General features: G+C 40.3%; 1 pseudogene; it reads left to right on the forward strand.

Moving 5' to 3' along the window:
* Window positions 1–42,447: 42,447 nt before the first annotated feature.
* On the forward strand, window positions 42,448–43,734 carry LOC127128680 (F-box protein CPR1-like; annotated as a pseudogene).
* The last annotated feature ends 28,355 nt before the right edge of the window (window positions 43,735–72,089 follow it).

Raw genomic sequence — 72,089 nt, forward strand, 5'->3', positions numbered from 1 at the left:
TTTTCCCTCTAAGGCTCTCAATCTGGATAGGCCCCATTAAGTCCATATGAAGTTCTGTAACTTTTGAAGTAGTCTGATGTTGTAACTTTGGATGTGACATCTTGGTTTGCTTCCCAATTTGACACTCACCACACATTTTACCTTCTTCAATCTTGATTCTTAGAATACCTCTGATGGTTTCTTTTGACACAAACTTTTTCATGCATTTCATATGTAGGTGTCCAAGTTTGTGGTGCCATAAGTTAACTTCGTCTTCTTTGGATATCATACATATGGAAGTTCAGTTAGTTTCTTTAGATGACCATAAGTAACAATTGTACTTAGACCTGACTCCCCTCATTAGAACTTCACTTTTCTCATTAGTGACTAAACACTATGGTTTTGTGAAGTTAACTTTAAGACCCTCATCACATAGTTGACTGTTACTAATCAAATTAGCAGTAAGACCTTTTACCAACATGACATTATCAAGACTTGGGAGTCATGTTCAGGATAGTCTTCCAACTCCTTTAATTTCACCCTTAGCCCCATCTCCAAACGTGACATAGCCGGTTGAGTATGAATTAATGTTTTCAAGGAACTTCTTGACACCTGTCATGTGTCTGGAACATCCACTGTTAAAATACTAGTCTTCTCGAGCTGAGGCTCTAAGAGAGGTATGAGCTACAAGACTAGTGTTTACAGACTTGGGTATCTACTCTTTCTTTTGATTAGCTCTGGGATGTGTTGGATACCTGGGATAACCATATAATTTGAAACAGAAGGGATTTATATGTCCATATTTTCCATAGTAATGACATCTCCAGCGTAATAACTTGCCTTTAGTTTGAGAGGCATGATGTTGAGCCAGAGGTTTAGACATTGCATGCTTAGACTCCCTCTTTGGAAGAACAAAGTTGGTCATAGAGCTTTATCCTTTTTTTTGTCCAGAGATTGACGTTTAAATACAATCCCTCTCAGATCTCCAACTCCTTTTCCAATATGCAAAACTTCATCTAACACATCAGATCCCTTGTTCAACATTCTTACAGTCTTTGTAATGTTGTCAAGTTTGAAGTCAACAATATCACCTCATTTTGAAGATCAGAGATGGTGAATTAAAATCCTTCTTTTTCATCCTACAATTGAGATATAATTTTCTTCTGTTTTTCTCCCAACTAACACGCTTATTCATTTATGATGCAAAGCTCTATATAGGATGTTGGTGTAAGCCCTAGAGGCCAATACTTTTGGTACTTGTATCGAATTATTTATTAATAATAAAAGGCATTTTCTTTATTATGGTTGATTAATAAAGTCCCTAGAATAGATAGTCCGTTTAATGTATTAAGTGTGACTTAATCATGAGAACACATTAAACATAAGGGCATTATTCTTAAAGTATCCGTAGTCGAGCTTTAATGTGAAGTGGGATAACATTAAAGCATTAAGACTATTATGTTTGTAGACTGATGATCACATCTCATGGATCATGGATAAAGAGTTATCAAGTCTTAAACATAGGTATGAATATTAGGAGTAATATTTATACCGGATTGACCCGCTATGAGAATACTATATAGAAAGTTATGCAAAGTGTCATAAGTTATTCTCATGGTGATAATAGTGTATACCACTCTTCGACCTGAAACCACTATGGATCCTAGATGTAGAGTCGAGTGCTTTGTTGCTGATCCAACGTTGTCCGTAACTGGATAACCATAAAGACAGTTGATGGGTACTCCACAAACCATGCTGAGGGACATGAGTGTCCTAGATGGAATTTGCCCATCCTGCGTAACAGGATAAATGTTTATGGGCCCAATATTGAACTGGACAAGGGTGATACGGTCTATACCTTGTGTTCAATATAGGCATAAGGGCAAAGGGGTAATTATACACATAATTATTATCACAGGAGGTTTTGTCAGATCACATGACATTTTCGTGACTTAGGTAGCAGTGATGTGTTGCTAGATACTGCTCACTGTTTATTATGTTAAATGCGTGATTTAATATAATTGCCAACGTCGCGAAAACCTATAGGGTCACACACAAAGGACGGATTGATGAGAGATAGAATAATTAAGGAACATCGTAAGGTACGGTGTACTTAAGTAGAATACGAAACATGGTAATGTACCAAATACTTAAGTGATTTTGGCATATTATAAGATATGCGCCAAAATGCACTTAAGTGGGCTTTTTGGCTTGAAGCCCGCACAAGTGGTTCTATAAATAAAACCCCTTGGGTAGAAGCATTGTAACTCACTGAGACAGAAAGCACAACTGAAGATTTGGAATTTCGTATCTCTCTCTCACTCAAAACCTTCATTCATAACAGCTAGCACTGTGATTGAAGGAATCCGTTCGTGTGGACTGAGTAGAGACGTTGTCATCGTTCAACGTTTGTGATCGCCCCGTGGATCTGTATCAAAGGTTTTGATCATTATCAGAGATCTGCACCAAAGGTTTGAATCGCCACAAGAGGTAACGATTCTATCACTGATCATCCCATTCGTACGGATCACTAAATGGAGAAATTTTTAAATTCCGCTGCGCCTTGTATGGCAATTCTCCAACAGTGGTATCAGAGCCACTTACGAAACCATGAATTTGATATTTGTTTTTGTTCTGTAATAATATGATTAAAGACAGAATGAATCAAAGGTTAAATTGAGATCGATCAAGTTACATATATGTGATATATGTAATCCTGATGCAAAATACATTATATATGATATAGTGTTCTTGTTTCGTTCATTCAAACCCTCAATGATTGTTTTCCTTTGAGCGATCAATGGTCGTTTGCTTCTTGATCCGACATTAGTATGGTGAAGCAATGACGTGTTGATCAATCATACTGAATTAACAATCGAGATGAGTTTGACGGTCTGAAATTGGTGCATCAGGGTTAGTGACGACACAAGGGTTATGTTGTCAGAGAGTTATGCGATTGGAGTTTGACTGCACAAGAGTTGTTCTTTCTAAACACTTTTTCGAACAGTGTTAATCGGTTAACGCATAGGGTTAACCGGTTAACGAGAAACTGAATACAGCCTTCTAAACATTTTTGGAACAGTGTTAACCGGTTAACGCATATGGTTAACCGGTTAACGGAATGCGAAATAAAAATTTTGACATTTTCAAACAGTGTTAACCGGTTAACGTATTTGGTTAACCGGTTAACGCAAGGCGGAAAACAGTTTTCCAAGACATTTTCAAACAGTGTTAACCGGTTAACGCATATGGTTAACCGGTTAACGCATATGGTTAACCGGTTAACGCAAGGCAGAAAAGAATTTTCTAAAAGTTTTCAAACAGTGTTAACCGGTTAACGCATATGGTTAATCGGTTAACGCAAGGAAAAATTCACCCGTTCGGCTAGAAAAAGTGCTTTGAAGTATCAAGTGTTGATACGAAAAACGACGTCAATTTTAAATGAATTGTTCATTAAAATTTTCGAGCAGGGGCGCTGCCCCTTCGACACCGCAAGGGGCGCTGCCCCCTTGACCCCTGTCCGCTTAACGGTCAGCGGAACCACCGTCCGCTGACCGGGCAGCGGAACACTTGTTCCCGCTGACCGGGCAGCGGAACACTTGTTCCCGCTGTCCGGGCAGCGGACCCCCGGCTAACTCTGCGTAGTGTGATCGGTCATCGAAATTTAATTTGATTTTAATTAATTAAAGGAATTAATAATGATAATAAAAGTGTTTATTATTATCTTGTGGTGATCGGTTATGGCCTTAGCTTTCCTTTATTTTGCTTTGGATTTTAAAATACGACCTGCGTGTCGTGCCTCTCTCTTAATCTCCCAAATGTAACTTATTTTCTCATCTCACTCCCTCGTATGTAAAAAGAGTTTCTTTTATGTAATGTAATGACATGAAGAAAACAAAGAAGTTAGTGCCAAAGGAGGACAACCTTGAAGATCTTGCTTGGAGAAGCTTAGATCGTTGTAGGTTAGCTTAGGTTCTCTCATTGGCTTGGGAGAACAATTGCGCTAGGGGCCATAACTGTTTCATTTTGTCTGTATGTATGTTGATGCATGTGAATGTATGTTGATGCATGTGAGAGACGGTTTATATGATAAACAAGTCGGTGAGATCAGAAAAATTGCAATTCCCTCAAAATAAATATTAAGTTTTAAGCTTTCCAAGTTTTAACACTCATCAAGACTAGTATCGAATAATGTAGGTTTCGCCTACGCGAGGTGCATGTTCTATATTAGTAAGGTGCGATGGGATAATTGTAATATCCAACTGTTAAAACAATGGGTCAAACTTAACTAAACAAATTATAATAAGATTATATATATGTTTAGAAGCAAGAGTTGGGAATGATCCATATGATGGATTAGAATAAGGAGTTTTTCACCCAACTGAAATTTTCGAGAGTTGTATGAGATACAATTGGAAGGAGTTCCTACCTAAATAACCTAGTTTTGTGTAATCCGCCTACGCGGACTTAAAACGAAGTGAAATATGGATCTCGACCCACTAGAAAATCTTCCAACGGGATTTTCCGAATCAGATGATGAGGGTCATTTGTTTTGAGTAAAATAGTGGGAGCATATTTAATTAAAGGCCTAATTGAATATGTCAATGATACTTATATTTTCATTAATCCTTATGTAGATTACCATGACAGCAAACACCTCTAACAACATCTTGCGATCAATCCTTGATAAGGAAAAATTGTCTGGGACAATTTTTTTGGATTGGCACCGAAACCTGAGGATTGTCCTCAAACATGATAAAAAGTTGTATGTCTTGGAGACACCTGTTCCTGAAGAGGAACCTCCTAGTTCTGCACCTAAGGCAAAAAGAGATGCTTATAAGAAGCATGTTGATGATGCCAATGAAACTGCTTGTCTCATGCTAGCTACCATGAACTCAGAATTGCAAAAGCAACATGAGAACATGTCAGCGTTCGATATGATCGAACACCTGAAGTTGCTCTATCAAGAGCAAGCAAGGCATGAGAGGTTTGAAGTTTCAAAAGCCCTTTTTCAAAGCAAGTTATCTGAGGAAGCCCCTGTAGGTCCCCATGTACTCAAGATGATTGGGTATGTGGAAAACCTTGAGATATTGGGTTTTCCCCTCGAAAAGGAACTTGCAACTGATTTGATCTTGCAATCGTTGCCAGATAACTTCAGTCAATTTATCCTAAATTTCAATATGATTGATATGGACAAATCTCTTCCTGAACTGCTCGCCATGTTAAGAACTGCCGAGCGGAATCTGAAGTCAAAAGGGAAGTCCATTCTGATGATCGGAAATGGAAAGAGACAGAACAAAAGGCCCACTAAGTAGAGTGATAAGGGGAAGGGCAAGGAAGTTGCCAATCCCAGACCCACTGCTGCTTTTAAGCCTAATGGAGGCATAGCAAAAGAAGGCACCTGCTTCCATTGCGGTAAGACCGGACACTGGAAGAGGAACTGCCCAAAGTACTTGGAAGATAAGAAGAATGGAGTAGAGACTTCAACTTCAGGTATTTTTGTTATTAATTTATCTACTTCTGCATCATTGGTATTAGATACTGGATGCAGTTCTCACATTTGTACAAATGTGCAGGAACTAAAAAGGAGTAGAGATTTGGAAAAAGGTGAAGTCGACCTACGAGTTGGCTATGGAGCAAAGGTTGCTGCTTTAGCCGTAGGAACTTTTGTATTGAGTTTACCTAGTGGTTTAATAATTCAGTTAGAGAACTGTTATTATGTACCTGCAATTAGCAGGAATATTATTTCCATTGCTTGTTTAGACAAGTTTGGTTTTTCATTTATAATAAAGAACAATTGTTGCTCAATTTATTTGAATGATATATTCTATGCTACTGCATAAATGAACAATGGACTATATGTCCTTGATCTTGAAATGCCTATTGTAACACCTCAAAATTTGCCCTCCTCTCTTGTGACTAGCTTAACATGTTGCATTTCATCTTTAGGGCATTAGTCATTGCATATTGCATATCATGTGGAAACATTGAGCAAGTCATCCTCCTAAGCCTTGTTCAGAAGATAAAGAGGTTAAAAGATGCAAGCCTGAGGGTCTCATGAATTGATCACTAGCCATCTGAGGGTTTGTGCTTCAATTAGGGTTTTTGGTTCCTCAAGGAGGTTGGTCATTATCTTGGTTGAAGTGGTACATCACCATCATCATGGTCTTATCATCACCAAGAGGTTCATTATTCCTGATCATGTGCCTTGGGATTAGGGTTTTGACCTCTAGTCAACCCTAATCAAGTGAAATTGTACCAATCAGGGTTTTGCAAGGAGATGAGGTCTTCATTGAGATGGGGATCATCACATGGTTTTATTGAGCTTGTGTAAGCTAGGGTTTCATTTTTGAGCCATTTCATCAAGAGATTGGGGCTCAAATTCATCTGTGCATGACCAAGTCATCTATCAACTGAAAGAGTCAACTAAAAGTCAACTGTTGGATTTGGAGGTGGGAAGTGGTTAGAAATACTTCATTCATGTTCAAACAAGTCTCATTTGACATTTCAAACATCAACATTGAAGGAAATAAAGTCAGGACAAAACTTTCCAAAAATAGAAAGTGACTTGTAATTTGAAATTGCCAAAAATGGAAAGGTTTTCTCCTCAAGATTACATCATCAAGAAAGTTTCAAATGAAATTTTGTTGAACATGAAAGTTGTAGATCTTGTTCTCCCATTTCCAAAAAGCCCAAGATCATGAATTTCTCATTTGTGGTTGAAGAGATATGGTCAAATCTTGGTCAAATGAACATGGAACTTCAAAAGAGCATAACTTTCAAACCATAAGTCCAAATCATGTGGCTCTTTTTGCAACATTCTTGTTATGACCTCTAGTTTCCAAAATTGGCATTACATGACATGCATTCCATTCACATAATTATTTGGAAATTCAATGCATTTTGGAGGGAAAAAATGGAATTCAAAATTGGTGAATCATTTGCACATTCTACCACTTCCATTGGTCTTGAAACATTATTTTGAGTGAAATCAAGGCCAAAAACATGCACTATTCACATGCATCCCATGCATAAGGGTGAAATCCCAATTTTTGCAAAACACCTCCAAATTAACCATTTTTCATTAGCATTTGATTAGAACTTAATTAATCATGATTAGTGAAGCATATATAACACAAATCATAACAGAATTTTCACATTTTCCAATTCTAGATCTAGAAATTCTCAAAGTCTCTCAAAATTCTCTCTCATTTTTTCTCCAAATTTCTTCACATCTCATGCATTTTTCTTGATCAATTCATCATCTAGCATCATTATGGATCAAGATTGAAGCAGGAACCAAGCCAATTCGTGCAGTTTGGAAGCATACATGAAGCTTGTTCATCAATGGTGAATTTCAAATTCTGTTGAATCAAGGCCAATTGAACATCAAGACCTCTTCCAATCAACTCCACAAGCTTGCTGGAGGAAGATCTAAGCATTGCACGGTCTGGAAAACGCAAATTCAAGAACTGCTCTTCAAGAGGTCATAAATTTGTGTCTCTTATTTCTTGAAATTGTTATGTGAATCTTGTAGATCTTGAAATGCTTGTGATTCTGAGCTTCGAACCATGTAAATCCATGCATTATTGAACAAGTTATGTTGATTTAAAGTTTCATGTGCAAAAATTAAGTTGATCGATTCTCATGATTTAGGATGTTTTAAGCTTAATTAATGGTGGATTCTTGATGTACTATGAGTGATCTACATGTACATATGTTCAATTTGGAAAACTGGAAAAAATGTTCATGCTGTTCTTGAAGCCATTATTGTTCATGCGTGTCGTGTTTGAGAAGATGAAGTGCAGGTCCTAAGGCAACGGTTTTGGTTTTAAGCATGCTACAGAAATCCGTTGCCAAAAGTTTCAGAAAACCGTTGCCTTTGCTCTTAGGGTTACGCGTTATTGGCTGCATGGGATCTCCATGCAGCGCGCCTCTTTTAATTCAAAAACCTACATGGTTCGAATCCTGGCCAAAGCAACTTTTCAAAATGCCATTTCATTTTCACCTTAATCCCATGCCATGTTCATGTACATTGTTCATGCATTTTTTTATTTATTTCTCACTTCATAAATTTATAATAAATAGAAAATTGATCCAAAGAATATGTGGTTTTTTTTGTTATGTCACATTTTGTGTCTAGACTTTTATGGATATTATTTTGTAAATTGTGCTTGGCTGAATAATTTTTTGCCCTAGGGTTCTTGTACATGTGTGCATTTTTGACATTGCCTTGGTTCATCAATTGTGAAATGCTCAATTCTTATCCAATGCTCATGAAATTTTACATGCTTAAACTAGACATCTTTCTGGACATTTTGGTGTTGAGTTTGCATTTTTATCAATTGCCATTACTGAGTTATGATTTTCCTAAGTTAGGTGTGACAATTTATGTCACACCTTGTGATGTTCATCTTGATTGATCAAATTGCCTTTCCAAATAAACTCCAATTGATGTGATTTTTTGTATGATGCTTCTTATGGATGTTGTGACTGATCATGATGTTTTGTGGAATTTTTGGATTCATTTCTGATTTGTTTGAGATTTTTCTTTCTGGATGATCATTTGTGCACTTTTGAAGAGTCTTGAACTTCAATGATTTGTGAAATGCTGGTTGTGTATCCTATGAATGTGAAACTTTGCACATTGATTCTAGACATATTAAAGTTTATTGTGGCTTTGGTTTGAAGTATTTACCATTTGTCATTTATGTTTTAGGCTTGTGCTAAGTTGATGTAGCAAGTTGTGCCCTATTTGAGCTTGTTTTGGTTGCCTTGCCTTATGGAATTTGATTGCCATTCTTACACTTGTCCAAATGCCTTGATTTTTGGTGTGTTGATAATGTTGTGTGTTCTTTTTAGCCATAATTTTTCTTGAGATTTATTGAATCATTTTTGAATTAATGTGCATTTGTTCATTCTATTGCCTCAATGTGCTTTCAACTGGCATGCCTTGCCATGATTGATTTGTGAAATGAATTTGGTTGATGCTATTGACATGAGACCTTTTGGATTATGTTCTTAATTGATTGAGGTTGATTCATGTCAATTTTCATGTTCTGTTTTGAATTTTTTCTCCCTCTTTGACCCTAGGCCTTGACCTAGTGGTTTGTCTCATCTTTGAGCTTTGATTTCAGGTTGAACATCCAGGGTATATGGTTCATGATGCAACCTCACTTGAGCATTTGGTGCTTGCTTTTGACTACTAACATTGTGTGTTTTGTAGGGTTGTTAACTCATTTGAGTTTGACTTGTGGCTTATGCCTTTGTTTATTGGGTTTGACTGTTGATATAGATGTTGTCTGTTTGTCTGTACAGTTTAACTGATTTGTGTGATGTTTCAACAGGTACATAAGTTGCTTAAGTTCAATTTGAACTTGCTTTTGCTTGGTTGCTTAACCACATAGGTATAACTCTCTGACTTCATGTAGTCTGGAAGACCTGTCCTGTTACTTGGGCAGGCACCTGTCTGAAGTCCTCCTTAAGAGGCAATGCTTGTGTTTGTTTACTTTTGTGCCAAGCAGGAAAAGACCTCTATGAGGAAATTGGCAGATAAAAGAGATGTGCAATCCATCTCCTGCTATTCAGTGTGTCATCCCTTTGCTCACATTACATGTTGATGCATTGTGGATATTAACCCAAGATCTTTGTTGAGTCAGTCACATGTGGAGAAGAGTTCCAACTTTCTGAACTCCCACACTTTCATTTGTCTGAAGCTCTCCCAGGCCAGGGATAAGAGTTGTGAGGTCTTACCCTCACTTCCCATTTCATCTGCTTCACCCTAACTCTCAATGTTAGGGTTAAGAGCTAACTACACCCGATTCCAGTTGGCTTGTGTTTCACAGCCTAACCTTGTGTGAGCCCACTTTGTTTGTATATAGTGTGTGCTAATTGTGTGTATGTTTGCTTTGCTTGTGCTGTTTAGGATAGCTTGCTGCTTGTGCAAGTTAGATAGAAACCTCAACCTAGGACCATGGTGGATTACATGATAACTATTAGGCTCGAGTCAGTCTCCCTTTTAGTTTATCATTTCCCAGTCTCTGGTTAGGAGAAAGTTTCTCCCCTGTTAAGGGGAACTACATCGCCCTGATCCTCATACCAGATGAGGTACGTAGGCAGGAGATCGTACGAGATCTCTCTGGGCACCCTTTTTTTTCTTTTTGTGTGTGTTTGCTTGACAGTTACTAGGCTCGAGTGCCAGACTCCTTGGTAACTTGTTGTTTGTTATCCTTCTTGTGTGTGTTAGGAGATGGATATAAGACCAGCGATTGGCATTCCGTATCCTATTGTTGTGTGCTTGGAGTCCGACGTAAGTCCAGCGATTGGCAGTTGGTTTCCAGTGGGGGTTTGTTTGGTTCGGAGTCTGATGTAAGTCCAGCGATTGGCATTCGGTTTCCATGTTTGCCTGTTTGTGTGTTTGTCTTGACGTCTCAACGTCTGTGCGTGTGTTTTGTTTCGGCGTGCGTGAGCCGAACTACGGTAGCTCTGATTCTCATTCCAGATGAGATACGTAGGCATAGGATGCGATATCCTAGCGAGCCCTTTCCTCTTATTCCACCTGTTTGTTTCCAGTGTGTGTGTGTATTTTTTCGAGCAGTGTTTAGCAACCTTATTCTTCCTTTTGAGCGTGGATCCCGTCGAGTACGACGGATGCGTAGGGGTGCTAATACCTTCCCTTCGCATAACCGACTCCCGATATCATCTCTCTTTGGTCGCGAGACCATGTCTTTTCCAGGTTTACTTCGAGCATTTCCTTTCCCTCTTTTGGGATAAAGAATGCACGGTGGCGGCTCTGTTTGTTTTGTTTTAGCCCGTCGGTTGTTTTTCGCGGATGCGACAGCTGGCGACTCTGCTGGGGACATAGAAGTTGACCTCTTGCTGGTCCATCTTCCCTAAGCGAGTCTCTCCTAGCGTTCTCTAGGATGGTTTAGGTTGCTTGTGTTGCTCTATTTATTGCATTTATGATTATTATGTTGTGTATATATTTGCATAAATGTTTGCATGCATCATACTATCATTGTGTTGTCTTCTGTACAGGTTGGTTCCTCTGTTTGGGGTGGGTGTTCTGAGTGGGGCTAAAACTCAGGCCCGAGTATACACCTAGGATTAGTGTGGTCTCACGTTCCTCACATGTTGGTTGGGCATGTTGTTGCGACGTGACATACCACAAGCCGGACGAGGTTCATCTGAGAGAGCTCTTCCATTGTGGAGTATTCCACTTTGGTCTAGTTACCTCTTTTGAGCTATTGACTTCGGTGATCGTTCTTTCCCGGATCTTTGGTTTAGACGATCTTACGAGAGCTGCAACGGCACACCCGAAAGGGCAAACCCGTTGAGTATCTTTGCCCGATTGTCGAGACCATTATCCGCCTTAGGATAACTTGATTAGAATTTACCTGTGAGGGGAGGGTTGATTCTTACAGATGCATGTTCTGATGGTGACTTTGATGGTGACTATTGGTTCAGCCGTTGATCAGAGTCCTGTTTATAAGTCGGATTTATGGTTTTATTTCCGAGACGCCGGAGTTCTATCCGTGGTATTTATCAGTGGGGATCCATTTATTTCAGGATTCTCCGGGCTGCTTCCGAGGGTCTTATGGTTATCTGTTCAGAGAATCTCTGGTGGTGATGATGATGGTGTATTCTTCAGTTCCGTTTATTTCGGAACCCAAGTCGGATTTATGATTGCTCAGTATCTCAGATGAGTGTGATCAGTTCAGAGGCCGTAACTCAGTGCAACAGACGATCAGATGACTTGGAGGATGGCACTATGCATTGCATCCATTCATCAGCATCATTCACATTTTGCATTTATCTGCATCTAACTCATGTTTATCCATATGCAGGGACATTTTCGATTGAGATCCTGGTTGAGAGACTTCTTTGCTCAGATATGAGGCCCGGTTTGAAGGATGATGTTGTCTATAGTTTCTTCGACCCAGAGATCAGCGTGCTGAGATATATGATAGCATTGATTATACCCGACCATGTGGGGTTGTTCCGTGAGACGTATGGGGGTATTCTGAAGACGGTTTTCAGGCTCACTGACAGGGATAGAAGCGCCGTCCATACTTTTCTCCAGTTCTATGACCCGGGCTTGAGGTGTTTCGTCTTCCCGGATTACTTATTGGGGCCTTTGATGGAGGACTATGCTGGTATCTTGGGCATTCAGATCAGAAATCAGGTTCTTTCTATGCTACTAAGGAAGAACCTGATATTGGTGGGATATACCGTGTTCTTTATTTGAGTCCAGAGGTGATTAAAGGAGGTCTGAAAGAGAAGGAAAAGTTACCCGGTTTTCATCTGAGTTTCCTAGAGGCTAAGGCCAAGGAGCATGTTGTTTTGGGTGATTGGAAAGTTGTCTGTGCTTTGATTGCTGTGAGCATTTATGGTATCATGCTATTCCCTAACCATAAGAACTTTGTGGATATTAATGTCGTCCGTTTGTTTGTTCAGAGGAATCCTATTCCTACTCTGGTTGGAGATGTCTATTACTCGGTCCATAATCGGAATGAGAAGAGGCGTGGGGGATTGATTAGGTGTTGTGCTCAGCTATTATACAAATGGTTTATGGGATATTTGCCTTCCAGGGGTGCTTTTGTTCTCCTTGACCATACTGTCAATTGGGCGACCAAGTTGATGGGTTTGCGGTTGTGGGAGTTTTCCCAATGTGCCTCTTATAGGGGTTCAGGGTTGCATTAATTATAACCTGACACTTCTTAAGAGACAAATGGGATTCGCTATGGAGGTTCCTCCTCTCAAGAGTGAGATTCAGGAAACTTTGTACTTCCCGGTTGAGGGCAATCAGGCCAGGTTGGGGCAAGTATCTGATGCATGGCGCAGTATTCAAAGGAAAGGCAAGTTTTCTTGGGGTAGAGCTAATAACAGGTCTTTTCCTCCGTTTGATGACTGACTCAGCAAGAGAGTGGAGCTCACTTGTCTACCATTTCCTGTGGTTGATCCTTGGTATCCGTTGATTGAGGAATCCCTTTCTTCCGTCAGTATGGAAGAATTCCTAGAGATGAAAAGAGAGAGAGATCAGCTGCAGGTAGAGAAGACTGAATTGGAGATGAGTGTTGCTCGAATTCAGATGGCTAATCAAGAGATCAAAGGGAGAATGGAAGACCAGGATAAGAGGCATGCTCTTGTGGTGAAGCGCTTTGAGATGGATACCGTTTACTATGGCAAGGTCAGCCAAGCTTTAGAGTCATCCATAAGGGAGCACGACATCACCAAGGAGAGGTTGGCCAGAGCTTCGAAGGTCATTGAAGATGAGAAGAGGAGGCAAATCCTTGTGAGGGATCAAAGGGAAGACAGAGTCAGAGTCCTTATTGCTGAGTGGGAGGCAAAGCTGAAGATTAAGGAAACAGAGAAGGTAAAGATCATTGCTGAGAGAGATCATTATATCGCCGAGAGAGATCATTATCAGGCTGAGAGAGATCACTACTTCAGACATATGAAGATTCACCAGAAGGAGATAGGGAGATTGCAGCAGGAGAACACTGAGCTTAGGTTCGCGGTGAAATTTACCAAGATGGTAGATGATGCGGAGCCGTCTGTGGGGCCTTCTTCAGTATAGTCTTTTGTTGTCATTTGTGTGGATTACCGTCAAGTCTGTTGACGGAATTCATTTGCTTGTATGTTCTTTCTGATTCTGGAGAATTGTATTTGATTTGTATCAGCTTGACGTATGACTATTGCACTTATTGTGCACTTTTGATATGCAGTGGTTATTTTTCATTCAGTGATCGATCTTCAAGCCTTATTTGCTTTCCTGTATGCACACACATGGCACTCACACAGCACACACATGGTTGGGTGGTATTTTGCTAAATCATATATCTCTGATCTGTATGATGAACTCATTTGATGAATGTCAGAATACTGCCGCCGGATTATTATCTGTCTGATGAAGCCGGGATCGAAAGACAGAGTGTTCCTCATGTGGATAGATATTGCATTCATGCATGATCATAATAACTTGTTTTTTATTTTGCAGGTGTCCGTTGCTAACGTGCTTGATTGTTTCAGGAATCATTGCTCGTGCGCGTAGAGTCATTCCTTTGCATTCAACACGTCCACACAGATATTTCACCAGACATAATACACCTAGGCTGATGGATCTACCCAATACAGATGTCCTCGAGCTGAAAGAGAAGATGAATGAACTGATTAACATCATGCAAGGTTTCGCTGTGGGCCAGAAAGCACTGGCTGATAAAGTAGAAAAGCTCGAGCGGGCTTCAACTGCCAACAGTGGTGTCAATCTGGATGGTGTCTCTAACCATGGCTTGGGTGGTTCTAGGGACGGTGGAAAGAGGACAACTGTGGGTGTGGTGACCAACAATGCCGGTGGTTTTGGCGCTGCCACAGGTGGTGGACCCGGTCAGATGGGCAATAATATGAAGGATAGTTTGTTTCCTCCTTTCTTCGGGGCTGAGGATGATAGAGAGGAAGACAGAGAAGCAGATCAATTCTCCATGCTGAATGAGCCGTTCGGTCAATATGGTGTCCAACCACCAAACAAAGAGATTCAGTTGCTGGCAGAGAAGATCAGGGCTCTGGAAAGCCATGCTACTTCGGGGTTTGTTAACATGTCGAATATGGGGCTGGTTGAGGGGATTGTAATCCCACAGAAGTTCAAAGCGCCTGCGTTTGACAGATATAATGGGAGTTCTTGCCCGGAAACTCATCTTCAAGCTTTTGTCCGCAAGATTTCTGCATATACGATGGATCAGAAGCTGTGGATGTACTTCTTCCAGGACAGTTTATCCGGAGGATCCCTGGAATGGTACACCAAGCTGAAGTCTGCTGACATCAAGAGCTGGTAGGATCTTGGCGATGCATTCTTTAAACAGTATCAGTTCAACGCTGATATGGCTCCTAGTCGTACCCAGCTGCAGGGTATGTCTCAGAAGCCTAATGAGGGGTTTAAAGAGTATGCGCAAAGATGGAGGGAGTTGGCTGCCAGAGTGCAACCTCCATTGGTGGATAGGGAGATGTCAGATCTGTTTATGGGTACCCTGCAGGGGACATTTGCTGAAAGGATGGTTGGATGCCCGGTTACTAATTTTGCAGATATTGTGGTGGCCGGAGAGAGAATAGAAAGTTGGTTGAAGCTGGGGAAAATCCAGGGTGGTAATGCTTCGTCGTCTGGATCGAAGAAGCCCTTTGGAAACGGTCAGAGGAAGAAAGAGGGTGACACCGGCGCTGTGTATACCCAAAGAGGACCGAGTAGGGATCGTTACTACCAGCACACTACTGCGGTAACTATTCCTGCTAATAATCAGCCTGCACAACAACCACAGCAACAACCGCAACAACAAAGACAGCCATTTCAGCAGAGACCGCAAAGGGCTGGGTATCAGGTGAGAGGAAGAATGAATGATTGTCAGTTTGATAGGCCACCTGTGACCTATTCTTTCTTGTTGAAGAAGCTGAAGGATTTGGGGTTGGTACAACTGAGAACTCTGGCTCCTTTGAGACCTGATCAGAGGCCAGCCAGTTTTGATGAAAACGCCAAATGTGAATACCACTCGGGTGCACCTGGACACAATGTAGAAAACTGCAAAGCTTTTAAGCATATGGTCCAGGACTTGGTGGATTCTAAAGCTATCAACTTTGCTCCATCTCCTAACGTGAATGCTAATCCCATGCCCGCGCATGGTCAAATGGGGGTGAATGCAATCTCTAATGAGGGCAGAATTGGGCTGTTGAGTGTTGATCAGTTGAAGACTCCCTTGGCTGAGGTCAAGCGCCAGTTGTTGAGGAATGGGGTCTTCCCGGGCTGTGATAATGGTTGTGTTGCATGCATTGTTGCTCCTGATGGGTGTATATCATTGAGGGAGGCTGTCCAGAGGCTGATGGAGGAGGGAAGCCTCAGGTTCGAGAAGGCCGATTTGGTGAAGGAAGATGTCTCCACCATAACTATCTATTTCGATCCGGTTGATTTGTCAACGCTTGCCGATGCGGCTCCAGTTACTATCACGGTACCTGGGCCAATTCCTTATGACAAAGATGATGTCGTGCCGTGGCATTATGGTGGGGAGGTGTATTGTAATGGGAGAGATTGGAGGACCAAACTGCAAGCGAAACCACCGTTTCAAAGGTGGATAATGCCGGACCCAGTGGTTTCACTCGTAGTAGGAGATTGTTTGCTCCTGATGCGTTGAGGGGTGGAGAAGGAGAAAAAGAAAAGAAAGAAAAGGCCGAGGCTTTAGCCAGGGCAAGAGGAAAACAAGTAATCAATGAAGGTACTCCAGTGGTGACATCGGCACCTGGTGGGTCGGAGAAAGAACTTGATGATGAAGCGGAAGAATTCCTGAGAATCATCAAGAAGTCTGAGTACAAACTTGTTGACCATCTGCAGCAAACCCCATCCAAGATTTCGATCTTGTCCTTATTGCTGAGCTCCGAGGGGCATAGAGAGGCTTTGCTGAAAATCCTGAAGAAAGCATATGTTCCTCAGGAGATCACTATCAATCAGTTAGAGACGGTGGTGTCGAATGTCAATGCCAGTCATGGGCTGGGTTTCACCGATATGGATTTAACTGTGGATGGGCGTAATCATAATCGGGCTTTACACATCGTAATGGAATGTAAAGGAGCCGTGCTTTCGCATGTGTTGGTTGATACCGGCTCCTCTTTAAATGTGTTGCCAAAGAAAGCCCTGGCAAAGCTGAACTGTGAAGGATTGATCCTGACGCCCACTAACCTGATAGTGAGGGCTTTTGACGGTTCGAAGCGGGTTGTGTTCGGGGAAGTGGAGCTCCCGGTGAAGATCGGACCCGAGGTGTTCAAGTCAGTATTTTATGTCATGGATATTCAGCCGGCATACAGTTGCCTGTTGGGTCGCCCATGGATTCATGCTGTTGGGGCAGTGACTTCGACTTTGCACCAGAAGCTGAAGTATATCTGGGACGGGCAGGTCGTCACCGTTTGCGGAGAGGAGGATATCTTCGTCAGCCACTTGTCATCGTTCAAATACGTTGAAATGGACGGTGAGATATGGGAAACGCCCAGTCAAGCATTCGAAACCGTCAAGGTGGAGAATGCTCTTTTTGCTAAAGATGAGGAGAAGTCGTCCATTTCTTCGTATAAGCAGGCTGCTGAGGTGGTGAAGAGTGGAGAGGCTCCTGGTTGGGGGGAGATGATGGACATCTCCGCCAAGAAAGATCGATTCGGAGTTGGTTACCAGCCGGGCCGAGGCTCGTCAGGACAAGGTAGAGGACGTCGTCCGTCATTCACATTCACCAGTGCTGGAATGCTGGATCCAGATCACATCTGTATGGTGGATGGGGAAGTTGACAGTGACTGCGAGATGGATCGATGGATAAAGTCGTGCGCGCCAGGGATGGGAGTCCAGAACTGGAAGGCTGAAAAGATCATCACTGTCACTCTACTTGAAGAGTAATATTTTTCTGTTTTCAATTTTATTTGCATGGAAGCCATACGTTTTGCCCGAAACGTAATGGTTCATTGTAAGGGCCACCTCATGTCATCTTGCAACTTTCTGCATCAATGATAAATGGATATTTTTCAATTAAAAGCGGTGTTCCCTGTTTTTCATTTATTTTTGCAGTTTTAAAAACAAAAACAAAAATGGCAATGTTTTCATTTTTCTTTTCAATTTGTCTCGCTCCGGTTCTAAAGCAATGCATGAATCAACATTCATGCAGATGCGATTTCTCTCCGGATCTCGTTGATAACAATCCTGTTACACCCTCATATGACTTCGACAATCCGATCTATCATGCCGAAGAAGAAGGCGAAGAAGATTGTGAACTTCCAGAGGAATTAGCCAGATTGTTGAAACAAGAGGAGAAGGTGATTCAGCCGCACGAGGAGCAAGTTGAGATTGTGAATCTGGGTACCGATGAGGTCAGAAAAGAAGTGAAAATCGGGGCCTCTTTGGAGAAAAGTGTTAAGAGCAGAATTGTAGCATTGTTGAAAGAGTATGTCGACATCTTTGCCTGGTCTTATCAAGATATGCCAGGGTTGGATACTGATATCGTTGTGCACAAGCTACCGTTGAGAGCAGATTGTCCTCCAGTGAAGCAGAAGTTGCACAGAACTCGACCCGAGATGGCCATGAAAATTAAAAAGGAAGTGCAGAAGCAGTGGGATGCTGGTTTCCTTGCTGTCACTAACTATCCGCCTTGGGTCGCAAACATTGTGCCGGTCCCGAAGAAAGATGGGAAGGTGAGAATGTGTGTGGACTACCGGGATCTGAACAGAGCTAGCCCGAAGGATGATTTCCCATTACCTCACATTGATGTGTTGGTAGATAATACAGCTCAATTCTTGGTGTTTTCCTTCATGGATGGCTTTTCTGGCTATAATCAAATCAAAATATCGCCAGATGATATGGAGAAAACAACGTTCATCACACCGTGGGGCACTTTCTGTTATAAGGTGATGCCATTCGGTCTCAAGAACGCCGGTGCTACTTATCAGAGGGCTATGGTGACTTTGTTTCATGATATGATTCATCATGAAATTGAATGCTATGTTGATGACATGATAGCAAAGTCCCAAACAGAAGAGAGGCATTTGGTAGATCTGGCCAAGTTGTTTGACCGGCTGAGACAGTTCAGACTGAGGTTGAATCCGAACAAGTGCACTTTCGGAGTGCGGTCCGGTAAATTGCTGGGGTTCATTGTAAGTGAGAAAGGAATCGAGGTTGATCCTGCTAAGGTAAAAGCAATAAGAGAAATTCCTGAACCGAGAACAGAGAAAGAGGTTCGTGGGTTCTTAGGTAGATTGAACTACATTTCACGGTTCATATCTCATCTAACTGCCACGTGTGAACCGATATTCAAATTGTTGAGAAAAGATCAAACGGTCAGGTGGAATAATGATTGCCAAGCGGCATTTGAAAAGATAAAAGAATATTTGCAGGAACCTCCGATTCTTATGCCTCCTGTGGAGGGACGACCGTTAATTCTGTACTTGACGGTCCTCGAGGGGTCTATGGGGTGTGTATTGGGGCAGCATGACGAGTCTGGTCGAAAAGAGCATGCCATATACTACCTTAGCAAAAAGTTTACCGACTGTGAAACAAGATATTCACTGCTCGAGAAAACTTGATGTGCTTTGGTCTGGGCTGCTCGCAGACTGAGGCAGTATATGCTGGTTCATACCACTTTATTGATTTCCAAGATGGATCCAATCAAGTATATTTTTGAGAAGCCAGCATTGACCGGACGGGTTGCGAGATGGCAAATGATTTTGACTGAATACGATATCCAGTATACCTCTCAGAAAGCAATCAAGGGGAGTGTATTGTCTGATTACCTCGCCCAGCAACCTATTGAGGATTATCAACCGATGAAGTTTGAATTTCCTGATGAGGACATCATGTTTCTCAAATCGAAAGATTGCGAGGAACCAATCCCGGAGGAGGGGCCTGACCCTGAGTCCGAATGGATTCTGATGTTTGATGGGGCCGTTAACGTGAATGGTAGCGGTGCTGGTGTTGTTTTGGTTACGCCGAAAGGATCCCACATTCCTTTCGCTGCCCGGCTAACGTTTGAGTGCACCAACAACGTGGCTGAATACGAAGCTTGTATCTTGGGGATTGAAGAGGCGATTGATTTGAGGATCAAGAACCTGGTTATATATGGAGATTCAGCTTTGGTTGTGAATCAAGTTAACGGAAAATGGTATACACATCAGTCTCATTTAGTTCCATACCGGGATTATACGAGGAGATTGTTGACGTTTCTCACCAAGGTGAAAATGCATCATGTGCCGAGAGAAGAGAATCCGTTGGCAGATGCTTTGGCTACTCTGGCTGCCTTGATTAAGGTGCAGTGGTGGAATCAGTTGCCCAGTGTTGAGGTGGGCCGTCTGGATAGACCGGCTTATGTGTTTGTTGTTGATACAGCGCCTGATGATGAGAAGCCGTGGTATTACGATATCAAGCGCTATCTGGAAACTCAAGAGTATCCTGAGGGAGCATCCAAGAAGGATCGAAAGACTCTGCGGAGGTTGGCCATGGTGTTCTACTTGAATAAGGATGGGGTTTTGTACAAGAGGAATTTTGATTGGGTCTTGCTCAGATGTGTTGATGATAAAGAAGCAAGCCAATTGATGAAAGAGGTTCACGAGGGGTCGTTCGGTACCCATGCCAGTGGGAATGCAATGGTGAAGAAGTTGCTAAGAGCAGGTTATTATTGGATGACAATGGAGGCCCAATGTTTCAATTTCGTGCGGAAGTGTCATAAATGCCAAATTTATGCTGACAAGGTGCACGTGCCTCCAAATCCGTTGAGTTTGATGTCGTCTCCATGGCCGTTTGCTATGTGGGGCATTGATATGATTGGGAAGATTGAGCCTACGGCTTCGAATGGGCACCGGTTCATATTAGTGGCTATTGATTACTTCACCAAGTGGGTGGAAGCAGCCTCTTATACGAACGTGACAAAGTAGGTCGTTGCCAGATTTCTCAAAAGAGACATCATTTGCAGATATGGGGTTCCCGAGAGAATCATTACTGATAATGGTTCTAATTTGAACAATAAGATGGTGGCAGAGCTGTGCCGGGAATTCAAGATCGAGCATCACAATTCTTCTCCTTACCGTCCGAAGATGAATGGGGCGGTTGAGGCAGCCAATAAGAATATAAAGAAGATTGTGCAGAAGATGGTGGTGACCTATAAAGACTGGCATGAGATGTTGCCGTTTGCATTGCATGGGTACCGAACTTCGGTGCGCACATCTATTGGGGCAACGCCTTTCTCTTTGGTATATGGAATGGAAGCCGTGCTACCGGTTGAGGTTCAAATTCCCTCTTTGAGAGTCCTGATGGACGTGAAGTTGCAAGAGGCGGAATGGGTAAGGACTCGATACGAAGAGTTGAGCCTGATTGAGGAAAAGAGGCTGGCAGCCATCTGTCATGGGCAGTTGTATCAGCAAAGGATGAAGCGTGCTTTTGACCGAAAGGTACGACCTCGTGTGTATCACGTAGGTGATATGGTGTTGAAAAGGATCCTTCCTCCTCAAAACGATCGAAGGGGCAAGTGGACACCTAATTATGAAGGTCCATTCGTGGTCAAGAAGGTTTTCTCTGGCGGAGCCTTGTTGTTAACGACTATGGATGGCGAGGATTTTCCATCCCCTGTGAATGCGGACGCAGTTAAAAAATACTTCGTATAAAGAGACCCGCTGGACGAAAAGAATAAAATAGTCCAGGCAAAAATGGGCATCCCGGCGAACCAAAGAAAAAAAAAGAAGAAAGGTTCGGGCAAAAATTAGGGATAAAAATGAAAAATGTACACCCGGCAAGTCGAAAACCTGAAAAGGCGACTTGGGCAAAAAAGGGTATCCCGGTGGACTGAAAACCCGAAAGGGCGGTCCAGGCAAAAGAGGGATTGAAACGAACAACTGCGTCTGGCATGATCGTTTGCGCTTTGGTTAAGGCACATGGATAATCCCCGACAGGGATCAATCGGAAGCGTCTTGTTCAGAAGGCAGAAAGCACGGAGAGTCTGAGGACATATGGGGTGTAACCGAGTTGGAACTCGATGAGATCGCGGGTTCACGTTGCCATTAGGATAGATTTTTCCTTTTGTGCGCAATTACCTCTTTTCAGGAATTGCTTCCTGTGTATTGCTCAGTTATGAGCCACACTTTTTCCAATCAATAAAATGCATATTCAGTCAAATAATTTTGTTTTTTGTTTTCATTACCGCTTTGATTGCAAAAACATCCAATTGTTTGTGATAAAGAATCTTGCATTTTTAAGACATACAGGTCCCTTCCAATGCATGTTTATAAGATTGAAAATTTGAAATCTTATTCGGAAGGTTGAGTGACTCAAGTGTTGAAATCTTGACACGCTTGGGGCACGGTTTTATCTAACGATCTCTTTTGCAGGTACTGTTAGATATTTTCACTCACTTGCAGGTTGTGATGTGGAAGCTTTTGACGAAAGATCCCCGTGGAGTCCAATCAGGGACGGAAGAATTGAAGAATGGTGATAAGACGACGAGAGATGTACGATGATCCTGGATATTAATCAAGAAGACTCTTCAAAGTCTGAAGATTGGAAAGTTGTACCAATCTAAGGAATTCGCTCTTCGTGGAGTATGAAGCAGTCGAGAATACAAGGTGATGAATCAGAAAAGTCCAGACGAGTTTGGGAGTTCTCAAAATTGGTAAGTTGACATTGGATTTGGATGGTGAATGCCATGGTTCGACGAGTCGACGGGTGTTCTGCTCCAGAATTTCCTGGTTTCCCCAAGCAGAGTGGGGATTGTTACCTCCTCGGCAGATTCAAGGTCTGTCTTCCCTAGCAGGGTCGGGATGGTTATCCCCCCCAGCGGGTTTGAGATCGGTGTTTCCTCAGCAGCCAGGCCTGAAGGTTGATATTTCCCAGTGGAGGTATCTATTGGTATTGGTTTCTCCAAGCAGAGTCGGGATTGTTATATCCCCAGCGAGTCAAAGATTGTTGGTTTCCCCACAGAGCGCGTTGGTGTTTCTTTCCCCAGCGAAGTCCCCAAGCGGACCAGGTGCAGAGGAGGTTGTTCCTGGTGAGGGTGGCCTATTTCCCAGCAGCAGTGTTATTCCCCAGCAGGGTGGAGATTGGAGTGTTGGCGAGTTCCTCGGCAGAGTGCCTCAAGCTCCCCAGAGGAGTCCCTTGAGGGGGATACTTTTTATGCATTCATCATGTAGATAAGCATAGCATATTGCATAATAAACCGCGTAGCATTTCCATGATTATGGAGCATTACGCTGAAAAGGTCATGCATCATTATTGCAAGCATAAGCTAGTCTCAAGCCGTGGTTACCGTTTGAGATTTGGTTTTGCCAGTGGGTGAAGATGCTACTCAAACCATGGTTATAGTTTGAGGAGTGGTTTTGCTAGTTGGAAAATCAGCAGCATTGCAAGCATCAGTTACTCGAGTCGTGGTTACCGCTTGAGATTTGGTTTCGCCGGATGGTGAAGATGTTACTCTGAGGAGTTTAGCATCGTGATTTTGAATCAACAATATTCCCCAGTAGTGCGATACTGGAGGAAATTTCTGTCAAGCGAGATAGAATTTGGAGATGTTGCTCTGAGGAGTTTAGCATCATGACGTCAGGTTAGCAATGTTCCCCAGTAGTACGATACTGGAGGAAACTTTTCCGTCGGGCGGAGATGGAAATAAAATCAAAGGACGTTACGCGATCAGCGTGAAAATACAGTTCAATCGGAGAAAAGGAAATGTTGCGGCATTTTCTGGAGAGCGGGGTTCAAATGGAGAAAAGGAAGTGTTGAGACATTTTCTGGAGAGCGGGGTTCAAATGGAGATTGGAGTTGAAGATTATATCCGGGATGAGGTCCTCAGGATTATCTTTTGTTCATGTGTCACCTTAGACTTTGGCTGAGGTCAACAGAGGTCGTTATGGGTGTCTTCTGAGGAAGAGATGCACATGTTACCTTCCTTTTGTGAAGGTGTACCCTCTGATATGTCGCCATCAGAGTGGTGTTTTGGTGTTATTTCCGACGTTGCCAGCGGAATTATCACAAGTTTCTGGAGAGCGGGGTTCAAATGGAGAAAAGGAAGTGTTGAGGCATTTTCTGGAGAACGGGGTCCAAATGGAGAAGGGGAGACACGGGGTGTTTTCTGGAGAACGGGGTTCACAATGGCGATCACGAGTTATCGTCAGGCGACTAGGGGTTCGAATGGAGATCGGGGTTCATTATTTAGCAAACCAGACTACTATGAAGTTGTCGGGGTTCAACTGCGGTGATCCGGGATCATTCGCGCAAAAGAAAGTATTTGTCCGGGGTTCAAGAAAAGAAAACAAAAAGAGGAAATCATCATAAAGTTCCGGGGTTCAAGAAAAGTAAAAAAATAATAATAATCCTCAGCGGATGTGGTGTTTAGGCCATGGTGATTCTTGTGTTACCATTTATTTTGGTATGCAGGTCAGCATTTCTGTTTCGGTGTTCAGGCCGACTTTCTCCGTCCCAGACGGGTTCTTCTTTCGAGATTGCTTCTTTGCCGACTCCGACAGGCATTGTTAATTATTTCCCATCAGAGTACAAATTGTTCGTCTGTTCTTGGTATTCAATCACTCTTCACCCTGATCATCTGAAAGCCGAGGCTATTCATATCGACAGGTTCACAGTGGATTGAATAGGGGCAGCTGTAACACCTCAAAATTTGCCCTCCTCTCTTGGGACTAGCTTAACATGTTGCATTTCATCTTTAGGGCATTAGTAATTGCATATTGCATATCATGTGGAAACATTGAGTAAGTCATCCTCCTAAGCCTTGTTCAGAAGATAAAGAGGTTAAAAGATGCAAGCCTGAGGGTCTCATGAATTGATCACTAGCCATCTGAGGGTTTGTGCTTCAATTAGGGTTTTTGGTTCCTCAAGGAGGTTGGTCATTATCTTGGTTGAAGTGGTACATCACCATCATCATGGTCTTATCATCACCAAGAGGTTCATTATTCCTGATCATGTGCCTTGGGATTAGGGTTTTGACCTCTGGTCAACCCTAATCAAGTGAAATTGTACCAATCAGGGTTTTGCAAAGAGATGAGGTCTTCATTGAGATGGGGATCATCACATGGTTTTATTGAGCTTGTGTAAGCTAGGGTTTCATTTTTGAGCCATTTCATCAAGAGATTGGGGCTCAAATTCATCTGTGCATGACCAAGTCATCTATCAACTGAAAAAGTCAACCAAAAGTCAACTGTTGGATTTGGAGGTGGGAAGTGGTTAGAAATACTTCATTCATGTTCAAACAAGTCTCATTTGACATTTCAAACATCAACATTGAAGGAAATAAAGTCAGGACAAAACTTTCCAAAAATAGAAAGTGACTTGTAATTTGAAATTGCCAAAAATGGAAAGGTTTTCTCCTCAAGATTACATCATCAAGAAAGTTTCAAATGAAATTTTGTTGAACATGAAAGTTGTAGATCTTGTTCTCCCATTTCCAAAAAGCCCAAGATCATGAATTTCTCATTTATGGTTGAAGAGATATGGTCAAATCTTGGTCAAATGAACATGGAACTTCAAAGGAGCATAACTTTCAAACCATGAGTCCAAATCATGTGGCTCTTTTTGCAACATTCTTGTTATGACCTCTAGTTTCCAAAATTGGCATTACATGACATGCATTCCATTCACATAATTATTTGGAAATTCAATGCATTTTGGAGGGAAAAAATGGAATTCAAAATTGGTGAATCATTTGCACATTCTACCACTTCCATTGGTCTTAAAACATTATTTTGAGTGAAATCAAGGCCAAAAACGTGCACTATTCACATTCGTCCCATGCATAAGGGTGAAATCCCAATTTTTGCAAAACACCTCCAAATTAACCATTTTTCATTAGCATTTGATTAGAACTTAATTAATCATGATTAGTGAAGCATATATAACACAAATCATAACAGAATTTTCACATTTTCCAATTCTAGATCTAGAAATTCTCAAAGTCTCTCAAAATTCTCTCTCATTTTTTCTCCAAATTTCTTCACATCTCATGCATTTTTCTTGATCAATTCATCATCTAGCATCATTATGGATCAAGATTGAAGCAGGAACCAAGCCAATTCGTGCAGTTTGGAAGCATACATGAAGCTTGTTCATCAATGGTGAATTTCAAATTTTGTTGAATCAAGGCCAATTGAACATCAAGACCTCTTCCAATCAACTCCACAAGCTTGCTGGAGGAAGATCTAAGCATTGCACGGCCTGGAAAACGCGAATTCAAGAACTGCTCTTCAAGAGGTAATAAATTCGTGTCTCTTATTTCTTGAAATTGTTATGTGAATCTTGTAGATCTTGAAATGCTTGTGATTCTGAGCTTTGAACCATGTAAATCCATGCATTATTGGACAAGTTATGTTGATTTAAAGTTTCATGTGCAAAACTTAAGTTGATCGATTCTCATGATTTAGGATGTTTTAAGCTTAATTAATGGTGGATTTTTGATGTACTATGAGTGATCTATATGTACATATGTTCAATTTGGAAAACTGGAAAAAATGTTCATGCTGTTCTTGAAGCCATTACTGTTCATGCGTGTCGCGTTTGAGAAGATGAAGTGCAGGTCCTAAGGCAACGGTTTTGGTTTTAAGCATGCTACAGAAATCCGTTGCCAAAAGTTTCAGAAAACCGTTGCCTTTGCTCTTAGGGTTACGCGCTATTGGCTGCATGGGATCTCCATGCAGCGCGCCTCTTTTAATTCAAAAACCTACATGGTTCGAATCCTGGCCAAAGCAACTTTTCAAAATGCCATTTCATTTTCACCTTAATCCCATGCCATGTTCATGTACATTGTTCATGCATTTTTTATTTTTTTTTCTCACTTCATAAATTCATAATAAATAGAAAATTGATCAAAAAAATACGTGGTTTTTTTTGTTATGTCACATTTTGTGTCTAGACTTTTATGGATATTAATTTGTAAATTGTGCTTGGCTGAATAATTTTTTGCCCTAGGGTTCTTGTACATGTGTGCATTTTTGAGATTGCCTTGGTTCATCAATTGTGAAATGCTCAATTCTTATCCAATGCTCATGAAATTTTACATGCTTAAACTAGATATCTTGCTGGACATTTTGGTGTTGAGTTTTCATTTTTATCAATTGCCATTACTGAGTTATGATTTTTCTAAGTTAGGTGTGACAATTTGTGTCACACCTTGTGATGTTCATCTTGATTGATCAAATTGCCTTGCCAAATAAACTCCAATTGATGTGATTTTTTGTATGATGCTTCTTATGGATGTTGTGACTGATCATAATGTTTTGTGGAATTTTTGGATTCATTTCGGATTTGTTTGAGATTTTTCTTTCTGGATGATCATTTGTGCACTTTTGAATAGTCTTGAACTTCAATGATTTGTGAAATGCTGGTTGTGTATCCTATGAATGTGAAACTTTGCACATTGATTCTAGACATGTTGAAGTTTATTGTGGCTTTGGTTTGAAGTCTTTACCATTTGTCATTTCTGTTTTAGACTTGTGCTAAGTTGATGTAGCAAGTTGTGCCCTATTTGAGCTTGTTTTGGTTACCTTGCCTTATGGAATTTGATTGCCATGCTTACACTTTTCCAAATGTCTTGATTTTTGGTGTGTTGATCATGTTTTGTGTTCTGTTTAGCCATAATTTTTCTTGAGATTTAATTAATCATTTTTGAATTAATGTGCATTTGTTCATTCTATTGCCTCAATGTGCTTTCAACTGGCATGCCTTGCCATGATTGATTTGTGAAATGAATTTGGTTGATGCTATTGACATGAGACCTTTTGGATTATGTTCTTAATTGATTAAGGTTGATTCATGTCAATTTTCATGTTCTGTTTTGAATGTTTTCTCCCTCTTTGACCCTAGGCCTTGACCTAGTGGTTTGTCTCATCTTTGAGCTTTGATTTCAGGTTGAACATCCAGGGTATATGGTTCATGATGCAACCTCACTTGAGCATTTGGTGCTTGCTTTTTACTACTAACATTGTGTGTTTTGTAGGGTTGTTAACTCATTTGAGTTTGACTTGTGGCTTATGCCTTTGTTTATTGGGTTTGACTGTTGATATAGATGTTGTCTGTTTGTCTGTACAGTTTAACTGATTTGTGTGATGTTTCAACAGGTACATAAGTTGCTTAAGTTCAATTTGAACTTGCTTTTGCTTGGTTGCTTAACCACATAGGTATAACTCTCTGACTTCATGTAGTCTAGAAGACCTGTCCTGTTACTTGGGCAGGCACCTGTCTGAAGTCCTCCTTAAGAGGCAATACTTGTGTTTGTTTACTTTTGTGCCAAGCAGGAAAAGACCTCTATGAGGCAATTGGCAGATAAAAGAGATGTGCAATCCATCTCCTGCTATTCAGTGTGTCATCCCTTTGCTCACATTACATGTTGATGCATTGTGGATATTAACCCAAGATCTTTGTTGAGTCAGTCACATGTGGAGAAGAGTTCCAACTTTCTGAACTCCCACACTTTCATTTGTCTGAAGCTCTCCCAGGCCAGGGATAAGAGCTGTGAGGTCTTACCCTCACTTCCCATTTCATCTGCTTCACCCTAACTCTCAATGTTAGGGTTAAGAGCTAACTACACCCGATTCCAGTTGGCTTGTGTTTCACAGCCTAACCTTGTGTGAGCCCACTTTGTTTGTATATAGTGTGTGCTAATTGTGTGTATGTTTGCTTTGCTTGTGCTGTTTAGGATAGCTTGCTGCTTGTGCAAGTTAGATAGAAACCTCAACCTAGGACCATGGTGGATTACATGATAACTATAGGCTCGAGTCAGTCTCCCTTTTAGTTTGTCATTTCCCAGTCTCTGGTTAGGAGAAAGTTTCTCCCCTGTTAAGGGGAACTACATCGCCCTGATCCTCATACCAGATGAGGTACGTAGGCAGGAGATCGTACGAGATCTCTCCGGGCACCCTTTTTTTTTCTTTTTGTGTGTGTTTGCTTGACAGTTACTAGGCTCGAGTGCCAGACTCCTTGGTAACTTGTTGTTTGTTATCCTTCTTGTGTGTGTTAGGAGATGGATATAAGACCAGCGATTGGCATTCCGTATCCTATTGTTGTGTGCTTGGAGTCCGACGTAAGTCCAGCGATTGGCAGTTGGTTTCCAGTGGGGGTTTGTTTGGTTCGGAGTCTGATGTAAGTCCAGCGATTGGCATTCGGTTTCCATGTTTGCCTGTTTGTGTGTTTGTCTTGACGTCTCAGCGTCTGTGCGTGTGTTTTGTTTCGGCGTGCGTGAGCCGAACTACGGTAGCTCTGATTCTCATTCCAGATGAGATACGTAGACATAGGATGCGATATCCTAGCGAGCCATTTCCTCTTATTCCACCTGTTTGTTTCCAGTGTGTGTGTGTATTCTTTCGAGCAGTGTTTAGTAACCTTATTCTTCCTTTTGAGCGTGGATCCAGTCGAGTACGACGGATGCGTAGGGGTGCTAATACCTTCCCTTCGCATAACCGACTCCCGATCCCATCTCTCTTTGGTCGCGAGACCATGTCTTTTCCAGGTTTACTTCGAGCGTTTCCTTTCCCTCTTTTGGGATAAATAACGCACGGTGGCGGCTCTGTTTGTTTTGTTTTAGCCCGTCGGTTGTTTTTCGCGGATGCGACACCTATTAATAACATTAATACAAAAGGGTGAAACCTAACAAGTTAAAACCAACTAGGTAAGAATATTAAAACTCTTCGATCAGATCGAAGTGGTGAGTATTTAATCCTAGAGTTTGATGACCATCCGAAAGAGTGTGGGATCCTATCCCAACTTACTCCTCCTGGCACACCCCAATGGAAGGGTGTATCCGAGAGAAGAAATTGAACCCTGTTGGACATGGTCCGATCCATGATGAGTCACACCAATCTTCCAAACTCCTTTTGAGGACATACACCATTGACATCAGCTTACACACTTAACCGTGTTCCTGAAATTCTAGTTATCAGACTTTGGATGTCACACTGGTTGTTATGACATCCAATTCTGCACTGACAGGGATTATGCAGAACTTAACAGTAAGTGCAGTAAATAACACAAGTAATTGTTCACCCAGTTCAGTCCAACATGACCTACGTCTGGGGGCTACCAAGCCAGGGAGGAAATCCACTATTAGTAGTATCAATTCAAAGCTAAACTCACCCGTTTACAACTTATCACTTAATCCCTACCCAATGCAATTTCAATCTTAACCTAAGATCAGAGTTCCTACTCACTCCCCCTCAATCACCTCAGTGATTACTATCTTTAAACAATATTAAAGACAAGTTGAAGTCACACTTCAAACAACTCTTGATTGTGCTTCACAGCTTTAATCAAGATACACAGCACTCACGCTTAAAAGCTTTGAGTGGCACAACACTTACAACTCAATGAACACCCTATGCCAAAGCAATCATCTACTTGATAATGACTTGGCTTACAAGATACGTCTAATACAAGACTCACAAAAATACAGCAGTGAAGTATGATGGACACACTTAATCTTCACGCCTCAAAAACCCTGAAACTGAATGAAGGAACGCCTTCCTTTTATATTGCAGTATCCTGGGCTTTTGCACCTGTATTCTCCTGAATTTAAGGTCACACAAGTTTCCATAAATTCAACATTTAGGTTACTAACAAATAGGCTATTTGTTAGGTTCATTGAATGTAGATTGGTTGTTGATTTCCTGGTTTTTCTCTAAGCTGTTGACTTCCTGAAGAATAGCCTGAGAAAAAGCTGAAACAGAAAACTGAACAACCTACAATATAGCATATGCTGTCAGGCATGAATGTCACGACATTCAGTTTGACATCAAGGTTCATATGCTGAGTCTGTTTTTCCAGAAAACAGACTGTACAATTTTGCTGACCTGTACATGATCAAAATGACCATACTACAGTGAAAGCTTACATTAATAAATGTCAAAGTGTCCAACTTAACATTTACACAATTGGCCTTAAGTTAGTTCTGTTATTCTTTTTGAAGAACAAACTAAGTTACATGCTGAAGTATAGCAGAACACCACTCTGTCTAATCTTCAGCAGCTGCTGTCAATGATGAAAGTCATAACATCCAGTTTGACTTTCAGTCAGTAGGCCTTATGCCAGGTCTGGTCTTTCCTTGATAACCAGACTGGAAATAAATACTAAGTTCTAACAGAACTCCTGCTGTCCTTAGTATCTGTTGACAGGTATGAATGTCACAGCATCCAGTTTGACATTCAATAAAACCTGTGTTAGCTAGTCCTACAGTAACTACAATGTAGTCACATCTACATGTCATGACATCAGTCAAGACATTAGTAACCATCTAGTGTTTTACCATATAATGCAGCCAATTAAACACCTACAAACTCCCCCTTTGGCAAATTTTTGGCTAAAACACTTTGATCCCCATAACAGAGTTCATAGCAGCGGAAACACACACCTAGCAGGAAATAATACTAGCTAATACACTCAGAGTGGCAGCACACTCACACACATGGAAGTTAAATAAAAACTTCACACAGCAGCACACACATACAACTGCAGGGGAGGAATCTGTCGTCCTGAGAGTCTGTTGTAGAGACCCATGAGTGTCTGTTGTAGAGACACCCACTCTGTTTGTTCAGGGGTTACTCCCCCTTTTTGTCAAAAATGTTGCCAAAGCCAACAACATAACCAGAGAATACCGACAGAGTTACAGACTTGGTTTTACTTCACAGTTTCAACCAAGTTACCATCCACTTGATCTTGCTTCACAACTTTGATCAAGTAATCACCCACTTTTGCTTTACAGTAGGTACCACCATATCAGATGCCATGATGTTGTTTCTGACATCCAGAACCACTCCTGCATGAACAGCATCCTTGAACTCTTGCAGGTACATTGGCCTTCTCACAATAGGGTGGCTCCTTACCCTCTTGTATCCACCCTTGTTGCAGGTAGCATAGCTATGATCTGTTGACCAATCATAGCCTAGTACAAATTGTTTAATAGGCAGAGATATTAAACAATTTATCCCAAACATCAGTGGTTGCTATAAGGTCTCAGAGAGACATATTCCCAGTTTGCTCCTTAAGTTTTCAAACTGAGTAGCATCCAGAGCCTTTGTAAATATGTCAGCCAGTTGAAGATCCGTGGCTACATGTTCCAAAGTGATCACCTTGTCTTCCACCAGATCTCTGATGAAGTGGTGCCTAATGTCAATATGTTTGGTCCTGCTGTGTTGGATGGGATTCTTGGAGATATTGATGGCACTGAGATTATCACAGAACAATGTCATGACATTTTGAGTGACATTGTACTCAGTGAGCATCTGTTTCATCCAAACCAGTTAGGAACAACTGCTTCCAGCAGCTATGTATTCAGCCTCTGCAGTGGACAGAGAAACACAATTCTGCTTCTTGCTGAACCAAGATATGAGGTTGTCTCCTAAGAAGAAGCATCCACCTGATGTGCTTTTTCTGTCATCAGCACTCCCAGCCCAGTCAGCATCACAGTACCCAGATAGGACAGGCTCAGGCCCATGTGAATACAGCATCCCATAGTCACAGGTCCCATTGATGTACTTGAGAATCCGTTTGACTTGATTCAAGTGGCTCTCTGCTTGATATCTGGCACACACTCCAACTGCATAGGAAATGTCAGGTCTACTTGCAGTTAGATACAGCAGGCTACCTATCATGCTTCTATACAGGCATTGATCAACACTAGGCCCTCCATCATCTTTGGTTAACTTCAGATGAGTGGGAGCAGGAGTCCTCTTGTGCCTAGCATTATCCAGACCAAACTTCTTAACTATGTTCTTGGCATACTTGCTTTGGGAGAGAAACATAGAGTCCTCCATTTGGTTTACTTGCATTCCAAGGAAATAGGTCAGTTCTCCCACTAGACTCATTTCAAACTCAGACTACATCTGGTGAACAAATTTTTGAACCATTTGTTCTGACATTCCACCAAAGACTATATCATCAACATAAATTTGAGCTATCATGATTTTGCCTTCTTCATCCTTCACAAACAAGGTTTTATCTATGCCACCTTTTCTGTATCCATTTGAGGTCAGAAATTCGGTTAACCTTTCATACCATGCTCTAGGTGCTTGTTTCAACCCATACAAGGCTTTCCTCAACTTGTATACATGCTCAGGTTGGTTAGGATCACAGAACCCTTTAGGTTGTTCCACATAGACTTCTTCATTCAGGTAGCCATTCAAGAATGCACTCTTCACATCCATTTGGAATAGCTTAAACTTCAGGATGCATGCTACCCCCAACAGCAATCTGATGGACTCAAGCCTAGCCACAGGAGCAAATGTCTCATCAAAATCTACCCCTTCAACTTGAGTGTATCCTTGAGTTACTAGTCTTGCTTTATTTCTAGTAATTACTCCTTTCTCATCAGATTTGTTTTTGTAGATCCACTTGGTACCAATGATGTTGGTCCCTTCAGGTCTTGGAACAAGTTCCCATACTTCATTCCTTTTGAATTGCTCAAGTTCCTCTTGCATGGCAGTGATCCAGTATTCACCAGTCAGGGCTTCTTTCACATTCTTTGGTTCAACCTTGGATACAAAGCAGGAATTTGAGTTTATTCCTCTTGACCTGGTAGTTACACCACTGGTGGGATCCCCTATGATAAGATCCTTAGGGTGGTCTTTCTGAATTCTGATAGATGGCACTTTGGTGGTTACATCTACTTCACATTCAGGAGGAGGTTCCTGTACTTGTTCAGACTTGACTGGACTGTCAGTTGAACTGTCGAGGAATGTTTCAACATCCTCCATGACATCGGTTCCTTCCTCTTTATCATCCACAATCACATTTATGGATTCCATCAGGACATTGGTTCTGTAGTTGAACACTCTGTAGGCTCTGCTGTTAGTGGAGTATCCCAGAAATATACCTTCATCACTTTTGGGATCTAGCTTCCTTCTCTGTTCACGATCTGTGAGGATGTAGCATTTACTTCCAAAGATATGAAAGTACTTCACAGTGGGTTTTCTGCCTTTCCATATTTCATATAGAGTGGAGGAGGTTCCTTTTCTCAAGGTGACTCTGTTGTGAACATAGCACGCGGTATTCATTGCTTCAGCCCAGAAGTGCATGGGGAGCTTCTTTGCATGAATCATTGCTCTGGCAGATTCTTGAATAGTTCTATTTTTTCTTTCAACTATTCCATTCTGCTGAGGAGTTATAGGAGAGGAGAACTCATGACTTATTCCTTCAGACGAGCAAAACTCATCAAACTTGGAATTCTTGAACTCCGTACCATGATCACTTCTAATCCGGACCACACAACAGTCCTTTTCCCTTTGAAGTCTTATGCACAGGTCTTTGAAGACATCAAATGTATCTGACTTCTCTCTGATGAAGCTTATCCACGTGTATCTGGAATGGTCATCCACCACCACGTATGCATATTTCTTCCCACCAAGACTTTCAACCTGCATAGGTCCCATTAGGTCCATGTGCAACAGTTCCAGAACTCTGGAGGTTGTGGGATGTCCCAGCTTCGGATGTGACGTCTTGGTTTGCTTGCCCACCTGGCATTCTCCACAGACTCTTCCTTCATCAATCAGAAGCTTTGGAATTCCTCTGACTGCTTCCTTGGATATAATCTTCTTCATTCCCCGTAAGTGGAGATGTCCAAGGCGTCTATGCCACAGCTTCACATCCTGTTCTTCCTTGGCTGAGGAGCATGTTGTGGAAAAGTTAGAGACTTCAGGTTCCCACAGGTAGCAGTTATCTTTGGACCTGGTTCCTCTCATAACTTCCTGATTGTCACCATTTGTCACAATGCATAGCTCCTTAGTAAACTGAACATGAAACCCTTGATCACACAGCTGACTTATGCTGATGAGGTTTGCAGTTAGTCCTCTTACTAACAGCACATTATTCAGTTTTGGCACTCCAGAACAGTCCAGTTTTCCCACACCTTTTATTTTTCCTTTAGCACCATCACCAAAGGTCACATAGCTGGTAGTGTGAGGTTGAATATCTACCAGTAGATTTTCCATACCAGTCATATGTCTTGAGCATCCACTGTCAAAGTACCAGTCCTCTCTGGTAGAAGCCCTTAGAGCAGTGTGTGCTATCCTAGCATACCATTGTTGCTTCTTAATGGGAACATATCGCTTATGTGTTTTATGCTTAGGCCTGACATGCGAGGCTTGGTTAGGGAAACCCTGAATCCAGTAGCAGAAGGATTTTATATGACCAAGCCTACCACAGTGGTGACACCTCCACTCCTGGTATTTCCTCTTCTGATGATCATTCATCCTAGTTCCTCGATGTTGAGACATTGGCTTTGACTTCCGCTTGAACTTCTGAACTTTAGCCTTTGGGCGTTTGTGTTCAGTTGAGGATCTTTTCCCAAATCCAAGGCCAGATTTGGTTCCAGACTGTTGTCCCACCTTTAGAATCTCTTCTAAGGTGTCAGTTCCCTTATTCATCATTCTGATGGATTTAGTCATCTGATTCAGCTTGGAAGTCAGCAGGGTTATCTCACCATTTAGACCCTCTATGACAGACAGTTGCTTCTGTCTCTCATCTTCCAGTTCCTTGATGAGTTTCTTTTGCTTTTCTCCTTGTGCACGCACTTCTGCACTGGTGGAACACAGCTTCTTATAGGCTGCAGCAAGTTCATCAAAGGTCAGTTCATCTGCACTTGAGTCATCTTCAGAGGCATAAACACTGGTTAGTGCAGTGACATGTTTGGCAGATTCTCCTTCATACTCACTTTCAGAGTCTCCTTCAGACCATGTGATAGCTAACCCCTTACTTTGCAATTTGAGGTAAGTAGGGCATTCAGCTCTGACGTGTCCATACCCTTCACAGCCATGACACTGGATTCCCTTGCCGTGATTGAACTTCTCATCAGAAGTTGATCTTTTCTTAATGTCAGACGGGATGTTCTTGACATTGGGTCTACCTCTTTGATCAATCTTCTTCACGAACTTGTTGAACTGTCTCCCAAGCATGGCTAAGGCTTCTGATATACTTTCATCACCTCCAGTATAACCTGCTTCTGACTCCTCTTCAGTATTAGATACAAAAGCTATACTTTTGTTCTTCTTCTCTGCATACTCACCCAAGCCCATTTCAAAGGTTTGGAGGGAACCAATGAGTTCATCCACCTTCATGTTGCAGATGTCCTGCGCCTCCTCTATGGTTGTGACCTTCATAAAAAAATCTCTTAGGCAAGGACCTGAGAATCTTTCTTACAAGTTTCTCTTCAGCCATTTTCTCACCTAGTCCACCAGAGGTGTTTGCAATTTCAAGAATATTCATGTGAAAGTCATGAATAGTCTCATCCTCTTTCATCCTCAGATTTTCAAACTTGGTGGTCAGCATCTGAAGTTTGGACATCTTCACCTTGGAAGTACCTTCATGAGTTACCTTGAGGGTATCCCAAACTTCCTTAGCTAGTTCACAGTGGTGTACCAGCCTGAAGATGTTCTTGCTGATTCCATTGAACAATGCATTCAAGGCTTTGGAATTTCCAAGAGCTAATGCCTCTTGCTCCTTGTCCCACTCTTCTTCAGGAATCTGCACACTGACTCCATCTTCACCTGTCCTCATTGGATGTTCCCATCCTTTGTTGACAGCTCTCCAGACTTTGCTGTCTAGAGACCTTAAGAAGGCTATCATACGAGGCTTCCAGTCATCATAATTTGAGCCATCCAACATGGGTGGTCTGTTTGAGTGTCCTAAATCCTTGTCCATGGTACTAGAAAGTAACTTCCCTAGATCTCACCCAGAAATTCACAGGCAGGGTGCCTGCTCTGATGCCAAATGAAATTCTAGTTATCAGACTTTGGATGTCACACTGGTTGTTATGACATCCAATTCTGCACTGACAGGGATTATGCAGAACTTAACAGTAAGTGCAGTAAATAACACAAGTAATTGTTCACCCAGTTCAGTCCAACATGACCTACGTCTGGGGGCTACCAAGCCAGGGAGGAAATCCACTATTAGTAGTATCAATTCAAAGCTAAACTCACCCGTTTACAACTTATCACTTAATCCCTACCCAATGCAATTTCAATCTTAACCTAAGATCAGAGTTCCTACTCACTCCCCCTCAATCACCTCAGTGATTACTATCTTTAAACAATATTAAAGACAAGTTGAAGTCACACTTCAAACAACTCTTGATTGTGCTTCACAGCTTTAATCAAGATACACAGCACTCACGCTTAAAAGCTTTGAGTGGCACAACACTTACAACTCAATGAACACCCTATGCCAAAGCAATCATCTACTTGATAATGACTTGGCTTACAAGATACGTCTAATACAAGACTCACAAAAATACAGCAGTGAAGTATGATGGACACACTTAATCTTCACGCCTCAAAAACCCTGAAACTGAATGAAGGAACGCCTTCCTTTTATATTGCAGTATCCTGGGCTTTTGCACCTGTATTCTCCTGAATTTAAGGTCACACAAGTTTCCATAAATTCAACATTTAGGTTACTAACAAATAGGCTATTTGTTAGGTTCATTGAATGTAGATTGGTTGTTGATTTCCTGGTTTTTCTCTAAGCTGTTGACTTCCTGAAGAATAGCCTGAGAAAAAGCTGAAACAGAAAACTGAACAACCTACAATATAGCATATGCTGTCAGGCATGAATGTCACGACATTCAGTTTGACATCAAGGTTCATATGCTGAGTCTGTTTTTCCAGAAAACAGACTGTACAATTTTGCTGACCTGTACATGATCAAAATGACCATACTACAGTGAAAGCTTACATTAATAAATGTCAAAGTGTCCAACTTAACATTTACACAATTGGCCTTAAGTTAGTTCTGTTATTCTTTTTGAAGAACAAACTAAGTTACATGCTGAAGTATAGCAGAACACCACTCTGTCTAATCTTCAGCAGCTGCTGTCAATGATGAAAGTCATAACATCCAGTTTGACTTTCAGTCAGTAGGCCTTATGCCAGGTCTGGTCTTTCCTTGATAACCAGACTGGAAATAAATACTAAGTTCTAACAGAACTCCTGCTGTCCTTAGTATCTGTTGACAGGTATGAATGTCACAGCATCCAGTTTGACATTCAATAAAACCTGTGTTAGCTAGTCCTGCAGTAACTACAATGTAGTCACATCTACATGTCATGACATCAGTCAAGACATTAGTAACCATCTAGTGTTTTACCATATAATGCAGCCAATTAAACACCTACAGTTCCATCCAAAAGGTTGAAAAGACACCATCTGAGATATGGAGTGGTAAGAGACCACATATGTCTTACATGAAGATTTGGGGTTGCGAAGTTTATGTGAAACGACAAATTTCAACTAAGCTTGAGCCCAAATCTGACAAATGCTTATTTGTGGGGTATCCTAAAGAAACAAGAGGATATTATTTCTACAATCCTTCTGAGGGAAAAGTGTTTATCGCTCGAACTTGAGTTTTCCTAGAAAGGGATTTTATTTCCAAAGGAATCAGTGGGAGGAAAGTAGAACTTGAAGAAATTCAAGAATTACAAAGTATCGATACACCTATGGAGGAATTAGAGCAGGAAACACAAGTAGTTGTGTAAGAGCAACCTGCTCAAGTAGAACAAGACCAGCGTAGGTCAGGCAGGATACGTCACCTACCTGAGATATATGGATATCTGATCTAGGTGATGTATTACTCATGGATCAAGATGAGCCTGTGACCTACTCATGGAATCTTCGTTTTGATGAAACAGTTAAACTGTATGGATTCATCAAGAACGAAGATGAGCCTTGTGTCTACAAGAAGGTTAGTGGGAGCATGATCATATTCCTGGTATTATATGTAGGTGACATATTACTCATTGGAATCGATATCCCTACCCTGCAACAAGTAAAGTCTTGGTTGGGGAAATGCTTTTCTATAAAGGACCTAGGTGAAGCAGCCTATATATTAGGAATCAGAATCTATAGAGATAGATCACAAAACTGCTTGGCCTAAGTCAGAGCACATACATAGACAAAGTGTTGAGACGCTTTAATATGAATGATTCCAATCTGGTTATGTGTTTTGCTTAAATGGTGGCACTGTGAGCTTGAAAAGTTCAATGCAAGATGCAGTTGCTGATTCTACAACTAAGGCCGAGTATATTGTTGCCTTAAGTGCAGCAAAGGAAGCTGTTTGGATCAATAAACTTGGCATAGTCCCTAGCATTGTGGATCCCATTGGTCTCTATTATGATAACAATGGTGTTATCGCACAAGCTAAGGAGCCTAGATCTCACCAACGATCCAAACACATACTTAGGCGTTGTGCGAAAATATGTAAAGTACCTACACTTGACAATATAGTTGACCCACTGACAAAGCCTCTTGCGCAGCAGAAGCATGATGGCCATACTAGATCAATGGGCATACGGGGTATACCTGATTGGCTCTAGTGCTAGTGGGAGATTGTTGGTGTAAGCCCTAGAGGCCAATACTTTTGGTACTTGTATCGAATTATTTTATAATAATAAAAGGCATTTTCTTTATTATGGTTGATTAATAAAGTCCCTAGAATAGATAGTCCGTTTAATGTATTAAGTGTGACTTAATCATGAGAACACATTAAACATAAGGGCACTATTCTTAAAGTATCCGTAGTCGAGCTTTAATGTGAAGTGGGATAACATTAAAGAATTAAGACTATTATGTTTGTAGACTGATGATCACATCTCATGGATCATGGATAAAGAGTTATCAAGTCTTAAACATAGGTATGAATATTAGGAGTAATATTTATACCGGATTGACCCGCTATGAGAATACTATATAGAAAGTTATGCAAAGTGTCATAAGTTATTCTCATGGTGATAATAGTGTATACCACTCTTCGACCTGAAACCACTATGGATCCTAGATGTAGAGTCGAGTGCTTTGTTGCTGATCCAACGGTGTCCGTAACTGGATAACCATAAAGACAGTTGATGGGTACTCCACAAACCATGCTGAGGGACATGAGTGTCCTAGATGGAATTTTCCCATCCTGCGTAACAGGATAAATGTCTATGGGCCCAATATTGAACTGGACAAGGGTGACACGGTCTATACCTTGTGTTCAATATAGGCATAAGGGCAAAGGGGTAATTATACACATAATTATTATCACAGGAGGTTTTGTCAGATCACATGACATTTTCGTGACTTGGGTAGCAGTGATGTGTTGCTAGATACCGCTCACTGTTTATTATGTTAAATGCGTGATTTAATATAGTTGCCAACGTCGCGAAAACCTATAGGGTCACACACAAAGGACGGATTGATGAGAGATAGAATAATTAAGGAATATCGTAAGGTACGGTGTACTTAAGTAGAATACGAAATATGGTAATGTACCAAATACTTAAGTGATTTTGGCATATTATAAGATATGGGCGAAAATGCACTTAAGTGGGCTTTTTGGCTTGAAGCCCACACAAGTGGTTCTATAAATAGAACCCCTTGGGTAGAAGCATTGTAACTCACTGAGACAGAAAGCACAACTGAAGAGTTGGAATTTCGTATATCTCTCTCACTCAAAGCCTTCATTCATAACAGCTGGCACTGCGATTGAAGGAATCTGTTCGTGTGGACTGAGTAGAGACGTTGTCATCGTTCAACGTTCGTGATCGCCCCGTGGATCTGTATCAAAGGTTTTGATCATTATCAGAGATCTGCACCAAAGGTTTGAATCGCCACAAGAGGTAACGATTCTATCACTGATCATGCCCATTCGTAAGGATCACTAAATGGAGAAATTTTTAAATTCCGCTGCGCCTTGGATGGCAATTCTCCAACATAGGATGCATCCAATTCTTCATAGGATAATTCTTCATCACATGAATCTTCATTGAATCTTCATATATGTCACTAATACCCAATTCAAAGGTTTGGAGAGACCTAATAAGTTCATCTAATGTCATGGTGCTGATGTCTTGAGCTTCTTTAATTGTTGTGACCTTCATGTCAAATATTTTAGATAGAAACCTGAGAATTTTTCTCACCAACTTTTCTTCTGACATATTTTCTCCCAGGCCACTAGATGAATTATCTATTTCAAGAATACTCATGTGAAAATCATGAATGTTCTCATCATCTTTCATCTATAGATTCTCAAATCTGGGAGTGAGAAGCTAAAGTATAGACATTTTCACTTTTGATGTGCCTTCATGAGTAGTTCTAAGGATCTCCCAAGCTTCTTTAGCTACAGTGCAAGTATTTATGAACATGAATATATTTTTTGTCAACCCCTTTGAATAAGTATTCAAAGATTTGGAGTTTCCAAGAGCCAGTTCATATTCTTCCTTAGACCAGTCCTCTTCATGCTTCAGATCAGTAGTAGCCTTCCCATCTTTGTCATTCACTACAGGATGTTCCCATCCATTGATGACATATTTCCACGTCTTGTTATCCATGGATTTTAAGAATGCCATCATCCTTGCCTTCCAATAGTCATATTTGGATCCATCTAAGATGGTGGGTCTGTTGATAAATCCTCATTCCTTGTCCATGGGACCAGAAAGTATCTTCCCCGAATCTCACCCAGAAACAGAGCAAGATGCTTGCTTTGATACCAATTGAAATTCTGGTAACCAAATCCTGAATGTCATACACGATGTCACGACACTAGGGTCAAAATATTATCACACCACAAACAATATTAAGATTTAAATAATTGTATGACAAGACATAAAATGATCAGTTGGTAACCCAGTTCGGTGAAATGTCACCTACATCTGGGGGCTACCAAGCCAGGAAAGAAATCCACTATCACAGAATTAGTTTGAAGTCCTGAACAACCTCAGGTTTTACAGACTTCTCACCTAATCTCTACCCGTGGATGTTTCTATTTATGACACTCCTAGATATGAGACCCTTCTCACTTCCATTCAACCTTACAACAATTTACAACTGAGAAACACAATCCACTATTACTTAAAACCTTCAGAGGGATCGTTAGTTACAACTCAATAAACTAGGTCCGATTCAAGTATCAAGGAGATACTCGAATGACTCACACAAAGCACAAACATGAAAGCCTAATTTAGACAATATTCTGCACTACTTCGTTGCCTTCTTAGGTTTAGAACCACTTTATATATAGCAGTGGAAAGATAGGTGTGTTTATTCCTCCTTTAAGGGTAGGGAGACTCAGAAGCCTTAGTAGGTTTATAACATGATATGGTGGTTAGGGCTTTCTCACAACAAAGAGAAGTCATGTACGGAGATGCTTTGAGGTTGTTTTGGAGTCCTTTTCACATGAGGTGAGAGGCTATGTAGATGACCGATGATGCTTGGAAACAAACATGTGGCTTTCCTTAGTCATGTGTTAAGACCTTAGTAAGTGTTATGCTCTTGTAGGTTAAAAGAATGATATATCCTCTCCCCCGTGAGGGAAGAGTATTTAAATAGGCCCTTTAGACCTAGAGTTTTCTTGGAAAGGGTCATTGTCCACTCAATGAATGGTGGACCGTTGAATCCCTATTTCTAATAGAGACATGGGTCAATTCGTCACCCTAACTTCCTCTTTGCCTATGAAATATCTTATTCAATGTTTCCAATGACGGGGCGACAGGAAAACCATGGGAAGAGGCGATACCTCCCTTTGGGCGACATTCTATCTCCGTCTCTTCTAGGGCACTCTAAAGGCATCTCCCTAGGAGAGGCCTTTTAAAATTATAACACTACAAATAGTGATCTTAGAGTGTCAAACGAGTTTAGACATCAAGTTATACATACCTATATTAAAAGGTATTTTTGGCAATTTAAAAATTTGTGTTTAAAGAAAATTAATTTTTAAATTAATTTTTTTTGAATTTCTTATCAATTATTATAATATATCTTTAAAAAAATTGGCATATAATTTAATTAAAACACATTAAATGAAATATCTTTTGAGTTTCTTCTTAATCACTCAAACATATCTAGTATAAAGATATATTTTGAGTTGCTTAACAATTAAGGTAGCATTTGTATTTTAAAAAATTTAATTAATAAATAGTAAAATCATCTTATAAGTTCAATGAATGTAGTTGTTTTCTCTCTCTAAAAAGTGTAAATAAATTGGACTAAGTTTTCTTAGATCTGAAAACAAAGATGATTACAATGGAAAATAAAACTCGGAAGTCTCTAGAGATGGAACACAATTTAGCTGTGGGAATTAAGAAGGTTAGTATTGACATACCTAATGATCTTTCTTTCTCCATAATTTCAAAATTATCTGTAAAAGCTTTGAAGCGTTTTGAATGTGTTTGTAAATCATGGACCGTCTTATTTCAAAACTCTTATTTCATGAGCTTGTTCTGCAAAAACCTCTATAATCATTCTTACTATGATTATACATCTATTCTCCTACACCTACATCATAAAACGACTTCGAGTGATGTGTTATATTCTCTATCTGATGAGTGATTTGAGGGTAATATCAAATTAAATTGGCCAAATCCATTTCAAATGGATGACCTTGAATTTGAAATTTTGGGATCTCGTAGCATTAATGGGGTTCTCTGTCTAATCAGTTACTCCCAGACAAGTACAAGACCTGTATTATGGAACCCTGCTACCCAAGAATTCAAGGTTATTCCTACTAGCTTTCGTGAGTCTGTACCGTATATGGATATCGAAATTACTCGATATGGTTTTGGTTATGATTCTGTTAGAGAGGACTACAAGGTGATTCGACAAATAATGTATAATCCAAATAGCGATAGTGAAAGTGACATTGAGGATTTTCCATTTGAAGATATATATTACCAACTCTTTTGGGAGATATATAGTCTACAAAGTAACTCTTGGAAGAAACTTGACTCTGATGTCCCTAATAATTATATAGATCAAGCGTTATGTATTGACGGAATGTGTCACTGGTGGGGTGAAGAAGGCTGTGATAATGAAAATTATGATGAGGAATACCTACTATCATTTGACCTAAGTAATGAGGTATTCCATATAACACCCATACCCGATGATAAAAAATTTAGATCTATACTTTATTGGAAAGACTTAGTAGTATTAAATGGTTGCATTGCTTTAATATCAAATCACATTAAGAACTACCCAAGTGATGATATTTTTCATATATCATTTTTGGGTGAAATTGGGGTGAAAGAATCATGGATTAAATTCTATATAGTTTGGCCTTTTCCTTACATTGAGCATCCTATTGGAGTTGGAAAGAATGTGTATATATTATTGATAGAGCATAATGAAAAATTGGTTTGTTTTAATGTAAACACTCATATGGTTGAGAAGCTCGGTAATGTAGGACATGGATTTGAAGGTAGGACAATAACTTATGAAAGAAGTATTGTTCCAATTGGAGGTATGAATACATAAAAAATCGTCTATACACCCATGTTTTATGGTTATAATTTGTAAGAATTTTATATTATACATAATATTGTCTTGCAAGAATTCATTATTATTATTTTTATTTATATTATTATTATAGTTATAATTATCAAGTATAAGAGAATTCAAGGAACCATTTGATCCTATGAATATTGTTTCTACATATTTATTTATTTGTTCTACTCTTTTTTATATTTGCATGATATCTTTATTTGTTGTCAAAATTTATCTTTTATATAAAATGGAACACAATTAGTTTTGTAATATTATATAAATTTTGTGATGTTTTAGAAATCTCTTGGTATGTGGAAAGTGTTTCGTTAGGACATGAACATTTTGAATTTCAATTTTTCTCCTCATAAGACAAAAATTGTGCCAATTCCCTCTATTAAGATTAAAATTAATGCATAGTATTTTGTGTCAACAGAAGTTTATAAGTGGTAAGTGAATATTAATAACCCACAAAGATTGTAATCACAAAATTAATTATACATGTTATTAGGTTATGGAAGAAATAATTGTAAAATGTAGGTCTCGCATAGCGCGATTGGGTTGATTGTGTAATAATTATAAAACTAACTATACTAAAATAAGAATTGAAATATTCAATGAGAGAGAAAATTAAGTCATGCCTTTGAATATTTTGTCACTTTCCTATGTTTAATCCTTGCTTGAACATGTATTATTCCTCTTAAGTTGTGGCTATCTTACAAAATAGATATGAACGATTTCATCACGACATTACCATCTTGGTCATATCCATTACCCTAATAACCCGGACGAACTTGCAAGAAACTTTACCGTACGTACAATATCAAATGTCCCGACTGAATATATCATATCTCCAGCAATCATAAACAAGCACCACAATCTTATTTGATTTTTCTATGCAAATATACACATGTTCTCATTGCTTTGTAGATTGATCATACCAATGTCATAGAAAAAGAAAAGCATTAAGCACAAAAAAATTGAATAATTAAGATGTTCATTTACACATAACAAAATATAGTGGATCACATGGTTCACATTATTGGGGAAAATTCATCTACAGGGAACCTAATTAAGGGGAACTAGACATCCATCCTTTGGGGATTCATGGATATTGCTATAAAAAGTGAAATACGTAGATCAATATGCGTAAAAGTACAACTATCTGTAACAATCAAATGCTCACAATGGTTTTGATGATGACAACACTATATATCAAACTAAATTATGTATAGTCTTCATAATGATCAAACACACTATACCAAGATAAATATATTTGTTTGTGAGATCATGATATCAACCTAGCCTCAAGAAAGACAATACCTAATGTCAAGTGGCATTTGATGGAGTCCCTGATGATCTCTGTGTGAATTTATGTTCTTGCAAGTATAAAGTTGATAATCCCGTAGAAGATCCATTTGAAGTTTTGATGACAACAATGATGATTAAAGTAAGTGGAATTTTTTTTTACTCTCTTATGATGGTGACCTAACTAGAGATACATCTCATGCCTCATAACCAAAAAGAGACTCAAGATTAAATTTCTTATATGTTCAATGTATCTGGAAAAAGTCTTGGAAGCCTCAAAGTAATGAAAGAGAGGAAGTGTGAAAGCTTACCAGGATGTGTCTGTCTGAGTCACTAGATTTTTGTAAAAGTAAGGAAGTAACTTCTAAGTTCTAAGGCAACTCATGCACACTCAAAATATGTTTCAAGTGTTTTTATCTTGAAAATTGTTTTCTAGGTCAAGCCAAATGACTAAGAAGGTGTCCAATCTCTTTATAACATTTTTTTAACTAACCAATCCATCGTACCCCAAATTTTGACAGCCCTTACCTAGAGTAGTTGCAAGTCAACACTAGTAACATGAAAAGTCAAAGGGGACCTTTTTGACTTTTTAGATCATTAACAGGCTAATGAGGTCGTAAGGGATTGTTGGTCTCTCCTCTAGAATTAATTAGGGCCTTTTGTTCTTTGAATAATTATGGTATCAATTAGGTTTTCTAATAAAAATCACTTAATCTTTGCTTATATCGAATAGTTAGATTATTTATTAGATTAATTATTTAAACATAGGTTAATAACTTATATTGGTTTTTATTTAATCGGATCAATACAATAATTTAATTATAATCATTTAACTTATGATTAAATTTGGATTATTAGACTAATTATTTTATTAGGTGTTAATAGGATAAGATGATTAACTAACTTATTAATTTGATGCTTATTATATTAGGGACTTAGAATTACTTGGCTTCTTTTTATTTTCGGTTTGTTTTTGTTAGAGTTGGGCCTGGCCCAAACTGGGCTTTATAAACTAGGTCATTGGATGACCCAAGAGTCAACTGGGTCAAATCCATAATCCAGCCAGTGAAACGAATCAGGTGTGTCCCGGGTCCAGCCCCATTCACCTAATTCCCAGAAACCCTAATCTGCGTATAATTAGAAGCAGAAATGGATTAGAACTTGCATTTTGCGTACAATCAGAAGCAGAATGGATTTAAACTTAATCATAAGCAGAAATGTATTCAAACTTAATCAAAATAAAAAAAGGATTCAAACTTCCAATTTTGAAAATTAATCAAAACCTTCTAATTCCATACCAGTCATAATAATTCACAATTGAATCATGACCAAATACATTACAGATTTCAGTTACAATTTGGAAACCCTAATCTATTTCTAACTCAAATCATATTATAATCAAATTGGATTCTAAAATTCCTAAAATAAATCAATCTAACTTAATTATAAACCTAAAATCTAATATATAAATACATAGAATTTTGATTGAGAAAGGACCCCGAATCTACTGCTGCTATAGCCCAAATCCTCACCAAAGCTCAAAGTTCCTTGATACCTAGGGTTTTACACCGAAACCATAAGCATCCGAGCTTAGCTTCCAGTAGTACCTTGTAGATAAAGAAGGAAGAAGAATGGGTTAGGGATCAATTTGAACAAAAAAAAGAGGGAATAACATAAGCATTTTACCTTTTCTAGAAAGCTTGTTCCTCGTTTTAGCGGTAAATCCATGATCATCAAGCTATGGATACGCTTAACGTCAATAAAACCATAGTCGCCACGATGCTTTTATTGTTTCCAAAGGAAAAGGGAAAAGCACGAACAAAACCCAAAGGTAAGAATTTTTCAAATCAAAACTAATAAAATGCAAGAGATTACATGTAAAGGGGTTGGTTACACAAAGGGAAGGTGTTAGCACCCAAAGTGTCCTAGGTACTCCTAGGGAGCCCTTTTTTATATGTGCATATGTTTTTGGTATAAAATATGATTGATAAAAATAGAGTGTGAGGATGAGAAAAAGAATTCATTGATTATATTTTTGTGTTTGACAAGACCTTCAGTCTTATGCCTACGTACCAACATAAAAATGAGGGATCAAAACCTTGTAGTTCGTGGTAAAAGGGCACAAAAGAAGTTGGTGAATTGATTTTAACAAAATTTTAATAAGAAAAGGGCACAAAAGGGCAAAAAAATTGAATGAGGTTGTTAGTTCTTTTTGTCTTTTTAAATTTAAGTCAATATAGTTACGTTTATTCACAAGTTTGATTTAAGAAAAGAAGTTCAAATATTCAATGGCATAAGGCCAAAGTTTCTAGTCATTAAAACCTATCTAAGTTTGAAATCAAAAGCAAAGAAAAGTTTTTAAAAAGAGGGAGATATTTGAAATTAAAGAAGGTGGAAGGAGATGAAGAGAGTATCCTAAGCAAAATTTAAAAGTTAAGAGTTGAAAAGATCTGACCAATGGGATACAATCCAACAGATAAGAATGTCATATAGAAACCCATTTTCCTTCGGAATTTAATCAACAACAAGCAATAAGTAATGAGCAATATCCAGACATCATGAAGATCAAGGCATCAAATAAAGATAGCCACATCCAAACAAGCACTCCAATATATAGCAGTCTTCAAATATCTTCCAATGTATCAGATGATATATTCCTTGATTAACTCATAACAAAACATCAATCATAGACAATGATAATAAAACAACAATTAAGCAGAAAGACAGAGTATCAAATGAATCAATGGCACTTAAAGTCTTGCATCAGATGAAGGCACACTTCAAGATAGATCAGTCTCAAATGTTGGCATTGGCCAAGTCCTTTAGCATAGGGAATGTTGCCTAATTCTAAGTCCAAAAGTTCATATCAAGTCTCAATAGTCCACCAAATGTTTTTTAGGGTTTTTCTTGTTATTAAATGTTTTAAGGTCCTAAGACCACAAATAAAACAAAAACAAGCAAACCATTATACAATCACAAGATATGGCTCAAATGAGCAAAGTGAAAATGGCTTGAAACATAAACAAGTTGCATGAAATGTAAATGGCAATGAATGATAAAGGTACTGAAATTTAAATTGCATAAAGTAAATGACTTGAAAGTAAAGCAATATTAATAAGAGTTAGTCAATGGTTAGTCAAATGTTAGTGTTGAGTCTTAATTGATTAAGTCATTCTTTGAAGAACACTTAACCATTCATTCACAAGTATGAATCCTTAAACCAAGACATCTTCCATGAGAAGAGCTCCAACTTGGATAATTCAACAAGTATGCCACTAGCTCTCATGAAAGGAAAAAAGATCAAGTTTTCACACAATGCCATGAAGAATGGGAGACTTACAATCTCACTTACTAGAATGTTATGCCTTCTTGATCAAATTTAGCTCTATGTTAAGCAATCATTATTGGACTTATGCAGAAGTCACAACTATCTGAGGCCGGGCAATAAAATATAGGTGTTAATTCATGTTAGATATTTGGTACAAAGTACCAAACTCCTAAAACATACCACACACTAAAAGAAAATGGGAGGGACTTATCTCAGTCAGACTTGTATTGATTCATCTGACACAAGGTCATTGATGAATCAATTTATACATATAGAGATTTCACGGGTCAATGAGGGAATGAGGAAGAATACGGATGAAGATGAATATGGAGTAGAAAATAGAAACATAAATTGATCATGAGAGGAATTTCATTTGATCAATACCATCCATTCATTTTAGGAGATGAAACGTACATTTCATCAATCCCCTAAATCCTATGGTTTTGATCAAACAAAAGTCAAATCAACCATGACCAATGCCCAAACAGAAAGTGAAACATCACAAGACCATAAAAATAGCTCAACATAATTTTTAAACATTTAATCAATTAAAAATCAATTTAGATATGAATTAAATGCATTTTAATTTGGACAAAACCTCAAATCCCTTCAAAACACCAAATAAATGGCCAAGGGATTTATCCTAGGCCAAACAAGGTCAAAGGACCTTAGATAAAAAATTTCACAACTTTAAACAGTCAGAAGTGTTTTAAAACAATTAAAAATATGCACAAAAACATTTAATTCATGAAAAATACCAAAATTAATCCAAAAAATAATTTTAATTCAAAATATGGAAGATAAAAATATTTAAATATTTTTGGTGAGAGTCCCATATTTTTTGGATTAAAAATGGATTTATTATGAATTAAATAAAATAAGTGGATTAAATGAAAATTCAGAAAATACAAAAAAACAAGGGCCATCAGATCTCCCTCATTAATTGAGGTGGTAGATCTGATGGCCAAACGCGCGCTTCCATCATGTTCTATAGTCAACACGTGTACACACGTGGTAATCAGGAATGAGGGCCAGGATTAAAATATGGATGTGAGATAAGATGGTTCAGGTCATGCCAACAAACCACCAGAGCCCTAGCTCCGGTCATCTTCCCCGGTGGACCTCACCGGACCGGTCTAACACAAACCACCATAAAAATGAAAAGTAAGGACATGGTTTTAAAGGAAAAATGCTCAGGAGCACGAATCTAACCTCCATTTCTTCTAATTCCAAGTATATTGAAAGATACATGGATTTTAAATTTGAGGTTCATGATCTGAGTTGCTTTGATTTGACCTCAAAGCAACTCAATCTTGTTGCCTACATTGGTAGGACTTCAGCCAACCAAAAACCAAAGAGAATGGTGAAGAATTAAGAGAGAATCGAAGCCTCAAAGTTTCTGAAAAATCACCTTCGGGTAGCTTGATCTTGCTTCCAGTTGGCCTTGACTCGACTCTAGAAGCTTGTAGGAAGTGAAATGGATCAAAGAGAGGCTTGGATTCTTGGAGTTTCAATCTTAAAATAGAAGGAGAATTGTGTAAGACCCCAATTTTGACCCTAAGATCCCTCATGCAATTTCATCATATGCATTAGCATTGGGATCATACCTTGGCATCCTTCTTACCCCTCTTTCATTGGGTTTGTTTTGGGAGAGATCACTGTCGCAACCTGCGAAAAAACAATCGGCGAAGAAAAAAATGACAGAAGAGTCGCCACCGTGCGTTATTTATCCCAACGGAGGGAAAGGAAACGCTCGAAGTAAACCTGGAAAAAGGAAAGGAAAAGACGAGGTCTCGTAACCAAATCTTGGGTTCGGGAGTCGATTATGCGAAGGGAAGGTATTAGCACCCCTACGCATCCGTAGTACCCTACGGGATCCACTCTTGTTGTTCTTGTCTAAAGGGTGTGGGTTTATCTAATGTACTATTTACTAAAAGGGGGGTCAAAAGAAAATGACTCGCACGGATGTCGCATCCACTGCATACGTATCTCATCTGAATATGAGAATCAGAGTCTTCGTAGCTCGGCTACCTATGGGTTAAAGAGATGTGTGCTCGCTAAGACATCGCGCCTTATGCCTACGTATCTCATCTGAACATGAGAATCAGAGCAAACGTAGTTCGGCTGACTACGGGTTGGTTTGTTTTGGGTGAACGACGTTACTACGCAATCTACCGGATGCTCGACCTTTGGAGACTTACTCGCCTGTAGTAGAAGGAGTAAACGTGTTCTTAGGAGAAGAAAAATCAATGAGTTTATTTGTGTTTTAGGGATGCTCATGCAAAAAGGCAGTCCTAGACGAAGGAACCGTGCTACCTTAATTGACATGCAAACGGGAGGCTATACGAAGCCTAGCAATCCTATGGGGAGACGATCACCATACAAAATGAACATGCATAAAGTAAACACGCCAACAATGGGGCTCAAACATGCATGGGTATGGCTTTAGTCAAGAGGGGTCATATCAACCTCGACAAACAAGCCATGGGAGGGTAATCAAACGGGCTCTTGACCACTGATATTGAACGTCAGGTGAGCAGATCAAAAGGGTAATGAGGATAAGACCTCATAGCTCTTAACCCTGGACGGGGTGAGCTCATGACAAAAAGTGGGAATTCAGAAAGGTGGAACCCTCTCCACTGACTAACCGGACAAAAGATCTTAGGCTTTTGTTCTGAAGCATCGACACGTAGTGTGAGCTTAAAGAACGACACACTGAATAACGGGGGATTGACTTTGATCCCTTTTATCCGTCAATTGCCTCTTCATGGAGGTCTTTAGCACTGGTGCCTCTTCTTGGAGGTCTTTAGGCACAAAAATAAACACACAAAAACATTGCCTCCTATCGAGGTCTTCCAGCTAAGAAAGCGGTAAAATGCGGGAAAGATAAAGGGATCAAGAGATCTACCACACGGATAAAAATCCGAAGTAATAACAACTAAAGAATCAAGAAACCCGGTGATCTCTCAAGCTAGCACCATCAAAGAAAACAAGTCAGTAAAGCAATAAGAATAAATCTCCGAATGGTATCCCACAAATAAAGTGGAATGCCAAGCAAGCTATCCTTTCAGGAGTCATGTGAGCCCTCACAAAAACTCAACAAACAGGTTAGAGAAACAAGATGGGGTGCAATCAAGTGTTGCACCAAATAAAAATATAAAATGTAAACACATGGATCATGCTATTAAAGTTCACAAAAAAGCTCACAAAAGGAAACCAAGGGTAGGAGGCCTAAACCTCTTGTCAAACAAATGCGTCAAAAGGGTATCAAAACTCAAAGTCAGGGGGCAAGGATCCACACATCGAGGCATGACATACATACTAAAGCATGTGCCCGGATGCAATAGAAAGCATGTCATAACAAACACAAAACAGATTGGGAAGAAAACGGAAAAAACAGCTACTGTCGCGATCGCTACTGTCTCGCTTAGCAAAGGCATAGCGAAGCTTCGCTGCAGGCTCGCCTAGCGAAGGTGCTAGCGAATGCCTGCGGGTTCTGGATTCCTCATTGATAACAGTCCGATTTCAGTAATTAAGTGATCAAACATTCAAGGCATTGTTATATACATTCATACACATCTAAACCCATATGCAAAACCTAACGATACCCACCCTTCCAAATTCATCCATCATACCTCATACATTCAGAGAATTCAAATTGAAAGCATAAAGTAATAGGAATAAGGGCAAACCTGATTGGAGAGATCGAATGGAATTGAATTGCACCGTTGGGTTTGCAGAACAATCTTAGGGTTTACGCGAGATGGAGATTGGTTCTTTGCAGATGAGTTCCCTTGAGTCTCTGGAGGCTGCTCTGAATTTTGTTAGCTTTTCTCTCTGTCTCTCTGTCTAGGGTTTTGTTTCAATGAAAATTTAGAATTTATAGCCTGATTTTCGTGGCTTTGTGGGCTCAAATGAGGGAGGTCCAAGTCCATGACTTTTCTGTTATACCCCTTTTTTATTTTCAAAAACGCGTGCGCTTCGCCTAGCGAAGCATTTGCTCTCCTAGATTCGCTAGGCGAACCATTCTGCTCGCCTAGCGAGCATGACAGTTCAAGTCATCTTTTGCTCCTTCAAGATTAGCGTTTCGAATGATGAATAGACCCCATTTGAACATATTGGAAGTAACTCAAGTCATTCCCTAGCCATTCGACTCTCAGTTGACCAACAGTTGACTTTTGACTTCATAGTTGAATTTTGAACTGTATTTAGCCCATTAAGCCTGATCCTTCAGATAGAACCCACAAAGTGATTTGACTGATATCCGAGCTTCTTGGAAGATAAACTCTTGGAGCTAATTCTGATTGACATGATGAAATGCAATATGAAATGTTAAATGACCTAGAAATGAATGCATGAATGAGGAGGGCAAATTTGAGGTGCTACAGCTGCCCCTATTTAATCAACTGGAGACCCGAAAAGAAGATAGCAGCGGCTTTCGCACTTTCGAGGTATCAAGGGATTGAATACAATAAAAGCCTGAAAATTTGCACTAAAGTGAAGTGAAGTAACAATGTCTGTCAGAATCGGCAAAGAGGTGGTCTTGAAAGAAGAATCCGTCTGGTACGGTGAGAGTCGGTCTGAATACCGAAAAAGAATGTTAACCTGGATACCAAAATAAATGGTAACACAGAAATAACCATGGCCTGAATGCCGCTCATCAGTCTAAATACTGGAAATGACTTCGATCTAAGCATCGGAAGATATGAGATTATTAATATCGGTCTGAACACCGAGAGACTGGCTTGAATGCCACTTTGGTCTGAATACCGGAAAACTGGCCTGAATGCCACAAGTTGCGTCGACCTGAACGTCGGAAACTTCTTCGATCTGAACATCGGAAAATTGGCCTGAATGCCACTTCGGTCTGAATACCGGAAAACTGGCCTGAATGCCACAAGTTGCGTCGACCTGAACGTCGGAAACTTCTTCGATCTAAACATCGGAAAATTGGCCTGAATGCCCCTTCGGTTTGAATACCGGAAATCTGGTCTGAATACCACTTCGGTCTGAATACCGGAAATCTGGTTTGAATACCACTTCGGTCTGAATACCGGAAATCTGGTCTGAATACCACTTCGGTCTGAATACCGGAAAATTTTCATGCCTGTCAGCATCGGCAGAAATAGGGAAAATGATAATTGAGGCGGCGCGTGGGCCAGCGACCCATGCTGGGGATAATAAGTCATGAAAAAATCTTCAGTCTGAGCACTGGAAACAACTTCTGGCTTATCACTTGGGATACCGAGAATGCCTTATGCTTTATATGCGTATGTTTGAATTTTTCGATGGCGTAATGCTCCATGAAAATGGAAATGCTATACGATTTGGGAGGATGCAATGCAATATGATTCTACATGAAGGGATGCGAAATGCTGGGGAGAATGCCAAGCCGAGGCAAGGAATTCTGCTGGGGAAATGCTCACAGTCTTCTGGACCCTGGCAAGGTTGTTGGAGATGCACAACACACAGAATTCGGTGGGGAAATGACCCGCCCCACGGTGTTCTGGCAATAACAAAGTACTGAGGCTCTGACTGGGGAGAGAATGGCACTAATAACTTGCTATTGAGGAAAGCGTCAGTGGTTATGGAAACCAAAATCTGCGAGAGAGACGACTCAGCAGGGGAAGCAAACACCGATACGGTACCGAGATTCTGTTTCAAGGAAAAAGACCATGGATCTAGCGTCGAGATCATCGATCTGGCATTGAACTCTAAGGAGTAGCCGCTTCTGCTGGGAAGATACAGTCTGACACTGTCAACTCTACTGGGGAGTGTATAATCTGAAGCACATGCTTGGGGAAGTGCAACAGTGAGAGCCTGCTGGGGATTGAAGAATCCAACGCTCAGACTAGCTTTGCAGGGATAAGATACCAAGTTCCAACTGTTGGGAAAAACATCTGCGATCATCTGCTGGGAATCTTAAGGAAATGCCCCGAGTGTACCTGTTCTGAATAGACGATCCAAGGCACTTAAAGTTTATAGCAATTTTAAATGTTTATTAAGCATATACCTGTAAAGCTCTTATGTTTCATGATGCAATGTTTATAAAAAATTCGGACGTCATTTTTGCAAACAAAATAGTAAAATGAAAATGAACACAACGATGTATTGAATAACATGATTTTATTGATTGAGTGGCCTCTGAATAGGCATTTACATCAGGAAGCAATCCCTGGAAAGAGGTAATCGCACAAAAGATAAGAACAGAAATTAATCTAATGGCAATGTGAAATGGATTTCTATCGGGTTCCAATTCTGCTATGACTCGCTCGTCTTCAAGATCCTCCAGATGATCAGCTTTCTGAAGAGAGTGATTGGAATGTTTCCTACCTTTCGAAAGTTTCCAGTTATCGACATGGGATGAGATTCAGAACTACTCAGAATGCGGTCATTCGCTTAATCCCTAACTTTTCCCTGGATCGCCCTTTTCAGGTTTTCAATCCACCGGGATACCCATTTTTGCCTAAGTTGCCTTTTCAGGTTTTCAACTTACCGGGTGTACAATCTTTTCATTTTTTATCCCTAATTTTTGCCCGAACCTGTTTCCTTTTCTTGGTTCGCTGGGATGCCTATTTTTTGCCTGGATTATTCTTTTTATTGTCCAGCGGGTCTATTTTATGCGAAGTATTTTGTAACTGCGTCTGAGTTCATAGGGGAAGTGAAGTTTTTGCCATCCATAGTTGCAAGCATTAAGGCTCCACCATCGAAAACCTTGGTGACAATATACGGTCCATCATAGTTAGGGGTCCACTTACCCCTGTGATCTGTTTGAGGAGGAAGGATCCTTTTCAACACTAAATCTCCAACTTGGAAGCACCGAGGGCGCACTCTCCGATCAAAGGCTCTCTTCATCCGACTCTAATACAACTGCCCATGACAAATGGCTGCCATTCGTTTTTCTTCGATAAGACTCAACTCATTGAACCTTGTCTGAATCCATTCAGCTTCGTCTAACTTGACATCAGACAGGACTTTTAGAGAAGGAATCTCCACTTCAACAGGTACGGTACCCATGCAAGGCGAAGGGTAGCATCTCATGCCAATCTCTGTACGTGACAATCATCTTCTGCACAATCTTCTTTATGTTCTTATTTGCTGCCTCAACAACACCGTTCATCTTAGGGCGATAAGGGGAAGAATTGTGATGCTGAATGTTGAAGTTATGGCACAACTCCTTCATCATTTTGTTATTGAGGTTAGAACCATTACCAGTAATGATTCTTTCGGGAATCCCATAACGACAAATGATTTCTTTCTTAATGAATCGGGCAACCACATGTCTGGTGACATTCGCGAATGATGCTGCTTCGACCCACTTGGTGAAATAGTCAATGGCAACAAGGATGAAGCGATGCCCATTGGAGGCGGTCGGCTCAATCTTTCCAATCATATCAATGCCCCACATAGCAAAAGGCCACGGCGAAGACATCACATTCAGAGGATTTGGCGGCACATGTACCTTATCAGCAAAAATCTGGCATTTATGACACTTCCGAGCATATTTGAAACAATCAGATTCCATGGTCATCTAGTAATAACCCGCTCTCAACAATTTCTTAGCCATTGCATGTCCGCCGGCATGAGTACCGAAGGAGCCTTCATGAACTTCCTGCATTAACATGTCCGCTTCGTGTCTATCCACGCATCTGAGAAAGACCATGTCGAAGTTCCTCTTATACAGCACATCGTCCTTGTTTAAGAAGAAACTGCCTGCCAATCTTCTCAAAGTCTTTCTATCGTTGTTGGATGCCTCTGCAAGGTACTCTTGATTCTTCAAAAAGCACTTGATGTCGTGGTACCAGGGCTTGTCATTAACTACCACTTCAGCAGCAAACACATATGCGGCCCTGTCAAGGCGCATAACATCGATCCTGGGAGCGTGATTCCACCGAATCACCTTGATCATAGAGGATAGAGTAGCAAGGGCGTCTGCCATATGATTCTCATCACGAGGTATATGATACAGCTTTACTGTTGTGAAGAAAGTCAACAGTCTTCTCGTGTAGTCTCTGTAAGGGACCAGATTGGGCTGGAGGGTGTTCCAATCACCATTCACTTGATTGATCACTAGAGCTGAATCTCCGAAGATGTCCAGAGTCTTGATTCTCAAATCAATGGCTTGGTCAATACCCAAAATATAGGCTTCATACTCAGCTTCGTTATTGGTGCACTCAAAAGTCAGACGAGCGGTGAAAGGCATGTGGGCACCTTTCAGAGTAGTAATGACAGCACCAATTCCACTTCCTCTGGCATTGACAGCCCCATCAAACAACAAAGTCCACTTTTCGTCTGGATCAGGTCCCTCCTCAACAATTGGCTCTTCGCAGTCTTTCATCTTGAGGAACATGATGTCTTTATCTGGAAAATCAAACTTTATTGGCTCATAATCTTCGATCGGCTGCTGAGCAAGATAGTCTGACAGAATACTCCCTTTGATGGCTTTCTGGGATGTATACTGGATGTCGTACTCTGTCAATACCATTTGCCAACGAGCAACCCTTCCGGTGAGAGTTGGCTTCTCAAATATATACTTGATCGGATCCATCTTAGAGATCAATAAGGTTGTGTGAGTCAGCATGTATTGTCTCAATCGCTTAGCAGCCCATGCAAGTGCACAACATGTCTTTTCAAGCATTGAGTATCTCGACTCGCAATCTGTGATTTTTTTTTTTGCTCAGGTAGTAGATGGCATGCTCTTTCCTACCTGTCTCGTCGTGTTGACCGAGAACACAACCCATGGAATTATCAAGTACTGTCAAGTACATAATCAACGGTCTCCCTGGGACTGGAGGCATAAGGATTGGAGGATTATACAAATACTCTTTTATTTTCTCAAAAGCCCTCTGACAATCATCATTCCACCTGATAGCCTGATCTTTTCTCAACAACTTGAAAATTGGCTCACACGTGGTTGTTAGGTGAGAGATGAACCTTGCGATGTAATTCAACCTCCCTAAGAAACCACGGACTTGTTTCTCTGTTCTTGGCTCAGGCATTTCCTGTATCGCTTTTACTTTTGTCAGGATCCACCTCAATCCCTTTTCCGCTAACAATGAAACCCAACAGTTTTCCAGATCTCACCCCGAAAGTGCACTTGTTCGGATTAAGCCTCAGCTTGAATTTTCTCAAACGCTCAAACAGTTTCCGCAGATTCACCAAATGTTCTTCTTCTGTCTGAGATTTGGCAATCATATCATCAACATAAACCTCAATTTCATGATGAATCAGATCATGGAAAAGAGTCACCATCGCTCGTTGATATGTTGCCCCGGCAGTTTTCAGACCAAACGGCATCACCTTGTAGCAGAAGGTGCCCTATGGGGTTATGAAAGTTGTCTTCTCCATGTCTTCCGGTGCCATTTTGATCTGATTATAGCCAGAAAAGCCATCCATGAAGGAGAATACCGAGAACTGAGTTATGTTATCTACCAAAACGTCGATGTGAGGTAATGGAAAATCATCTTTAGGACTAGCTCTGTTCAGATCCCGGTAGTCAATACACATCCGTACCTTTCCATCCTTTTTAGGTACTGGAACGATATTTGCAACCCATGGCGGATAATTGGTGACTGCTAGAAACCCTGCATCCAACTGCTTTTGCACTTCTTCCTTTATCTTGACAACCATCTCTGGTCTTGTTCTTCTGAGCTTCTGTTTGCCCGGAGGACAACCTTCTTTAAGAGGCAAGCGGTGTACCACGATGTCTGTGTCAAGCCCTGGCATGTCCTGATAAGACCAAGTGAAGATGTCAACGTACTCTTGCAGCAATTCAATCAACCCCTTCTTCACATTATCTTCCAAAGCAACCCCTATCTTGATCTCTCTCTTGACGTTCTCGGTGCCGAGATTAATCACTTCAACAGATTCTTGATGTGGTTGAATGACCCTTTCCTCCTGTTTTAACAACCTGGCAAGTTCTTCAGGGAGTTCACAGTCTTCATCACCCTCTTCTTCAGCTTGAAAGATTGGATTTTCAAAGTCGAAGCGAGCCATAGCAGAATTGTTATCAATAGGATCCGGTGACGTGCATCTGCATGAGTGATGGTATGTGCTTATGAGTGTGAACAAAAAGTGAAAACTAAACAAAACATTGCCAAAATATTTTTTGTTTTTTTTTGTTTTGAAAACTGCAAAAATAGAAAGACAGTGAACAGAATATTTGAATGCAAGAAGACGTCCTTTATTTATGATAAAAAATGCAGGTGTCCACATAGATGAGCCCTACAATGAGTCATTACGCCCTGGGCGGAACGTAAGACTTGGATATGCATGAATAAACAAAGAAAATTACTCTTCAAGAAGAGTGACTTGGATAATCTCTTCAGAAGACCAGTTGCGGAGAACTTCACCCGGGATCCTCGGACGCACCCAATTATCGATGTCGCAATCACTATCCCCATCTTCATCGTTGATTGCAGAGACCTGGCCAACATCTTTGACTGATTAGACTTCTCCTTCCACCATGTTAACATTTGCATTACCATGTTGTGGCATGGGATTGTTGACAACATTAGGAGCCGGTGCAAGGTCGATGGCCTTTGAATCTATGAGGTCCTGAACTACATGCTTAAAAGCTTTGCAGTTTTCAATATTATGGCCAGGTGCCCCAGAATGGAAGCTACATCTAGCATTGGCGTTGTAACCCACCGGAAGCCTACCAACGGGAGGAGGTAGAGTGCGTAACTGCACCAGTTGTAATTGTTGAAGACTAGAAAGCAGCTGAGCGTACGACATTGGAAGAGTGTCGAAACGACTATCCATCATCCTTTGCCTCTGTTGGTAGGCGGGTCTATTACCTGGTTGTTGTAGCTGGTACTGAGCTTGTTGACGTTGCGGTTGTTGTTGTTGTAGTGGTGCTGCAACTAGAATGGTCACAGCCGCAACATACGGTTGTTGATGATAGTTCTGAAAGTCATTCCTCCGGTTACCCCTGTTCTGGTAAGAAGATATGGCATTTGCATCCCCTTCTCTCCTCTTCTGTCCTTGAATGAACGACTTCTTCACCCCTGATGAAGATCCACCCCCACTCTGGGTCTTGTATGTCTTCAGGTAATTCTCCACCCTCTCACCGGTATAGACTACGTCAGCAAAGTTGGAGGCATTGCAACCCACCAGGCGCTCCAAGTAAGGTCCGGGAAGAGTGTTCATGAACATGTTAGACATTTCCTTCTCCAACATAGGAGGTTGAACACAGGAAGTTGTCTCCCTCCAGCGTTGAGCGTATTCCCTGAAGCACTCATTGCTTTTGAGAGACAGATTCTGAAGTTGAGTCCTGTCCGGAGCCATGTCTGTATTATACTGATACTGCTTCACGAAAGCCTCAGCCAAATCTCTCCAGCAGCGGACGTGGGCTATGTCCAACCTCATATACCATTCTAGGGACGCCCCAACTAGGCTATCCTGGAAAAAGTACATAAGCAACTTCTCATCATCAGAGTATGCAACCATTTTTCGGAAGTAGGCTTGCACATGAGTCTTTGGGCAAGAGCTGCCATTGTATTTGTCAAATATCGGGACCTTGAATTTCGGTGGCACCCTCACGCCTGGGACCAATCCCAAGTTAGCAACATCCACACCAAGAGCATTCTGCCCTTCCACAACTTTTAGCCTCTCCTCTAACCTTCTAAACATGGGGTCTATGCCATGGCCCATGCCAAAGTCTTCCTGCAGTAGGGGAAATTGATCGTCCTGATCATCATGAACGGGCTGCTGACCAGGGTTGCCATGTGGGATTGGGATAGGCCCCGGTCCATTGGGTTCGTTAACCTCTCCAACTGGATGATCAATCAACGTCTCTGGTTGAGTAGTGGCGGGATTCCTCTGCATCATCTGCCTGAGCTCTTGTTGTCCCTGAACCACCCCCTGGACCACATCCATGAATTGGTTCATGCGGATCTTCATCTCGGCGAGCTCTGCTTGTAGGTTCTTCATTGCTCTCTGCTGATTTTTGCGGGTACCGTACCGGTGAATGCCTGAGTCAGCTATCCTGCTAGTGGAACACCAAATAATATGAGAACACCGCAGTGGTACCTGTTATGCAAGACATGCTAATGAATATGCAAATGCAAATGACATGTTTATCAATTTCAAAGGGTATTCTACCCCTTGATTCCAGTCTCACATTTGATAAACAGTGTAAGAAGAAAACCCCGACTAGAATCAAGAAGAAGATGTAAATCCCCTAGAAGTAGATAAACATGTGTTAAATGATGTGAATGCATATGATGTGAATGCACATGATGTGAATGCAAATGATGTGAATGCAATGATGTGAATGCAATGCAGTGGCATGTTGTAGCACCTCAAATTTGCACCTCCCATTTGTATATACATTTCATTTCTAGGTTATTAATATTGCATTCACATTGCATAGTCCATTGCATGTCATCAGTCAAAACTGATCAGGAGAATCCACCTGTGCAAGAGAGCAAGGGTTTTTCCATGAGACAAAGGCCACATGGTTGTTCTAGAGAGCTTACATTACCCAAGGATCATTTTGAAGCAACTTGACCAAGTGTTGAAGGCTCAGAACTCATCAGTGCATATGCAATTCATTTGAGGCCCATAAAAGTCAACAGAAGTCAACTGCAAAGTCAACTGTGGATTTGGAGGTGGGAAGTGGTTAGAGATACTTCATTCATGTTCAAACAAGTCTCATTTGACATTTCAAACACTCACATTGAAGAATTTGAAGTCAGGTCAAGACTTTCCCAAAATAGCAAGTGACCTATAATTTGAACTTTCCAAAAATGGAAAGGTTTTGGACCAACTTCAACTCAAGTTTACATCATCAAGAAGGCTTCAAATGAAATTTTGTCCAACATGAAAATTGAAGATCTTTCTCTCCCATTTCCAAAAAGTCCAAGATCATGAATTTCTAATGTGTGGTTGAGGAGATATGATCCAATCATGGCAAAGTGTGCTTGAAAATTCAAATGGGCATAACTTTTGAACCAAAGCTCCAAAATGAGTGGTTCTTTTTGCATTTTGATCATCTTGACATGCACTTTTCAAAACATCCATTACATGGCTTGAAATTCCCTTGCATGATCATGTGCTCACTCATGAAGATTTTTGAAGGAAATTTCATAAAATCATTTTGGATGATCATGAGCATAAAATACCAATTCAAAAGCTTGCATGGGCTTATTTTAAGTGATTTTGGATAAGAATTGGGTACTGTTCACGTGGCTTTTCATGCATGGAGGTGAAAATACCATTTTGCACATACACCTCATAAGTTGTTAATCTCACTTAGCTTAGGCTTAAACAAGTTTTCAGCATCATTAGCAAGTCATATATATTGTTAATCCCAATTGTTTTCATCATTAACATTCATTTCAGATCTAGATTCAAGAATCATTAAATTTTTTTCTCTCAAAACATTTTCCAATTTCTTCACACAAGAACCTTTTCTATTGATGAATTCATGCTCATGAGGTGTTTTTGAGGAGATTTGGATGTGGAATCAAAGCAAATCGTGGCATATTGAACCATACTCAAAGCTTGAAGCATCCATGGAGTTTGCAAATTGAGCTGGATTCGTGCATACTGGAGCATCTAATTCATCACCAATCACATCAATAAGCATTGTGGAGAAGATTTGAGGCATTGCTGAGCTTCATAGAACACGATTCTAGGTTATGTTCTTCAAAGAGGTCAAGATTCGACCTCTCTAATTCTCAAATTCTTTGTTATATTCATGTAGATCTATTGCTGGTGATGATTTTGGTATAAAGTTTGATTGAAATGGCTCAATATTCATGAAGATATGCTTGATTGAAAGTTTGATGTCAACTTTCATTTTCTTCGATTTGATCTTGTTATTGTGAATTATGGTTAAATGATTGTTGATCTTGCATGTACATGAGCCAAGGAATCGATTGGTATAGGTTTTGTTAATTTCTGGACACTTTTTGAAAAATCTGGAAATTCAGATGAAGATCATCTTCATCTTCATCTTCAACCTATGAATATCATCGTTTCCAGAATTGGCTATGAGATTGCTAGGATTTAGCTACGAAACATTCATCAATTTGCTACGAATTCTGGAAATGCGCTAGGCTTAGGGCTTTAGTTGAAACGAGGTCGTTTTAGGTTGCGCGCGCATTAATTTGAATGTGGCAAGGGTTCGATCCTGGCCGAGTGTAACTTTTCAAAATGCCATGCCATTTTTACTTTCCCTCCATATTTGGCCATGTTTATTCATGTTTTAACTTCAAAATTTTCATGAACTTAGAAAAATCATATAAAATTGAAAATTGCACCAATTTGATCCCAATTTTTTGCTATATGCTCCTCATGTTGTCTAGTTTTTTATGAGTATAAATTTGCAAGTTGTGCCTGGCTGAAAAATTGATTTTCTCTAGGATGTTTGAATACATATGCATGTGTGACCTTGCCTTGCTTATCTTATCATAAAATGCTTGTTTCTTATCCAATTAATGTGAAATTTTGCATGCTATTTCTAGACACATTGCTGGACATGTTGGCTTTGGTTTGATATTTTTCCCATGATCCATTTTTGTTTTATGCTTGAGTTAACTTGGTGTGACAATTAGTGTCACACCTTTGATTGTCTAATTTGTACAAAGTGATTGCCATGCCAAATGATCTCCAATGTTTCTGATTTTTTGTGTGATGGATGTTGTGGATGTCTTGATTGTGCATGAATGTTTCCAGATTTTTTTGAACCATTTCTGTTTTGATTGAGATTTTTCATTCATGTTGATCACATATGAACTTTGAAATTGCCTTTGACTTCACTTGATCATGAAATGCATTTGGTTAATGATTTTGATGTGAGCCTTTTTAGGATATATCAATATGTGTTTGAAGTTGCTTCATGTCAAGTTTGAAGTTTTGTTTTGACTTTTTGATCCACTTTTGACCCTAGGCTTTGACCTAGTGGTTTGGACTTATCATTTGAGTTGTGATTTCAGGTTTAGATGCACATTGCCATGATTGGAGTGGCTCATTCATTTGAGCTTGATTATTGGTTGTTGTTGGCTAACCTTTGTGTGTTTTATAGGCTTTGAGGACAATTCATTTGTGTTTGCCTAATGGCTTGCTCATTGTTGCTTGATTGGATCTGTCTGTCTGTGTGATGTTAACTGTTGATTGTTTGTCTGTACAGTTGAACTGATTGGTTTAGATTTTTTCACAGGTACCTAAGTTGCTTTAAGTTCATTTGAACTTTGATTTGCTAGCTTGTGGTTTGCTTACCACTGAGGTATAATCCCTTGACTTCATGTAGTCTGGAAGACCTGTCCTGTTATGTGGGCAGGCACCTGTCTGAAGCCCTCCTTAAGAGGCAATGCTTGTGTTTGTTTAAATTTGTGCCAAGCAGGTAAAGACCTCTTAAGAGGCAATTGGAAGATAAAAGGGATGTGCAATCCATCCCCTGCTATTCAGTTGTGTCATTCACTTTGCTCACACACCAGGTGTTGATGCATTGTGAATAAGAACCCAAGATCTTGTTGTGTCAGTCTTCTGTGGAGAAGAGTTCCTACATTCTGAACTCCCACACTTTCTATTTGAGTCAAGCTCTCCCAGGCCAGGGATAAGAGCTGTGAGGTCTTACCCTCACTTCCCATTTCATCTGCTTCACCCTAACTCTCAATGTTAGGGTTAAGAGCTAACCACACCCTATTCCAGTTGGCTTGTTTGTCGAGGTTGACATGACCCCTTGACTAAAGCCTAGCCTTGTGTGAGCCACTTGTTTGCATATAGTGTGTGTGCTTGCTTGTGTTTGCTATTGTGCTGTTTAGGCTAGCTTGCTTCCTGTGCAAGTTAGGATAGAAACCTCAACATAGGGATGGTATGCATGACAACTTCTAGGCTCGAGTCGTAGTCTCCCTAGTAGCTTGTTATCTCCCTTTGTCTCTGGTTAGATTAGAAGTTCTTTCCCTGTTAAGGGGAACTACGTTGCCCTGATCCTCATACCAGATGAGGTACGTAGGCAGGAGATGAGCTGATCTCTTCGGGCGCCCTTTTTCTTTTTCAACCCTTTGTGTGTGTTTGGAGTCTGACGTAAGTCCAGCGATTGGCAGTCGATTTCCTGTGTTTGTTGGTTCGGAGTCTGATGTAAGTCCAGTGATTGGCGTTCGGCTTCCATGTTTGCCGGTTTGTGTGGAGTTTGACGTAAGTCTAGCGATTGGCAGTCGGTTTCCTGTGTGTGTGTTTGTTGGTTCGGAGTCTGATGTAAGTCCAGCGATTGGCATTCGGTTTCCATGTTTGCCGGTTTGTGTGGAGTCTGACGTAAGTCCAGCGATTGGCAGTCGGTTTCCTGTGTGGGTTTTGTTTGGCGTGTGTTAGCCGAGCTACGAGTGCTCTGATTCTTCTCTAGTTAGAGAAGATACGTATGCATAGGATGCGACATCCTAGCGAGCACGTTTCCCTTGTCCCGAACTACGTCGACTCTGATGTCTGTGCTTGACAGACTACGTAGGCCCATGATGCGATATCCTGCCGAGTTACCTTCTCCCGTTTCTTCCGTCTTTCTGTGTTTGTTTCCAGCGTGTGTGCAGTATTTGAGCAGTTTCTAGCAACCTTATCCTTCCTTTCGAGCGTGGATCCCGTCGAGTACGACGGATGCGTAGGGGTGCTAATACCTTCCCTTCGCATAACCGACTCCCGATCCCATCTTTCCCTGGTCGCGAGACCATGTCTTTTCCAGGTTTACTTCGAGCGTTTCCTTTCCCTCCTTTGGGATAAATAACGCACGGTGGCGGCTCTGTTGTTTCGTTTTCTCGCCGGTTTTTCGCGTAATGCGACACATGTCAATCAGGATTGTTGTATCTGCTTGAACATTTGTCAGGTTGCACTGTCTGAAGAGAAACCCACTGAGGAATATAATACAAAATCAAAGCTCTGCTTCAGAAAACCGGGTTGGTTAGAGGTTAAGGTTTCCTGAATTTAGCCCTCCCCTCATTGGTAGGTTCTAAGAACAGAAGTTTGTCAACTTCGGCCCTTCAGTCGAGAATAATACGTTTACCACTGAAGGTTTGGCATTATTACGGGATAAAAGACCTCCACTGACTCCCCTCAACAGGACATCCTAATAGCAAGTTCCCAGTCTCGGGGTCCTCGGATTGAGCAGCGAGAATGCGCCCACCAGAGCTAACATAAACGCGTCTCGGAGGAGAGGCCTTGACTGAGTCCTCGGGAAATGGTCACCAGAGTCGACGATTTCTAAAGGAACATCTGTCATTATGGAACACCCATAGGACATAATATATCCAAAAGAAACCTCGTCTGGAATATGGGTCTTCATGAACGACTTAACGTAGCAACATGCCGCGCAAGCCTCATGACTATCCACTCTAAAACCTGTGTGTACGCTCAAGCCTGGGTAGTGGGCTTATCTCTCCTAGAACATCCCATCCCAACAAACAAACAACCACAGAACCCACCGATACAGCAGACATATGTACATGAATGTAATAAGATAAAGCAGGTAAATAAATAACTGTACAAAAGAATAAACACCCAACAAACAAGAAACTACAAAAGCTAGGAGGGACTCACTTAGGGAAACTGTATGTTCCCAGCAGAGTCGCCAGCTGTCGCAACCTGCGAAAAAACAACCGGCGAAGAAAGAAATGACAGAAGAGTCACCACCGTGCGTTATTTATCCCAATGGAGGGAAAGGAAACGCTCGAAGTAAACCTGGAAAAAGGAAAGGAAAAGACGAGGTCTCGCAACCAAATCTTGGGTTCGAGAGTCGATTATGCGAAGGGAAGGTATTAGCACCCCTACGCATCCGTAGTACTCTACGGGATCCACTCTTGTTGTTCTTGTTTAAAGGGTGTGGGTTTATCTAATGTACTATTTACTAAAAGGGGGGTCAAAAGAAAATGACTCGCACGGATGTCGCATCCACTGCATACATATCTCATCTGAATATGAGAATCAGAGTCTTCGTAGCTCGGCTACCTATGGGTTAAAGAGATGTGTGCTCGCTAAGACATCGCGCCTTATGCCTACGTATCTCATCTGAACATGAGAATCAGAGAAAACGTAGTTCGGCTGACTACGGGTTGGTTTGTTTTGGGTGAACGACGTTACTATGCAATCTACCGGATGCTCGACCTTTGGAGACTTACTCGCCTGTAGTAGAAGGAGTAAACGTGTTCTTAGGAGAAGAAAAATCAATGAGTTTATTTGTGTTTTAGGGATGCTCATGCAAAAAGGCAGTCCTAGACGAAGGAAGCGTGCTACCTTAATTGACATGCAAACGGGAGGCTATATGAAGCCTAGCAATCCTATGGGGAGACAATCACCATACAAAATGAACATGCATAAAGTAAACACGCCAACAAGGGGGCTCAAACATGCATGGGTAGGGCTTTAGTCAAGAGGGGTCATATCAACCTCGACAAACAAGCCATGGGAGGGTAATCAAACGGGCTTTTAACCACTAACACTGAACGTCAGGGTGAGCAGATCAAAAGGGTAATGAGGATAAGACCTCATAGCTCTTAACCCTGGACGGGGTGAGCTCATGACAAAAAGTGGGGATTCAGAAAGGTGGAACCCTCTCCACTGACTAACCGGACAAAAGTTCTTAGGCTTTTGTTCTGAAGCATCGACACGTAGTGTGAGCTTAAAGAACGACACACTGAATAACGGGGGATTGACTACTGATCCCTTTTATCCATCAATTGCCTCTTCATGGAGGTCTTTAGCACTGGTGCCTCTTCTTGGAGGTCTTTAGGCACAAAAATAAACACACAAAAACATTGCCTCCTATCGAGGTCTTCCAGTTAAGAAAGCGGTAAAATGCGGGAAAGATAAAGGGATCAAGAGATCTACCACACGGATAAAAATCCGAAGTAATAACAACTAAAGAAGCAAGAAACCCGGTGATCTCTCAAGCTAGCACCATCAAAGAAAACAAGTCAGCAAAGTAATCAGAATAAATCTCCGAATGGTATGCCACAAATAAAGTGGAATGCCAAGCAAGCTATCCTTTCAAGAGTCATGTGAGCCCTCATAAAAACTCAACAAACAGGTTAGAGAAACAAGATGGGGTGCAATCAAGTGTTGCACCAAATAAAAATATAAAATGTAAACACATGGATCATGCCATTAAAGTTCACAAAAAAGCTCACAAAAGGCAACCAAGGGTAGGAGGCCTAAACCTCTTGTCAAACAAATGCGTCAAAAGGGTATCAAAACTCAAAGTCAGGGGGCAAGGATCCACACATCGAGGCATGACATACATACTAAAGCATGTGCCTGGATGCAATAGAAAGCATGTCATAATAAACACAAAACAGATTGGGAAGCAAACAGAAAAAACAGCTACTGTCGCGATCGCTACTGTCTCGCTTAGCGAAGGCTTAGCGAAGTTTCGCTCAGGCTCGCCTAGCGAAGGTGCTAGCGAATGCCTGCGGGTTCTGGATTCCTCATTGATAACAGTCCGATTTCAGTAATTAAGTGATCAAACATTCAAGGCATTGTTCTATACATTCATACACATCTAAACCCACATGCAAAACCTAACGATACCCACCCTTCCAAATTCATCCATCATACCTCATACATTCAGAGAATTCAAATTGAAAGCATAAAGTAATGGGAATAAGGGCAAACCTGATTGGAGAGATCGAATGGAATTGAATTGCACCGTTGGGTTTGCAGAACAATCTTAGGGTTTACGCGAGATGGAGATTGGTTCTTTGCAGATGAGTTCCCTTGAGTCTCTGGAGGCTGCTCTGAATTTTGTTAGCTCTTCTCTCTGTCTCTCTGTCTAGGGTTTTGTTTCAATGAAAATTTAGAATTTATAGCCTGATTTTCGTGGCTTTGTGGGCTCAAATGAGGGAGGTCCAAGTCCATGACTTTTCTGTTATACCCCTTTTTTATTTTCAAAAACGCATTTGCTCGCCTAGCGAGCATGACAGTCCAGATTCGCTAGGCGAACCATTTTGCTCGCCTAGCGAGCATGACAGTTCAAGTCATCTTTTGCTCCTTCAAGATTAGCGTTTTGAACGATGAATAGACCCCATTTGAACATATTGGAAGTAACTCAAGTCATTCCCTAGCCATTCGACTCTCAGTTGACCAATAATTGACTTTTAACTTCACAATTGAATTTTGAACAGTACTGAGCCCATTAAGCCTGATCCTTCAGATAGAACCCACAAAGTGATTTGACTGATATCCAAGCTTCTTGGAAGATAAACTCTTAGAGCTAATTCTGATTGACATGATGAAATGCAATATGAAATGTTAAATGACCTAGAAATGAATGCATGAATGAGGAGGGCAAATTTGAGGTGCTACAATCACCAAGCACCATATGATTGTATCTTACTTGTATATTATCATTTTTACTAACCAAAATACCAAAAATATGTCTTTGTTTTTGCCTAACTGTTTTGTAGGTAGGGCATGATCCCCATTGATCTATCAAGTTCACATCTAGGGTTTAAGACCCTAATTGCTAAGAGCACAACCAAGGAATGATCCACAATGTCTCTAAGCATCATATATGAGTCTCGTTAATCTTTACATGTTATTTTGATTAAGATTTCTTCAAGAATTTGGAGTTGGTTTGCCTGGGAAACCCTAGTTTGACTGCGCGTTTCAGACCACTTGATATGCCACCTCAATTAATGAGGGAGATCAAGTGGTCCACGTTTTTTTGATTTTTTGATTTTAGTTTTTATTCCTTTGATTTTCATTAATTCATATTAATTTTAATATTGATCCAAAAAATATGAGAGTTTCACCAAAAAAATCTAAATAAAATCCTCTTTCATATTTTGAACTAAAATTATTGTTTGGATCATTATTAATATTTTTCATGATTTAATTGATTTTGTGAATATTTTTAATTGTTTAAAAGTACTTTTAAGTTTCCAAAAATTCTGAAATTTTTTCTCCAAGGTTATTTGACCTTGTTTGACCTATGGTAAATCTCATGGCTATTTCTTTGGTGTTTTGATGAGATTTTAGGAAATTGACCAACCATATTTAATTTAATCTATTATTTTTAGTATTTTTAATTGAATAAATTCCAAATAAATTGTGTAGATCCATCTTGATTGACTTTGGAAGTTTGACTTGTGTTGTCGGGTCTTGGTCAAGGTTGATTTGACTTTGTTGAGTTAAGATCATTGGATTTAGGGGATTGATGGAATGTACATTCCATCTCCCAAAATGAATGAACGATTTTAATTTGGTAAAAGTCCTCCTTTGTCCAATTTGAGTTTGATCCATTCCCCTCCCTCTTCATCTCATTCCCCTTATTTATACATTCATGTCATGGACCTATGATATCTCAATATCCTAAGGCTAGTTGATTGCAAAATCAACATAAGTATGGATGAGATTACGTCCCCCACTTTGCATATTCTTTTTGTGTGTGGTATATTTCATGAGCATAGTTCATCATACTATGTCTCTAACATGCATTAACACCAAAACTCTATTGCCCGGCCTGAAATAGTTGTGACTTCTACATAAGTTCAATTACGATTGCTTAACATAGCGCTAAACTTTTGACACAAAAGGAATATCATTCTAGTTAGTGAGATTGTATGTCTCCCCTATTTCATGGTATTATGTGGAAACTTGACCTTTTTTCCTTCCTTTGGAAGATGTCTTGGTTCAAGGATCCATGCTTGTGATAAGTGGGTTGAGTGTTCTCCAAAAAATGACTTGAACAAAAGAGCAAAAGCAAAAGCAATACTAACTTCTAACTCATTAACAACTAACATTTAATTTTAAGTCATTTAATTTTAATGCACTTTATTTTTAAGCCTTATTCATTTGCCATTATTCATACAATTCTAATTGTTAATGTCATTTTCACTTTGTCCACATGGACCATATTTTGTGATATATTTTGTTTGTGTTTGTTTGTGTGGTCTTTGACCATTAATGTACATAATAAGAACAAAAAACCTAAAAAAATATCTTGTGAGGACTGTTGGTTTGATCTGAGACAATTGGACTTAGAATTTAGGCAAAACTCCCTATGCAAAGGACTTGGCCAATGCCAACTTTCATGTGACCAAGTGTTTGTATTTTGAGACTTCATCTGATACGTCATTGAAGATCCATTTGAGTTCATCTGCAACATGATCATTGTGAAGCTGTTACTTTGAACCTGTGACTTATGCATTTTTAAATTCATTTGCTACATGGGCAAATTTGAAGAAGATCATGGAGTTGCTAAGCTTAGATGTGGATATATTTATTTGATGCCCTGCTCTTCAAGTTGATATTTTATGCATTGTTTGTTGCTTGATTCTAATGTCCAAGGGAATTTGGGTTTCTATATGACATTCTTGTCTATTGGATTGCAGCCCATTGGTCAGATCTTTTCAACTCTCATTTTTTAAATTTTTGCTTAGAATTAGTCTCTTCATCTCCTTCCCATTTATTTAATTTCAAAAATCTCTCCCTCCTTTCAAAAAACTTCTTTGCTTGTGTCTGTTTTCTAAACTTTGATCACTTTTGCGAACTAGAAACTTTGGCCTTATGCCATTGCATTTTCAAACTCATTTTCTTAATCAAATTTGTAAGTAAACTTAACCATAGTTGACTTAAAATTTTCAAAAGCCAAAAAAGAACTAACTCATTCAAACCATTTTAGGCATTTGTGCCTTTCAAACTTAAATTTTTTGTTAAAAGTAATGCATCCATTTTGAAATTTATACCATGAACTATGAGGTTTTGATCCCTCATTTTTTATGTTGGTACGTGGGCACAAGTCCGAAGGTCTTGTCAAACACAAAAGTATAATTAATGAATTCTTTTCTCATCCCCCCATTCTATTTGTTTGCAAACATCATTTATACAAAACACATATGCACACAAGAAAGGGCTTCCTAGGAGTACCTAGAACACTTTGGGTGCTAACACCTTCCCTCTATGTAACCAACCCCCTTACCTGTAACCTCTGGAATTTTATTAGTTTTGGTTTGAAAACTTCTTATTTGTGGGTATCGTTCGTACTTTTCCCTTTTCCCTTGGAAACAATAAAAGCGCGGTGGCGACTCTTGTTATTTAATGTCCTGTTTATCCATAGCTTGATGATCATGAATTTATCGCTACAAAAATTAAATGGCGACTCTGCTAGGGAGTAGTCTCAAGTGGGTTTAGCTTACCTTTTTATGTGTATATAAATGTATATATTTGATTTATGTATATTTGTTTGTATGATATAATATAATTATTGTGCTTGGTGATCTCTGAGTGGTGAGATAAGTTCTAACCCGAACTTGAGTGCAATTAAGATAGGAGGATGGTATAGTCATGTTCGACTTGTGTGGAGTAGTCCTTCACAAGTTGGCTTGAGACCCATCTACTCAGTGGAGACCCTTTTGGATTTGGAAATGTCACACAAGTAGTTGTGGTTAGGCATTACTATCTCTAATTTGGGGTCCGAGAAGCTGAGGACCGTAGAACATTTAACCCCTCTTGGCCTATTTAGGACGTAGTGCAGGGACTGTCCAAGTGTAAACTTGATTAGAGTTGTTACGCGATACTACACTCAGACGAGTTTCTCTTGAGAATATTATGGGTTGATGAGTCAGTCATCCTAACCTGTAATATCCGATAGATAGAATTAAGACTCTGGGAACTTTTTAGAACATGATCTACAGGTTTTATCCTTAGTTCACTCCTTTGGGATGGTTCTTACCCAGACTCCATGCTCGTGACTCACAACAAACCCTTGATTCTTGGTTGATCCAAT

This window comes from Lathyrus oleraceus, chromosome 3 (genome assembly GCF_024323335.1).
Source record: "Lathyrus oleraceus cultivar Zhongwan6 chromosome 3, CAAS_Psat_ZW6_1.0, whole genome shotgun sequence".
Classification (NCBI taxonomy): domain Eukaryota; kingdom Viridiplantae; phylum Streptophyta; class Magnoliopsida; order Fabales; family Fabaceae; genus Lathyrus; species Lathyrus oleraceus.